The sequence below is a fragment of the Camellia sinensis genome, chromosome 1, assembly GCF_055761805.1.
Source record: "Camellia sinensis isolate YWXY chromosome 1, ASM5576180v1, whole genome shotgun sequence".
NCBI classification, from domain to species: domain Eukaryota; kingdom Viridiplantae; phylum Streptophyta; class Magnoliopsida; order Ericales; family Theaceae; genus Camellia; species Camellia sinensis.
Window position 1 is genome coordinate 207245182 of NC_138961.1, and position 72089 is coordinate 207317270.

Sequence of the window (72089 nt, forward strand, 5' to 3'; positions counted from 1 at the left end):
TTATGTTTGCCTCAACCTTTGTTTCAGGGCTCTCCCGAGCGTGTCTCGTTGTGTTTAGGTCGTGTACCTCTTTGTTTGAGTCCTCCCCGCTGTGTTCAGTTGTAGGCTCGATACCCCGGTTTGAAAAACCCTTATCTAATTACAAAAATCGTTTATGCTCAGAATGTTGTGCCATTCTCTATATTCGATTGTGTTTCAACCCTAGCCGGTTTCACCCTTGAAGGCCGTCTTGTCAGATTGGGCTATTTTGTTTGAAGTTTGCCGTGTGCAGAATGAAACGAATGCTGTGTTACGGGCTGTATGCAGATTAATCCCCCAACAGAGTAAGGGCTATGTGTCCAAAATCAGGCGGTGGGTTGCTTGGGTTATTTTGCTGCTGGCTGTTTAAGTTATCTGATTATTACAGTGCGAGTGTTCAATTTTCAGACAACCAATCAATTTCATTTATATTGAGGTGTAACATGATGAGATGCGATGCAATGCATGAGATGTGTAAATGTAAACACTTTTTTAGATAAAAAGTCCGTTTCATTTCATTATCTTTTCAAATGTACAAGTTTTGGAAACAAAAAACTGCCTGCGGCAGTACAAAGTAATCTAACTACCAACAAAAGGAAAAGTACAAAGAAAAAAAGATAGCAAAAATCCGCATATGTGTCGAGCACTCCAAGGGCCGTCAGTCTGTCCTGGTCCTCTTCCTGGACGAGGGTCTAGGAGCATCATCAGCATCATCGTCAGAGCCCGAGCTAGAACCGCCTCCGATCTCCTCCTCCAATGACTCAGACTCTGCCTCTGCCTCCGCCTCTGACTCTTCGTCATCATCATCGTCCGGGACTGGAGCTCGCGAGCTGCTCCCGACATGAGCGCGCCCCGCCTTGGAGCGGGGGAATACTCGGCCCTCCTCATCTCTCCCCCGGGCAGGGACGGAAGGTCCAGCTGGAGCACCTCCTGCCATAGGAATCTGGAAAGGAGGCTGAAAAAGTACATAAAAAGGGAAATGCATCAGTATACTGTAGACAGTTTATCAGTGCAGAATGCAGTGTATGAGTACAGTGAGAATGCCGTGAGCAGTTTAACAGTGCAGAATGCAGTGTATGAGTACAGTATGAGAATGCCGTGAGCAGTTTATCATCGCAGAGTACGGTGCAGAATGCAGTGTATGCAGTGTATCAGATGCTGTGAGATCAGTGTATCAGATGTTGTGCCGTGCATCAGATTATGTAAAGCAGTGTATGAACGGTTTGAGGCCAGTGTTAGAAGGACATACCGGTATGCTGTAGAGGGCTAGGAGGTCAAATGTCCGCTGAAGCATCCCCATCATCGAGGCATTCATCGCCAACGACTGACAGGTGTACTCAGAAGAAGCCTGCAAAAGTATCAGATGCATCAATATTCTGTGGAATATCAAATAGACTGAAAATGAAATGACTATACAAAAATGCAGTAATACATACCGGAGGTAAATCGGGGACGTCGATGAACTCATGATCAGCTGGTGGAGGGGCGAAGGGGATCTGATAGGTCGCCCCACCCTGCCCCTGAAAAGTCAGTACAGCGGGCAGGGCAGGCCAGCCAGTCCCCCGTCCTCCCTGAGCTCTGCCCCTGCCACGGACTCGGGCCCTCCTCGCAGCCCCTACTCCAACTCCCGCTCCGGCCCCAGCCGCCGATGCCACAGGCCTGGCCCCCTCTGCTCGACGGTCGCTCAGAGGTCGCATCAGGTACGTCTGCACGTACTCCCAATAGTCTCCGGTGCCTCTGAAGCCGGCCTCCTCCCAGCCAATGGTGTAGTCATCCATCTGCTCACTGGTGAGCCTCTCGGTCTCCCTCATATCCGCAGGAGAGTGAACCGGGACTATCTGCTCAGGTAACCCCAGGGTCTGGCGTAGGAAACGCTCCCCCAGGTACCAAGCCCGACAGACCGGGCCCTCCAGCAAGACCCGGAAACGAGAGGTCTCATCGGCACCGGCAAACCGATCTCGAGTCACAGCTGGCAACAGAGCCCACGGCCGCCAAGTGATCTGAAAGTGACAGAAAGATTGTTATCTACTGTTATTGAAATATGCAGTGGGAAAGCGAAGCTTAAATGAACTGCAAGTAAAACATACCTCGGCCGGGGTAATAGTGTCGAAGTACCGGCGGAAAAACCCGAAAGTCTCTCGCGGCCGCCGAGTGCATCTCTCGTCAAAGCGCTATGAGAAGGGGACGACCAGGGGAGTCTCTGTGACTGGTACGGGGGCAAGCCTAGGAAAGTAGGCGTAAATCCACAACTGCAAGGTAAATACCGGTGCATTTATCAGAAAAAAGCAGAATATACAGAATAAAGCAGAAATGGTAGAGCCGTGTGTTGCGCAGTGTTTTGTGTGCAGTGTACCGTGTGAGCAGTGTACAGTCAGTGTGAAGCAGAATGTATGTGTGTGCCGTGTGTACAGTATACAGCAAGTATAAAGCAGACTACAGTGTATGCAGTGTACAGAGTACAGAAAATATCGGGCAGAAATGAAAAGCGGAGAAGAAATGTACCTTCCAAGCCCGCCAATAGCCTCCGAGTAGCTGGCCGCTACCGCGGGAAGTCGAGCTCATGTATCCATAAAGGGTGGCCAGAGCAGCGCCACCCCAATCATAGTGCAGGATGTCCCGGACGTCCACCAGTGCTCTGAGAAGACAGAGAGGCACGGTGTTCGCCCGGTCGGCGAAGATGGTCGTCCCGAACAGGAACATGAGGAAGCCACGAGCATATCTCTCCACGTCCTCCTGGGTCATCTGCGCCTCCTCCTCCAACACGGGCTGGACTCGAAACTGGACCTCGAACCAGGAGTATCGGACGAAACCTGGGCGAGCTAGGGGTGGCGCCTCCCCCAGTAGATGGACCTGAGCGGCGGTCCACTCATCCATGTCAATGTCGAAAGGGATCGGATCACCCCCCACCCCGATGCCAGTGAGCATCGAGAAATCATAAGGGGTCATTGTCATGTCCCCTGCAGTGGAAAAGTGAAAAGAATCCGTGGTGTCCCACCACATCTCCGCCAGAGCAGCGAGGAGAGGTCTGCATGTGGAGAGCCTGGAGAGTCCTCGGCAGAAAGTGCCGAAACCCGCTCGATCCACGATGCGCCGGACTGCATCAGGGAGCTCACCGTACCACTCCCGAGCGCCAGTATTCCCATACCCGCGGATGGTATGGGAACCCTCCTGTAAACCGAAAATAACAATGGCAAGACAACATTCAAAATGCAGTTTTGGAAAAGCAGATAAAGAATGTGTGCAAGTTTGACAGATTCAGGCAAATACCGGGTGCCGGTGTGCTTACAGTGAAATACGTGTGATGTGTCAGCGTGTTTGGGTGTTTCAGAACAGATATAGCATGTGTGCAAATTTAACAGATTCAGACAAATACTGGGTGCCAGTGTGTATGCAGTGAAATACAGTGAGTGCAGTGTAATTTGAGTGATTCAGGGCTAGTGCAGTGTGTGCGCATGTGTCAGTCTCAAGCAGATATCAGTTGTATGTATGTTTACAGTCAACTACAGTCTACAGCATATCAGTTTTCAGCAGTTAAAGAACACAACTAGCTATGACAGTTTTTGTATCCTACATTGCGAAAAGTAAAGCAGAAGACAAAGAATTACCTCGGAAGTGCCAAATGAAAGGTGGGAGGTAGGCTCACGCAGTAGTAGCTCAGGCGCCACGTGCCTCTCGAAGCTCCGGAACTAACGCAGGCCGTCGGGGGGCAGAACATGGATCGCCGGTCGGTAGGTCGCCGGGTCGAACGGGCGCTCGCTCAGTGGTAGGAGCTCGACACCGGGATCCATCTCGTGGTCCGGGGGAGTCCCGCCACGTGGAATATCGTCCGCCATATCAAAAATGATGAGAAAATGGCCGGAGGAAGGAAAACCGGGCCGGAATGCGAAGAGTCAACCGAAAAGTCAACTCCCGAGAGGGTCGGAAATGGCCGGAAAGGCCGGAATGTGAAAAGGCACGAAAATGAAGAGGAAAACAAGGGGAACAAACCCCGAAAAGGCGGGAACACCAAACGAGGCACCGAAACAAAAATGTGATCGGTTGAAAATGTCCGAAACGCGAAGAAAATCGCGAATCCGACGACGAAATGGGCGTAGAACGCGAAGAAACGGAGAAACGGGGAGACAAAAACGCTCTAGAGAGAGAGGGCAAGGGTTTTCGGCGGAAGAGGAATGAGAAAATAGGGTTTTGAAACCCTATTTTAAAACACCCGTGGTGAATTGTCGAAACTGCCCCGACTCAGCAACTTTTTGCCGGTCGGCAGTATTTTGTGCCGGCCGGCAGTATTTTGTGCCGATGGAGTTATTTTGTAGCCGGTGGACAACCGGTGGCCTCCCCTTCCGGCCGGTGATGTTCCCACAGCCTTGTTTAGGCCATATGAGGAGTTTTGGGTCTTCATAGCTCAAGAAAGTGCAAGAAAGTGCATCTCCGACGCTCAACCGGCCTCCGTTTTGACCTCGGACTGCGGTTTCCGTGCGTGGCACTCCAATTCATACAAGGTGTATCCTTTTCGTATCCTTTTGACTTTTACAAGGTCCAAAAGTTGCCCCTTGTGTATCGCATATCAATCGCACTGTTTTGTGCATTTCAAACCGGCGCACTGTTTTGTGCATTTCAAACCGTCGCACTGTTTTGTGCAATTCGAATTGTCGCACTGTTTTGTGCATTGTATTTCAATCACGCTGTTTTGCGCATCGCACTGTTTTGTGCATTGTATTTCACTTGCGCTGTTTAGCGTATCGCACTGTCTTGTGCATTTCAAATCATTCGCGCTGTCCTGCGCATTGCACTATTTTGTGCATTATATTTCTATCGCGCTATCTTGCGCACCTCGCTTGTACTTATTAGTACATTGCATTGTTTTGAACACAAACCGGCTTTGCGTAGCGTATAAGTCCAATTGTCAAAATCTTTTTTTTCATATCATTTTCGCATCTTATGAGGCATGCGTGTCTCATTTGTATCACCTTACATTCCGTATGGCACGCGTGTCGCACTTGCATCATGTGCATCTCAAAAAAAAACAAAAAAAAACAATCATAAGTGCATTGTCATGCATTTCCATTGTAGCTTGCATGCATCCATTGCATTTTTCCCAGTAGTCGCATCGCACTGCATTGTCATGCATTTTTGTAAACATCCATATCCATTGCATATTTGTAGATATTGCATTGTAGATTGCATGCATTCATTGCATCGTCTTCCGCCTATGGCTTGCGCCTTTCCAGGTTGAGCTTGGTTCGGTATGTGCCCTTACTTTTCATGTTAAAACACAGTTCTGCATGTGTATCGCGCCGATTCCACGTTGATATGTTGGTTGAGGGTTGCGGCACCTTTTCTGTGTTACACATGGCTCGTATGTGTACATGCCTTTCCTAGGCAAGATTTGGTTTGGCTTGCGTGCCATATCCATTGTATCCATATCCATTCCATTGCATATTTGTAGATATTGCATTGTAGATTGCATGCATTCATTGCATCGCCTTCCGCCTATGGCTTGCGCCTTTCCAGGTTGAGCTTGGTCCGATATGTGCCCTTACTTTTCGTGTTAAAACACAGTTCTGCATGTGTATCGCGCCGATTCCACGCTGATATGTTGGTTGAGGGTTGCGGCACCTTTTCTGTGTTACACATGGCCTGTATGCGTACATACCTTTCCTAGGCAAGATTTGGTTTGGCCTGCGTGCCATATCCATTGCCATCTTCCTAGCATATCCATATATATTACATTGTAGTGTAATTTTTGCATCCGGCATTAGGATCGCAGTCCTTTCTCCAGCGGGTCGTTTCCCCACTTATGTCAATTCCACCCAATACTTGTTCTTGCGTCTGTCTACAATGCTCATAGTTCAGTTGACCGTTCTATGGTAGACAGACTTGTTATCTCCATCAATCTATTTGACATAGGTATGGTTTCGAACCGCTCGTGATTGGGTCGTGATTCAATTGCTTTGCATGTAGCTTGCATTGTTTCAATTACATTGCATCTTCATTTGCATTGTTTATACATTGTTTTGTATATATTGCATATCGTTTTGCATCCGTTTTGCATCCATTTTGCATTGTCATGCATGTTGCTAACAATATTATACCTGTTAAGTTTGTTTTCTTTTCAGGCACAATATTGTATGTACGGTTCATTTGAGGTTGGTGCAACCAGACGAGCTGCACAGCTATTGTATCTCCCGAGTGAGACGTATTGAGAATTGCATAATTCTCTTACATCCTTTCTGCATTGTAGTGTAGTTCGGTGTATGCTAGCTTAAAACTGTCGCATGTATGCTTCGTTACAGCTTTCTTTGCATGATCATAAGTTATGCTCAGCTTCGTGCATTGTCTTGCATTTTGCCCCTGCCTTCGGGCGCATATCTTGATTGTCTTACATGTTTGTCTAAGTCTTCGGCCTTGTCAAAAATGGGTCGTCTCTGGGCTTTGACATTCACTCCCGTCATTGTTATGACTTTCGAGTTCTGTCAAAAAGAGGCAACTGTAGACACCCCATTTTTGACCGTCCTCAAGACTTGGACGTCACTGTTTGAACACTCGGTGATCATCCATGTTTGTGTTTGTTTGGAGTTCCCGGAAGTCCCGGCTCACGCGTCCTGCCTCAGGATCTCCGAACTCGACCGTTTAGTGTCTGATTTCATACCGAACACTTGTGCTTTGCCTTGGAAGGGTAGGGAATGCCTTGTGAGGCATCCCCACACACCACCGGCAGTGGCCAGAGGCCACCGGCTGGTCTTTTTCTGCCACCGGCACTATTTGTTGCCGGTCGGCACATTTTATTGCCAGTCGGCATAGTTTGTTGCCGGTCGGCACTCTTTTTCGTCGAAATAACTTTTTTGGGCAGCCGACCACTGTTCATCCACTTTATGGAGCGATCTCCCTCTAAGCAAGCTTGTTGTATAAGCTTTGCAAGAGGGAGTCTTATAAGAGGAAGGGCCTTCCTCTTTGATCGAGGTTAGAAATTTAGAAGCAAAAACCAGAGCTTAGAGATATAGATATATCCTATCTCTATATCTCCCTCTCTCTCCTCCTTTGTGTGTGATTTTTGGCCCAAAAGTGTGTTTTTACCTTACTTTTGCACCATTACACACACTATTACACCTTGCTCCGAGATTGAGGGACTTGGAGGGTTGATTCTTGAGTTTTTGGGCTGGTTTTGATCAAAAGAAGAGGGCTAGACCATTTGTTCTTCAAGGGTTCTTCAAGGGTGAGCATCTTGCTTTATATTCCCCAAACTTGCAATAGTTTTTTACCTATCTTGCTTGTTGTTTTAGCTTTTGTGTATAACATAAAAAGGGCTTGTATTTTCATGCTTTAGAACTTTCATTAAGGTCGTTTTGTGGTTTGAGTGCAAACTCACCCTTCTAGGCCTTGTTTGGTCCATTTTGGTGCCTCTTTGGTAAGGCTTTGTTCACTTCAGTGTTTTGGTCCTTTCGCCACTAAAAACCAGTTGATTTTCAGTGTTAAAAAAAGGTGGTTTGAAGTCTTGCATAGGGGAGGGACACCCCTCTCCCTTCATTGTTTTGTTTCCTTGCTTTTTGGCTTAAAAGGGTAGCATGTGTGCTTGATCATTCTTGGCCTCATTTCAGAAGTTTTTTAGGTGTTTTAGGTCATATGTAACCTCTATTTTTGGCCGGATTTGTGCCTCCTTGTATGCTTGTAGTACTTGCTTTGTATTGCTCCATTTTACTTAGAAGTGCATCTCATGATTAGGCCATGATTCTTGCGTGTGTTGGCTTAGTTCCATGAAGCTTTTAGTATTGTTTTTCCATGCTTAAAGTCTGTTGGTTATCCATTTGGTCATGCTTGACATGTTTGTTATGGGTGCTATGTATTTTGGCTTGAAAGCTTTGAGCATGTTGACCTCTAGCATGCATGGTTGTGATCACCCTCATGATTTAGCATCATTTAGGACCACATTTTAGTCCAAGAATCATGTTTGTATGTGTGCATGCATGACCTCTTTTATGCCTAGAGGGTGTACCCTCTTATGCCTAGGAATGAGCCTTGGTGCATATTCCTCTGGGGAGTCACCTTAGCTGCCATATTAGGAGGGTTTGGAGTCCTATCTTAGTCTGTAAAATTCTGTTTTTACTTGTTTTAATCATGCCATGAGAGGTCATGTTGGTGAGGGTAAAATGTCTCCTTTTTGTGCCTTAACCTTGGGACCATTAGTTTGCTTGTTAGCATGAGTATTGGTCCACCTTTTAGACATCTTTTGGCCACTGTTTTGGGGCAGATCAAGGTCTGTCCCTTTATGGCTTAAGGCCCCATTGCATGCTTGTTCCATGTTTGTTGAATGGTTGCTTCATTAAGCCTCGTAGCATGTTAATCCCATTCCCAAATTGGTCCATGTTTGCATCACATTTGCACCTTGTATGCTTGGCATTGCACATTTGTCATGTTGGTTGCATAGTACTTGTTGTGCCTTGCATCTTGGTATCATGTTGCATTGTGAGCCATGTTTGCATAACATGCATTGTATTTACTTGGTTTGGGGTGTCAAACCAAGTGTGGGAATCAAGGAACATTCATACTTCAAGTGATGTAATGTGCCTCGATTCCCGGTCACCGGGGCCTTTGACTCCAACTTGATAAGGCTTCGGTTCTCATTTTGTTTGTTGCATGCATCTTTATATCAAATGGCAAATTTGATTCTTTGAGCCACCATGCACCATTGATGGTTCGGGGATCGAGGGACATGCTTCCTTGAGTTCAAGGCATGATAGGAAATATGACCATGCTTACATGTGTCTGAAAACCCCATGCCATGCACTGTCTATTCTCTGTTTGCTGTCAAAACTGTCTCTGCAGGAAGTTTCTGCCGACCGGCAGAATTCAGCGCCGGCCGGCAATATTTTAAGTGCCGATTATCAATTCAACAGCCGATGGAAATTCTGGAGTGCCGGTGGGAATTCTGTCTGGCCGGTGGTGCTCTGCAATGTGTGAGGAACCTGCTCCAGGACTTTGGCAATTTTCAGAGAGACAGGGCAGTGTAAACAGAGGCAGCAATGCTATGGCAGCGAGTTTCCAGGCAAGGCGGACCGAGCATGCATTATCTGTGCATCCCGAGGCAGAGGCTGTGGCCACCCTCTTCTTTCTTTTGCATCCTTTCTTTTAATTAATTAGAAATTCTGTAATAATTTTATTTATTTATTATTTGGGACTGTAATATTTATTTGGGCCCTCCGAATGAGGGCAAATCTGTAATAAGTGTAAGTGAGTGTGTGTATGTCTTCCAACCTCACGTCTTTCTTCCCTTTTATTTACCTGCTTATGATGGTAGATTAGGGCACGATTAATTTAGCATACCTTATGCTATGCATGCGTGCATTCATGCATTTGTACTGCATGCATTAGGCTCGGTACATCACGCTAACTGCATTTGTACTTTAATTCAAAAATTGAATATGTGATAGTTGATCGCATTTCATATGCCATGTTTAGGTTAGCCGAGCCTATCTAATTGCATCCTGTATGTGTTGCATTAGGCAATTTAACATGAACTAGGACACGCATGTTTGCTAACTAGTTTACTGTTTTGGCACGGAGTACAATGTAAGTATTTATGCTTTAGCATCTCGCATGTGCGTGAATGTTAACATGACAGTATGCTTGCCATGCGGCTAAATGCTTATGTGTTAAACTGTTTGAATGCCTGTGGGTGAAGGTTGGATTGTTTGAGTTGGAAAAACTCATTGAAATCCGTGTTTTAGCCTACTTGCGAGTAGCAAATTTCAAAGCATTTTCAAAACAAACGGATATGCAATGTTTCTTTCCAAATTAGGCAATCTAGTCTATACTTGTTTGTTGCGCGCATAACATAGTAATTCTAGGCTAATAAATGGAATAAGAACACATAACGTTTTCAAAATCGGATATCATGGTTAGTAGAGGCCGGTCTTCGGACCGGGCGAAAGGGGGTGCTCATAGCTGACCTTCCCCGATCGTACCCAAGCTCCCGAGCCGAGACAACTCCGGTGATGACGGACATGTGGCCTTCGACACCGAGTCAGGGTTTCCTAAATTTCCCCATTTTAAAAATATTTAGGTGGCGACTCTGTATCTGGCAAAGCAGTCCATGTTTGGTACTACTTTTTCAAAAATCTGTTTCTCAAAACGATTTGCCAGATTTGGACTCTTTGGTTCAGATTAAGAACCGCGACAACAAAAATCGCGAGTCCGAACTGTAGTAGCGAGGTCCCCTTCCGCGGGCGCGTCTACACTAAGGTAAGAATTTCTATCTTCTAGTTTGTAATTTAGTTGGTTGCCACATGAAATCAAGTGTGATAAGTGAATTAACATGAGAATTATGCTTAAATAGATGAATTCCATACATGCATGCATATATCATAACATTTTGAGTTTGATTTCAACGAATTTTTACATGCAAGGACCTATTTTGTTTAATTATGGAAGCTCATCGTAGTTTTGTACCTTAACACTTCATTTGTGCATGTTTTGAAAGCTTTGAAGTTGAGAACTTACATGCATGTTATGTTTTCAAAGATTTGAGTTTTACTTTGCACAATTGACATGCTTTTGGGCCTTGATGTTTGCGAAATGATCTTCAATTCATGATATTCTACAAGTTTCTAATTGTTTTCTTGAGTTTTGGCCCAAGAGGATGAGTTTTGATGTGTTAAATTCGAATTTTGAGCTTGGGAGTGCAATCTAGAAATTCCAAAATTTTGCCTCTCCGCTCGAGCAACAGATCTTGTGCTCAAGCGACCACTCTGTGTTCTGAACCTCCACTCGAGCAACAGAAAGTTAGCTCGAGCGTATATTGCATGCTCCCAAAAGTTGTCACATTTTTCAAGCCGCTCGAGCGACAAGAGTTGAGCTCGAGCGAAGACCTCAGTCTCACGCTTGAGCGACCATCGAGCATGCGTCGAGTGGAAAAATCAAGCAACCAGTATTTTTTTAGAGTTTACAGACTGCTCGAGCTAGGGAAGTTGCACTCAATCGGCCACTTACATCTTTGACCATCCGCTCGAGCAAAGAAAGCCACGCTCGAGCGAGGACCCTGTTTTCAGCATGTTTAGCTAAGTATTGAACAGCATGTTTTGGTATCCTTATTGCATCCTAGGCATTCCTAGGCCAAGATTAGGACATAATAATGAGGATAAGACTTACAAACACATTAAAAACGAAATGTAATGAGTTAGGTTATATCTGGATGTGTGTTTCAAGGATATATCTGTTATGTTTGTGTAGGTCACACGCCGTGAGCTCTTTGAATTATCTGCTCTATCTGTCTGCTTCTGGAGCCATATGTGAGTAATATCTTTGTAAAGTTATGTTTGATTATAAGTATTTTTTAACTGAAATGATATGATCTATTTTCTGAAATGCTATTTTATGAATCACGAATGAATGTCCATTTTTTTGAAATGTATTATGGCATTCTTAGTTCACGTGGCCCTCACTCGGGGGTAACAATACCGCGGCCAATATGCACGCGGCCCTCGCCCAGGGGTAGCAATATTGTGGCTTATATTCATGTGGCCCTTGCTCAGGGGTAACAATACTGAGGCCTATACTTACGTGGCCATCGCATGGAGGTAATAATACCATGGCTACTTGTGCACAAGATGTGGACATATGTGGTCATTGGTACCGATTATACAAATTCGATATGATATGACAGTTAAATGGATGTACCACATATAACTGTTATGATTTCTAGTCAAGTAAGCAAATCTGAATTTGTTTTTGATTTTGAAATCTACTATAGGACATCATTCATTAAATCCTTTACTCTGTTATTATTCACTAGGCTTCGCTCACTCTATTTATATTATGTATGTAGGTGACTAGGCACGTAACCAGGCTTAGAGTTGATTACCTGGAGTTCTAGTCTGTCAGCCACCCTTTGTACCTCCCGAGGAGGTTTCGGATTAAGTTAAACCTTGTGGCCATGTTTTGTGAGTGTTTAAGACTTTGTTTTCTTTGAAACGTGAACCAACATTTGTTTATTTGTATAACTGGCTATGTCCCCTTTTGGCTAAATCTGTAATGAATGAAATTTAACACCTTTGTATATATATGTAAATATATTTAAGTTTTAAATTTATGTCCATGTATGTCAACACAACTCAATGGACCATGTATATTTTATATATTTTCTTCTGCAGCCCCTCATTATATGTCATTTTGTTCAGAGGCCTTTGGTAATCCAAGGATTAATGGCTGGTTACGGCACTAAATCTATAGGGGCGGGTTTGGGTCGTGACAGTTACAGAACAGATACGTACTAAATTACACACCCGAAATCAATAACTTAGTTCTTTCTTATCTTAGTGTGTTTCTATTTCTTATCCTCATTATTATGTCTTAACCATGGCCTAGGAATGCCAAGGATGCAATGTGGATGCCAAAATGCACTTTGAAACACTTAACAAAATTTGCTGAAAATAGGGCCTTCACTAGAGCGCAACTTCCTTCACTTGAGCGAATGCTGAAAAATGTGAGTGGTCGCTAGAGCGCAACTTCAGTCGCTCGAGCAGTCTGTAAACTCTACAAAAGAATTGGTTGCTTGATTTTTCCGCTCGATGCACGCTCGACGGTTGCTCGAACGTGAGACTGAGATCCTCTCTTGAGCGCAACTCTTGTCGCTCAAGTGGTCTGCAAAACTTGTAAACTTCTAGGAGCATGAATTTTACGCTCGAGCTATGTCATGACCCAAAACCGCCCCTATAGATTTAGTATTGTAACCAGCCAGTAATCCGTGATTACCGAAGGCCTAACTGAACAAAACAAATGAATAGGGCTAGCAGAAGCTAATATATACGAAAGTAAAACGTCCAACGAGCTGTGAACTTATTCGAGACGAAAATGTAGCTATGTATTTATCTATATACGCACATGTACATACAGGCATTATAAGTTTCATAAAAACACACCATAACCAAAAGAGATAAGTCATTCCCATCAACAAAACTATTTCATCAATAACAATCAATCACAACACGTGTGGGAGTGCCAAAAGAGGTAATCATTGCATCAACCACTGTTCCGACAGATGGGAACCTCGACGAGAGACGCAAAAGGTGGTTTGACCAAAACGAAAATAAAATCGTCAGCTACGTCCCCTCCTGAACTAGATTACCTACACACACAAATATACAAAACATGAGCTAAATCCCAGTGAATAACGACCGAGTAAAGGGATTCTGAATGGTAATCATAATGTAAAATAAAGTATATACTGAGCAGGCTTGTATTACTTGTGAGAGGCATAATATGACACGTAGTATATCCAAAAACAATAAATATAGACGGTCTAAAAGACCGAACAGGCGGTCATGTAGACCGGACAGACGGTCATGGAGACCGGAGAGGTGGTTATGTAGACCGAAGATCAGATATGATAGCCAACACCATGTTAAACAAGAGTTCCACAAAATGGAACTAACAGATCTGTAACCATATGAACAGGTACCAGGGTTGCCACAGTAAACAATGCAAACAGAGATAGAATCATCATTCATTAGTATAAGAAACATATCAGAGCAATGCATAATTTCGAAATAGAAAAAGATACTTTAAATTAAACATATCTTTACAACAGTGTTACTCACAGTCAGTTCCGTGTTGCAGATGACTGAAACGGGCGTTTGACCTATACAAACAGATATAAGCATTGTTCACTTAATTCACCAAACATCCAAGTAGTTAGTTCCATAACTTAGGATTTGATTGGTTTAAATGTGGTTTATTCTTGTTAAATGCTCATGCAATGCAAATGGGCATTAATTACAGGTGTGAAACACTCTAACAGAGGCTCGGGAGTGGAGTAAATGACATAGAAAAATAAATCTGAGGCAGCCAAACAGCCGCACGTGCGGAGCTCCTTGGCCGCACATGTGGGACCCTCGCCGCACGTGCACCCCCAAGTGCCTTTTATGTAGAAAGCTTCTACCTCCTCCCATGTTATCCACACGTGTGAGCCTACCCGCTGCACATGCGCCAGTGCTTCCCGCACGTGCGGACTTCCTTGCCGCACGTGCTGTTCTGAGTGTTCCAGAACTGAGTTTTTGCCTTGGTTTTAGAACTTCAAACCACTAAAAATCAAACCCAAATTCACTCAAATTAAGGGCCAAAAATCAGCAAACATAATGTATAAACAATTCCCAAGTTCAAACTAAGGATAGAGTTCGATTTCAAACTTAAATTTCACAATCCCACAAACAACTTCCAGGTTAAACAGAAACAAAACTCTATGTATGTGAAAATTCTATATTTCAACGAATCATGGAAATCTAAGTTAACATTATGCAAGAGAATGGGCTTAAGTAATGTCATTTAGGCAAGAATATAGAAGAACTCCTCTTGTTAGGGTTATAACATCACTTATACTACCCAACTCCCTACTCTCTCCCTTGATTCTAGGAATTCAAGATGGGGAAATTATCTTCATGCAAGAAATTAGAAAGGACTCATACCTTAATGAGTTAATTTGATGAAATCACTTCAAATTCTCTTTCTCTCCTATCCCTTTCTCTCTTCTCCTCTTGTTCTCTCGCTCAAAAACTCTAGAACACTCTTTTCATTCTCCAGGCCTTACTTCTCTCTTATTGAGGTCACATATATATATATATATATATATATATATTCAACTTAAATTAATTAAGTGAGGGCCTCTTACTTACATTAATAATTAATTAAATTATGACTTGACTTAATTAAGATGTGTCAATTCTACCCACTTAGTTTACTAGCTAATTTTATAGTCCTACGATTTAACGAATCAGACAGGTCTTTACATAAATGAACATATCTGTCAACAAACATGATGCACATAAATAAATGTATTATGCACACATAAATACATAATTAGGATTAACCATAAAATTAACAGCTAAATAAGAGGCGGGTGTTACAGTCTCTCTCCCTTAGGACGTTTGGTCCTCTAAACTCAAGTACCTTCGTCAGTGAAGAGTGCAGGGTCTAACGGAAACAGCTCCGGGTATTTCGCTTGTAAATCTCCCTCTCTTTCCCAAGTTGCATATAAGCCACTGTGGTTTTGCCAGTCCACCTTTACCAACGAATTTTCTTTGTTTCTCAACTTTTTAATTTGACGACTAACAATCCAGATAGGTCGTTCTGTATATGTATCATCATCACTCATAGGTATCTAAGTAGGTTCAACAACTTGTTGATGGTCTAAGAGAGACTCTCTTTGCATGGAAATATGGAAGATGTTATACACGTGTTCCATTTCCGGAGGTAGAGCTATTCGGTATGCCACTAGACTCAGTTTCTCAATAATCTCATAGGGTCCGATATATCGAGGCGCTAACTTACCCTTGACTCTGAAACGCATGTGTCCCTTCATTGGCGTAACTTTAATAAAAGCATAGTTGCCTACTTCGTATTCTCTTGCTCTTCTACGTACATCAGCATAGCTTTTCTGTCGGCTTTGTGCGGTTTTCAACCGTTGCTAGATCGGCTTTACTTTCTCAGTGGTCTCTTGCACAAGTTCAGGTCCCAATAATGGTCTATCTCCAACTTCTGCCCAACAAAGTGGCAACCGACATTTCCTGGCATAAAGAGCCTCGTATGGTGCCATGCCAAGACTCGAGTGATAACTATTATTATACGCAAATTCTACCAAAGGCAAGTGTGTTTCCCAATTTCCTTGAAAATCCAATACACACATGCATAGCATATTCTCGAGTGTCTGAATCATTCTCTTTGACTGGCCATCTGTTTGTGGATGGTATGCACTGCTCAACCTCAGTTCTATTCCCTTTGCCTTTTGCAAACTTTGCCAAAATCTCGAAGTGAACTTCGGATCTCTGTCAGACACAATCAAAACAAGTACTCCATGAAGCCTCACAATCTCATTCATATACAGGGTAGCTAATTTATCTACATTATATGTCGTTTTAACAGGCAAGAAATGAGCAGATTTGGTCAATCAATCAACAACTACCCAAATAGAATCCATACCTCTACCAGAGCGAGGCAAGCCAACCACGAAAACCATTGTGATATGTTCCCATTTCCACTTAGGTATTGGCAATGGCTGGAGCAATCCTGCGGGTCGTTGATGTACCACCTTAACTTGTTGACATTGCAAACACTTAGATACGAACTCTGCAATTTCTTTTTTCATTCCCGGCCACCAAAAATTTTTCTCTAGGTCTTGATACATTTTCGTGTTTCCTGAATGAATAGAGAATTTGGAATTGTGGGCTTCTTGGAGAGTCCGTTTCTTCACATCACTGTCGTTTGGGACACAAAACCGTCCTTGGAACTTGAGTATGCCATCCTCAAAACTGAATCCCAGTCTAGGTTTGGATTCCCATTCGTCCACTATTTTCTTGAGGAACTCATCTTACAACTATTTCTTTTTTATCTCTTCAACTAGTATCGGCTCATGCACTACTATTTCTTGTCTAATGAGTAAACATGCTAAGTTTCCCATGGATTTTCGACTAAGGGCATCGGCCACGGTTGTGGACGCGCCCCGAACGTCTCGGCGCTCCGCGCGCGAAGAGTGGCGCGGGATTCTGTTCTGTTCATTTGGGCTTACCACTATTTGGACTCAAATGTTACGGTTCTGAATCTAATCTCACAATGTGCGATGTAAGATCGATAAATCACCAAGAGTTCAAATCCGGCAAATCGTTTTGAAAAACTGATTTTTAATGAAAAAGTGCCAAACATGGACTGCTTTGCCAGATACAGAGTCGCCACCTAAATATTTTTTTTTGGGAGAATTTAGGAAACCCTGACTCGTACCCAAGGCCACGTGTCCGTCATCACCAAAGTTGCCTCGGCTCGGGAACTTGGGTACGAGAGGGAAAGGTCATGCAATGAGCACCCCCGCTCGCCCAATCAAAGATCGGCATGTACTAAGCATGATATCTTGTTTTTGAAAACACATGTGTTCTTATTCCGATTAATTAGCTAGTCTTACTATGTGATGCGCACAGCAAACAAGTATAGACTAGATCGCCTAATTTGGAACAAAGCATCACATATCCGTTTGTTTGGAAAATGGTTTAAAGTTTGCTACTCGCAAGTAGGCTAAAATGCAAATTTCAATGAATTGTTCCAATTCAGGTAATCCAACCTTCACCCACAGACATTCAGGCAGTTAATCACATAAACAATTAGCCTCATGGCAAACATGCTAACATGGCAACATTAACACACATGCAGTATGCTAAAGCGTAAACACTCACAGTGTACTCCGAGCCAAAACAAAGAACTAGTTAGAAATCATGCATGATCCTAGTTCATGTTAAAATGGCTAATGTAACACATGCGAAGATGCAGCTAAGATAGGCTCGGCTATTCTAGTCATGTCATGTGAAATGCAACTTGATACATGTATTCAAATAGGTATATTGAAATACAATGCAGTTAGTATGATACGCCGAGCCCGGTGCATGCAATACAGATGAATGATGCAAACATGCGAGCATAAGGTATCACTACAAGAAAAAACACTTTTCGTGACCAACATTTTGGTCGCGAAAAGTACCATATTTGGTCGCTAAAACCTTTTCGCAATCAAAATATGTTGGTCGCGAGTTGGTCGCTAAAGCCTCGTCACAGATAGTTTTCTGCGACCAAAAAACCCTTTGGTCGCTAAAAATGACCATTCGCGACCAACTTTTTTGGTTGCGGAAAGTCCAATTCATATTAGCCAAAAGTAAACTTTTAGCGCCTTAAGATAAGTTGGTCGCCAAAAGTCAGCGCCTTGACCCAAAAAAAATAATTCTTTTGTATTGCCTAGGACTTGAACTCCTGACCAAGGAGTCACCATGCACCCAATCCACTCTACCAATAACATGCTTCTTGTTCATATTTGGCAAAAAAAAATATATAACCCATAAAACTTGGGTTATATATTATTTTATAAAACTTTTAATGCCTAAACAAAAAAATAGCATGTAATTACAATAGTATCCTTTTTTTAAAAATTTATCCCGCCATAACTTTCCGCGACCAACTCTTTTTTTGGTCGCCAAAGGGTAATCTTCCGCAACCAAAAAGCCTTTGGTCGCCAATAATATACTTTCCGGGACCAATTTTTTTTTCTGGTCGCCAAAAGGTGATCTTTCGCGATCAAAAAAGCCTTTGGTCGCCAATAGTATACTTTCCGCGACCAACTTTTTTTTTTGGTCGCCAAAGAGTAATCTTCCCAGACCAAAAAAGCCTTTGGTTGCCAATAGTATACTTTCCGCAACCAACTTTTTTTTTTGGTCACCAAAGGGTATACTTTTCGTGACCAACTTTTTTTTGGTCGCCAAAAGGTGATCTTCCACGACCAAAAAAGCCTTTGGTCACCAATAGGTATACTTTTCGCTACCAACTTTTTTTTTGGTCGCCAAAAGGTGATTTTTCGCGACCAAAAAATTGTGGTCGCCAAAAGTTAAATTTTAGTGGCAAAAAGTGGACTATTTGCGACCAAAAAAAATAGGTGGTCGCCAAAAGTGTTTTTTGTTGTAGTGTATGCTAACGAAATATGTCCTAAAACTAACCATCGTAAGCAGTTAAGTAAAAGGGAAAAAGAAATGGGGGTTGGAAGACAGGCATCACACACACGCACGCTTATTACAACACTTGGCTCTCTCGAGGGAGAGACCAAATAAGAAGCTAACTAGCTAATCTAAGCTAATTAAACTAATTATTACACAACAAATTAATTAACTAATCCTAGTTAACTAATTATTACAAAACGAATTGAATAGCTAACGCATTAACTATTAAGAGTACAAACCAAAGCGTAAACTAGCTATCTAAGCATGGCAGCTAAGGAAAGCAGTAAAACAGGAGGTTCTTAGAGGGAGAAGACTGGATGCATGCTCGGTCACCTCATTCGGAAATCCAATGCGATGCCCCGATTTGCCTCTGTTTTCATTTGTTCTCAGAAACTTGCACCAAGCTCTAGAAAGCTGAAACTTCACATTGGGAGTCTTGTAGGAGGGTGGCCGACCACTTTTGGTCTCTCCGGACACCTGCCGACCACTTTTGGTTGTTGAAAAACCAGAAAAGTGGTCGGCCAGCTAGTTTTTCTGGCTGGCCGGCTAGTTGTTGCTACTGAACTGCAATTTGCTGCAACAGAGAGCAAAAAAGGGCATAACAATGTATTTGCAAGATATGTGTGCACAACCACCCTCCCTATCATGTCATGAGCTCAAGGAAGTGTAGTTCTCGACCCTCGGGCCACCAATCACGCATCTCGATGCATGATGGCCGAGAGGCAAAGTTGCACAATTCAATATAAAATGAATGCACAAGTAAACACATAAAGCCTAAAACTCTATGATGTATGATCAAGAGCGTCAACGACCAAGAATTGAGACACGTTTCATCACTTTAAGTATGAAACGTCCCTCGTTCCTCGTGTTCGGATTAACACTTAATCCAAACAACAATGCAACACATAACATGGCAAACATGCAATGCAACTACATGGCATACACAATGCAAGGGATAAGCATGCAACAATATGCAATGCAACTATATGGCATACACAATGCAAGTCAATCATAAGGTTCTAAACACAATGTAATGCATGCATGCACAATGCAATGCAACAAGGGCAACCTATCAATGCTAGGGACATGCATACTCAATGCAAAGAAACAACTTAGCATGCATGATGCAAAGGACCACATAGCATGCACAATGCGAAGCAAGATAAGCATGCAAGCAACATGCAAATAAACATGCTCAATGAACTTAAACCAAAAGGAACAGACCTTAGTCATGCCCAAATCAGTGGCCAACATGATGAAATTAAGGCACCAAAACACAATGCATGCATGCATGCCAATTGGCTCACCAATTAGACCTAAGAGCACAACTCTCAAGAGTGCTCAAGGAGTGAAAAGCATGGAAGTGTAACAACACTAAGGGTACTAAAATTGGACAAGAAATGATGCCAAATCATTTAATTAACACAAGTATGGCATGCAATGATCCTTAAGCATTAAAGCTAGCAAAGAGGATTACAAAGGAGGCATGCAATACATGGCACATATGCATGAACTAAGCATGGACAGAGGTCAAATAGGTCTAAACAAGGACCTAAACATGCTGAGGTGAGGGCTCAAAGACCTAAGCATGCAAGCATACACACTAGGCCATAAAAGAGGCAACAATGTACAACACTCAAAGGCACTTAAAGCATGATTAAGGTAGGAACATGGCAATGTTATAAGCTCTGAAATGTCATGTTAAGTGATGCCAAATCATGTACACAACACAAATGAAGCATGCAATGGTGCTCAAAGCTTGAGGCAAGCAAGAGCATTTGTACTACAAGTATACAAAACATGAAGCATGTGACTAAGGCAACCTAAAACAGTCCTAGAACATGTCAAAACGAGTATAAAGCATGCATGGGAGGAAGCCAAAACAAGCTAGCATGGAGGGCATAAGGCACGATGCATACAAGGCAAATAAGGTGGATTACACTACACCTATTAAGACCAAGCATGGGATGACTTAACCAATAAAAATCAGAGTTATATCATGGCAAAATAACCCCAAAAACACATTGAAATGATGGCTCGCAAGCTAAGGCATGAAGGCATACGCAATGATTCATGTTAAGGCATAAAGGGGCAAACCCTCCAACGCATTGAATAAGTGACAAATGCAAGTGTATGGCCATGAAACATGAACTGAAATCACATAATAAATGATGTCAAATCATTCAAATAGGCCAAGTAATGCATGCTAGAGGACTCAATACACGAAGCTAACAAGCTAGATTGAACTATGGCTATACAAAGCAAGTCATGCATGGCCAAAACAACCAAAATCAGACCTTAAACATGGTAAAACATGAACAAAATCTTCTTTAAGTCAAGCCAAAAGCATGCTAAAAAGACATGTCAAAGCATGAAGCATGTTAGGCTATTTCATGGAATTGCACTACAAGTGCATGGAGCATGCAAAGGCCAACCAAACCAAACCCTAAAAGAGGTATGACATGGCAAAACATCGTCAAATACATGCTGAAATAGACTCAAAGTAAGCTAGAATGAGATGCTACTTCGTGAAGCATACAAGACTAGTTTAAGAGATTTACACTACAAGTGTATTAGGCATGCAAGAGCCAACCAAACCAAGCAAAAACAGATCTAAGGCATGTTAAAACAACACCAAAAACCTACTGAGATGGCCCCAAAACAAGCTAGAAAGACATGCTCAAACATGAGGCACACAAAGCTAGTTTGTAAGATTTATACTACAAGTGTATAAACCATGCATGGAGTGACCAAACCAGGTAAAAACAGTGGTATGTGTAGACGCGCCCGTGGAGGGGGACCTCGCTACTACAGTTCGGACTCGATTTGTGTCACGGTTCTTAATCTGAACCAAAGAGTCCAAATCTGGCAAATCGTTTTGAGAAACTGATTTTTGAAAAAGTAGTGCCAAACATGGACTGCTTTGCCAGATACAGAGTCGCCACCTAAATATTTTTTATGGGAGAATTTAGGAAACCCTGACTCGGTGCCGAAGGCCACATGTCCGTCATCACTAGAGTTGTCTCGGCTCGGGAGCTTGGGTACGATCGGGGAAGGTCAGCTATGAGCACCCCCTTTCGCCCGGTCCGAAGACCGGCCTCTACTAACCGTGATATTCTGTTTTGAAAACGTTTATGTGTTCTTAAACCAATTGTTAGCCTAGAATTACTATGTTATGCGCGCAGCAAACAAGTATAGACCAAATCGCCCAAATTGGAACAAAACATTTCATGTTTGTTTTGAAAATGGTTTGCTACTCGTAAGTAGGCTAAAATGCAGATTTTGCCACCCTCAAGTGGGCTTTTAGAAAAGATGATTTTGCCACTATCTAGTGGGCTTAAAACTCACAGTTTTAATGCATTATTCCAATTTAGGTAATTCAACCTCCATCCACAGGCATTCAAGCAGTTATATCGCATAAGCAGCTAGCCTCATGGTAATCATACTGTCATGGCAACACTCACACGCATGCGATATGCTAAAGCATAAAAGCTTACCTAGTACTCCGAGCCAAAACAGAAACTAGTCAGTAATCATATGCATGATCCTAGTTCATGTTAAAAATGGCTAATGCAACACATGCAAAGATGCACTCTAAACAGGCTCGGCTATCCTAAAGATGGCATGTGAAATGCTGCAACTAACAAGTACTCAACTTGGAATTGAAATACGAGTGCAGTTAGCATGATGTACCGAGCCTGGTGCATGCAAGGCAAATGTATGAATGCACGCATGCATAGCATAAGGTATGCTAATTTAAATATGCCCTAGTCTACCATCATAAGCAGGTAAATAAAAGGGAAGAAAGACGTGGGGTTGGAAGACATACATCACACGCACGCACACTTATTACAAATATGCCCTCACTCGGAGGGACCAAAATAATAATACAAATTAATTAACTACGCAAGCTAATTAAATATTACAAATTGCTTAATTAATTAACAAATTAACTAAACTAAAGAAAAACGGTAAACCGCCTCGGGGCGAGGGCCAGATGCAACACATGCTCGGGACTGGCTCGGAATTGCACTGCCATGCATAGTTTGCCTCTGTTTTCCCTGCTCTGCTCCTCTGAAAACTGCCAAAGTCTCAGGGATGCCTCTCAGGACACTGGGGGATATCATCGGCTGAGCAGAATTTCCACCGGCAGTAGCATTTAGTCACCGGCACAAAATAGATCCACCGGCCATCGATTGACTGCCGGTCGGCACTAAATACTGCCGGCCGGCAATAAATTTCTGCAGAACCTGCAACTCACAGCAGCAGAGGGCAAAATCTTGCATGGCAATGCAATTCAAGCAATTTATGCACCTATCACATTCCTTATCATGTTAATGACTCAAAGGAGGATGTGCCCCGATTCTCGGACCACCAATCACGCATTTCCATGCATGATGGCCCAAAGAATCAAGTGTGCAACTTCAATTTCAAAATGCATGCAAACCAAATAAACACACAAGGGGGCCTAACCTCTATCATACTCATCTCAAGAGGCAAGGTGATGCATGTAAGATGCAATGCAACTTAGGCATACGAGCTAAGGATGCAACATGCCGATACAAGCAAACATGCAAGGTGAGCATGAAAATAAGCAAAGGATGGTCTTAAACATGAATTAGGCAGCTCTAGTTAGGCCCAAAACAGTGGCCAAAATGCTAAGTGCATGGAGGCAAATGACATGCAAACATGCATAGATACATGGTCCAAGACTTAAGCGTAATGAAGCAACTTTTCGACGCATTTGAAAGGCACAAACATGGACAATTTGCATGCAAATTTCAGAGGCGATAGGTGATGCAAAACAGCCCCGAAACATAACGAAACGACACTCAACGCATGGAATAGATCCCGAAATGCAAGATTAGGCACATGAAATGGCTTACAGCTATACAAAGCATGCACAATATGGACATGGAGCATGAAGACAGAAGCAAGACAGCTCTGAGACAAGAATTTTTACAGTTTATGACATGGCCAAACAGCAAGCAAAGATGGGGCTAAAATGGCATACAAAAACAGCCCTAAACATGAGATTATGAAGCAACTCACAGCTGTTGACCCCAAACATGTTAGGGCCCTTCAACAACATTGAAGAGGGGCCCAAAATAAGCCACTTTTCAGAACTGTAAAAACCCCAAAAACAAACATAGATATGGCTAAGCTCTGATGCAAGAAAACGGGCCAAAAGGTGGCCAAAGAAGCAAGTGGTATATGAAAAGCCCAAACTGAAAAATGCCCTTCTACAACATTGAAGAGGGACCAAAAATATGCACATTTACAGTTCATGGCAGCCCCGAAATCAGTATACAAACATGCTAGAAATGCAATGCAAAATGAGGCTCAAAAGTGGCTATAACATGAGGTATACAAAGCATTCACCAAAAAAGCAAAGACCATTAATAAAACATGTTAAGAAGGTCAAAATAAGGCCACTTTCAGTTTTGATCATGGTCCAAAAATAGAAAAATGATAGGCTAGTGAAGCATGCAAGAATATTGACATACAAGTAGATATTGAAGCAAGTGCAAGATGGAGGGCTCAAACAGTATTGAGCCCTTCAACAAACATGTAGAATAGCTCAAAATAAGGCCACTTTCAGTTTTGGCCGGACCTCAAATATACCAGCAACTATGGCTTAGATATGATGCAAGAATAGGCTAGAAAAGGGAAGAAGAGGACTCACCTTTGTAGACCAATGAACCAGCATCTTTTGGTTGAAGTTTGGGTGCTCCTAGCCTCTGCAAATGACCTCCAATGTGCTGGAATGAAGTGTAGGGGTGTGGTGCTATGGGTTGGTGAAGAAATGGTCCAAGAACAAGGGTATTTGATGATTGAATGAGAGAGATATGGGGAGAGATTGAGGGTTGTATGTATGTATATCAGATATACATGGTATATCTCTGGTTTTTTTGCTTCAAAACCATCCAACCTAGACAAAGGGAGAGGAATGGTGCTTATATAAGGCAAGGGAAGCATTTAACTTACAAGCTAAGTAAAGGGAAAGGGTCAAAGGGGTTCAAGGGAGTGCAAGGCTTCTAGAGGAAGCTAAAACAGCTGGCCAAGCTTCTCCAAGAAGCTTGGCCAAAGGGTTCAAGCTTCTAGAAGGTTAGGGGGGTTCAAAGGCTCACAAGGTGCAAAACAACCACACATGTGCATGGGGGATCGATTCTGTGTACTCCAGCTGGCACAGCTGGAATCCACTCAATCTGCAGAATGCTCCGGAAGGTCGTCGGCCAGAATAAATTGCCGGTCAGCACAATAAAGTGCCGGTCGGCACAATAAATTGCCGGCCGGATAAATAGATTGCCGATAGGTGCTGGCAAGGTCAAAAAATAGCCGGTGGGTGTCCAAATTGAAGCCCCGGAAGTTAGCTTTCCAATGGCGCAAACCTTGCATTAAAATTCCTTCTGTGCAAAAAGTTATGCCCTTTTTCGTGAAGCCGCGCAGATTCGATCCAACCGGGATGATGTCCGACTTCAACTGATCATATCTCCCCCACCCGGACTTGGCTGTAGGAGATTCTTGAGTGCAAAATGAAGCCCCGGAAGTAAGCTTTCCGACGGTGGTGGCCCCATAGCTAAAATCCAAACGTACAGACAGATAAGCCCGATTCAGCGAGGGCTGCTCGACTCGCTTCTACCCGGATTCATGCCGAACTTCTCCCAATTTAGTTTTCTCCTCTCCTTTCCTCTCTTCTTCAACTCCAAACTCCTAAACAAAGTGTTTTGAAGGATTTGCCTCTCTCCTTGCTGAAGAAACTAAACATTTCCCCTGCACACCTGTCTCCACCAAGTAAACCAACAGTAACGCCCAAGTCTTAAGGGCGGTCAAAAATTGGGTGTCTACAGTATGCCACAGAAAAATAACCACAAATACAAGCTAAGATATGGCCAACATAAGCTTAACAAAGATGCTCAAACATGAGGCATGTGAAGCAAGTAAACAAAATACAAGGAGAGGGGATGACCCTCTCCTATTTAGGACACCAAAACCACCTTTCCACCACTGAAAATCCTCTGGATTTCAGTGGTAGAAAGGTCATGCAAAGGCTACAACAAGAGCCTAAAGGAATGGCTCAAAACATGGCCTAATAAGGCCTAAGAAGGGGTAAACCACCCCAAATGAAAAAGTGACCTTAAACAAACTTCTTAAGCATGCAAAAACAGAACTTTTTACAGTTAAGAGTTAAGCTTAAAAACGTATGCAAGAAGGGATAAAAGCTTTAGCAAGAATGGGGGTTTTAAGGGCTAGTGACTCACCCTTGAAGACCTTCTTCAAAGCTGTAACTCTAGCAAGTTTTCCAAGCTTAAACTAACCCAAGAACACTAAGAACAACTCCTAAGCACCTCAGTAGCAAAAGGATGGTGTTTGAGTGTGTGTTTGTGTGAAAAAGTAAGACAAAACTACACTTTTAAGGCACAAAAATGAAGCAAAGGGGAAGATAGATACAACTATGTATGTATAACTCTCAACCCTCAAATTTCTGAACCTAGAGGAGGGAGGAGAAGCCTCCCTCTTATAGAGAGCAAAAGCATAAGCTTCTTGAAGAAGCTAAGGCTCAAGGCCATCCCTCCATACACGTGTATGGAGGATGGTTCTTGTGCTCTCCAGTTGTGCTAGCTGGCCCAAAACATCTTCAAAAAGGTGTTGGAAAGTGGCCGACCAGTTAAGTGGTTGGCCAACTACTTTTTCTGGTTTTTTAGGACAAAAGTGGTCTCCCAGGAAGACAAGTGGTCAGCAAGTAGCTTCCAAGGCCAAAAGTGGTCGGCCAGGTGTCCAAATTGAAGCCCTAGAAGTTAGCTTTCCAATGGCACCAGCCTTGCATCAAAATTACAACTGTGCAAAAAGTTATGCCTGTTTTGGTGAAGCCGCGCAGTTTCGATCCAACCGGATTGATGCCAAACTTCTCCCAAACTAGTTTTCTTCTCTCCTTTCTCATTTTCATCAACTCCAAACCCATAAACAAGGTGTTTTGAAAGATTTTTTAGAGATTTCATCTCTCTTTCATTCATTTCTACTTTGTCCTTGCTCGGTTTACCGAAAAGCGCAACATTTAACGAAATGCGAGCCTCAGAGCGTCGTGGGAACTTTGTTTCAAAAAATGTTTTGAAAGAGAGGGTTTTAAGGTCTAAAACCATTTAAAATAGCTTTGGTCCAAAATGCGGTGTAAGGTTGGGATTTGACTCTTCTTTCGCCGAAGAAACCGAACCTTTGCACTGCACAGCTTTCAACACCAAGTAAACCGTCAGTAACGCCCAAGTCTTAAGGGCAGTCAAAAATGGGGTGTCTACAATGATGTTAGCTTTTCCCGGATGATACATAATTTTCAAATCGTAATCCTTAATTAGCTCTAGCCATCTCCGGAGTCTTATGTTGAGTTCTTTCTGAGTAAAGAAATATATTAATTTTTGGTGATCCGTATACACCTCGCACATAGCGCCATACAAATAGTGGCGCCAAATCTTCAATGCAAAAATCACTACAGCCAATTCCAGATCGTGAGTCGAGCAACCCTTTTCATGCAGTCTCAACTGATGAGACGCATAGGCAATCACTCTTCTGTTTTGCATCAACATGCACCCCAAACCTCTACAGGAAGCATCACTATAAATGGTAAAACCATCCGTGCCAGAAGGTAAAGTGAGAATCGGTGCCGTCACGAGTCTTGTCTTTAATTCTTGAAAAGCTGCCTCCCTTTGATTAGTCCACTCGAATGGTTACCCCTTTTGTGTCAATTGAGTGAGTGGCAAAGCAATTTTGGAAAAGTCCTTCACAAACCTGTGATAGTATCCAGCCAGGCCCAAAAAACTACGAACCTCTGTCACGTTCGTTGGTCTTGGCCAATCTACAACAGCTTCTACCTGTTGTGGATCAACAGAAATACCCTCTTTTGTTTTCACATGCCCCAGAAATGTCACACTATCCAACCAAAATTCACATTTCGACAACTTAGTATACAATTTCTTCTCCCTCAACGTTTGAAGAGTAAGTCTCAAGTGGTGCTCATGCTGCTCCTTGCTTTTAGAGTAGATCAGAATGTCATCAATAAAGACTACAATGAACTCATCAAGAAATGGCTTAAAAACTCTGTTCATTAAATCCATAAAAGCAACTAATGCATTTGTAACCCCAAAAGGCATAACAAGAAATTCATAATGACCGTATCTTGTTCGAAAGGCAGTCTTCTCCACATCTTCAGCTTTCACTTTTAGCTGATGATATCCAGATCGCAAGTCGATTTTTTAAAATGCCTGTGCCCCATGTAGTTGGTCAAACAAATCATCAATACGTAGCAATAGGTACTTATTCTTAATTGTCACCTTATTCAATTCCCGATAGTCAATGCAGAGCCTTAAGGTTCCATCATTCTTCTTAACAAACAACACCGGAGCACCCCATGGGGATGTACTAGGCCTGCTAAATTTCTTAGTTAGCAATTCTTGTAATTGGGTTTTCAACTCTTTCAATTCAGTAGTCGACATCCGGTATGGGGTTTTAGAAATCGGTTGGGTACCCAGTATTATCTCAATAGTAAACTCGATTTCTCTATCAATCAAATTCCCAGGCAAATCATCTGGAAACACATCTGGGAATTCTTTCACCACAGGAATACTACTTGCATCCAGTTTAGCAGTAGTTGACACTGTTAGTATCGAACATAGAAATCCCTTACACCCCTTATTAATCAATTTATTCGCTTTCATAGAGGAAATCAAATATGGGGGAGATATAAAACTATTCCCGTTAAATATAAATTCAGGCCCTTTAGGTAAATGAAACACAACTTGTTTGGTTGAACAATCAATTGGAGCGTGGTATTTTGCTAGCCAATCCATTCCCAAGATAACATCAAAATATGCAATGTCTAAAGGTAACAGATCCACATGCAAATTCATATCTCCAATAAGAATCTGACACGTAGGATATATAGATGCACAAATCATAGTTCCTCCCGCCAGAAAGGTTACAACTAACACATAGTCCATTGGTTCCAAGGGTCTAAGTAGTTTTGAAGCAAAAGCATAGGATACGAAAGAATGTGTAGATCCCGAATCATTAAGACATGTGCATTCTGAGAACAGATAGGAAGAATACCTGACACGACCATCTCTGTAGTCTACACATCACCCGGTACCAACGCAAAAACCCATTCTTGCTTTAGAGTTTCCTTCCCCGTAGCTGCTTTCGAATTTACTTTTGGTGCTGACACTGATGCAGTTGAGTTAGCCCTAGACTGGCTTGTACTTTGAGACACTAAAGGACAATCCTTAATCATATGGCCTGTTTTTCCGCATCGGAAGCATGCACCAGAAATCTTGCGACAAACTCCCTTATGTCTTTTCCCACACTCCGAGCAAATGGGTGTGTCATTCTTCTGGCTTGAGCTAGTAAATGACCCTATATTCTGCCTCTTGTTCGGTGGAGTGTTAAAGTTGCTTCGACCCTTCTTGAAATTAGATCCCAGCCTCTTACCTTTCTATTCAATCACTGGTGCCTTTGATTGTCTTATTGCAGAAACATTCACCTCACTATGATGGATCTATCCAAGACATCGACATATTTTTCTAATTTGAGTACATTAACTCGATCAAGAACATCAACATCCAAACTGCCTTTAAATTTCCTAGCTTTCTTATACTCAGTGTCTACCATATGTGGCGCGTGGCGCGTAGCACGCAAGCTCTGTGAACTTAGCTTCATATTCCGCTACTATCATAGTACCTTGCTTCCACTGCTCAAATTATGTCACCTTGCGGTCTCTCACACACTGTGGAAAATATTTTTCATTAAAAGCTTCCTTGAACTGTGTCCAAGTCATAGCGGTTTGCTGATTTCGGACAAGCATCCACCATTTTCTCGCTTCTTCTTGCAAGGTAAAAGTCGCTAACAGAACCTTCTGCTCTTCAGTACATGGAAAAACTTCAAATAACTTCTCAATCTCTAAAATCCAAGCTTCATCTTTGAGCGGTTCAAGACCTCTCGTGGTTTCAGTTTGTTAAACTTCTGTGTCAAGGTAATGATGTCACCATGGTTAGGTGGCTCCACTAGAATTGGTGGCGGAGGTGGAGGTGGAGGTGGATGTGGAAAGGGCTATCTCTGTTGCTGTCTTAGCGCTTCCGTCAACAACTCTACCAGTTGCTCTAACCGATCCATTCTTGCATCAGAAGGTTCAGATGTCTCTATAAGTCTTGTTTCTTCCATAGAGCTATATGTAAATAAAGTAATAATAAACATAGGACACATAAGGTTTATGCATGCATTATTACTACATAGGCACATCAGATAAACCACACACACTTACATATGCAGCTAATATGCCCTAATTTCTCTTTTAGGACATCCTATAGCTTATTTGGACGCGTGTGTGTGCGGTACAACTCATGCTTTGATACCACTCTGTCACGACCCAAACTTGTCCCTATAGGTTTAGTGTCATAACCGGCTAGTAATCCGTGATTACCGAAGGCCTAACTGAACAAAACAAATGAATGGGGCTAGCAAAAGCTAATATATACGAAAGTAAAACGTCCAACGAGCTGTAAACTTACTCAAGATGAAAACGTAGCTATGTATTTATCTATATACGCACATGTACATATAGGCATTACGAGTTTCATAAAATTACACCATAACCAAAAGAGATAAGTCATTTCCATCAACAAAAACTATTTCATCAATAACAATCAGTCACAACACGTATAGGAGTGCCAAAAGAGGTAATCACTGGATCAGTCAATGTTCTGACAGATGGGAACCTCAACGAGAGGCGCAAAATGTGGTTTGACCAAAACGGAGATAAAATCGTCAACTACGTCCCCTCCTAAACTGGATTACCTACACACACAGATATACAAACCATGAGCTAAAGCCCAGTGAATAATAACCGAGTAAAGTATATACTGAGCAGATTTGTATTACTTGTGACAGGCATAATATGACACGTAGTATATCCAGCAATAAATACAGGGGGACTAAAAGACCGAACAGACGGTCATGGAGACCGGATAGGCGGTCATGTAGACCGGAGATCAGATATGATAGCCAACACCATGTTAAACAAGAGTTCCACGATATGGAACTAGCAGATTTGTAACCATATGAACAGGTGCCAGGGTTTCCACAGTAAACAATGTAAACAGAGATAGAATCATCACACATTAGTATAAGAAACATATCAGAGCAATGCATAATTTCAAAGCAAAGAAAGGTACTTTAAATTAAACATATCTTTACAACAGTGTTACTCACAGTCAGTTCCGTGTTACAGATGACTGGAACAAGGCGTTTGACCTACACAGACAGATATAAGCGTTGTTCACTTAATTCACCAAACATCCAAGTAGTTAGTTCCATAACTTAGGATTTGATTGGTTTAAATGTGGTTTATTCTTGTTAAATGCTCATGCAATGCACATGGGCATTAATTACGGGTGTGAAACACGCTAACGGAGGCCCAGGAGTGGAGTAAATGACACAGAAAAGTGAATCTGAGGCAACCAAACAGCCGCACGTGCGGAGCTCCTTGGCCGCACGTGCGGGACCCTCGCCGCACGTGCGTCCCCAAGTGCCTTTTATGCAGAAAGCTTCTACCTCCTCCCCTGTTATCCGCATATGTGGGCTTCCTTGCCGCACGTGCGGTTCTGGGTGTTCCAGAACTGAGTTTTTGCCCTGTTTTTAGAACTTTAAACCACCAAAAATCAAACCCAAATTCACTCAAATTAAGGGCCAAAAATCAGCAAACATAATGTATAAATAATTCCCAAGTTCAAACTAAGGATAGAGTTCGATTTCAAACTTAAATTTCACAATCCCACAAACAACTTCCAGGTTAAACAGAAACAAAACTCTATGTATGTGAAAATTCTATATTTCAACGAATCATGGAAATCTAAGTTAACATTATGCAAGAGAATGGGCTTAAGTAATGTCCTTTAGGCAAGAATATAGAAGAACTCCTCTTGTTAGGGTTATAACATCACTTATACTACCCAACTCCCTACTCTCTCCCTTGATTCTAGGAATTCAAGATGGGGAAATTATCTTCATGCAAGAAATTAGAAAGGACTCTTACCTTAATGAGTTAATTTGATGAAATCACTTCAAATTCTCCTTCTCTCCTATTCCTTTCTCTCTTCTCCTCTTGCTCTCTCGCTCAAAAACTCTAGAACAGTCTTTTCATTCTCCAGGCCTTACCTCTCTCTTATTGAGGTCATATATATATATATATTCAACTTAAATTAATTAAGTGACGGCCTCTTACTTACATTAACTAGTTAATTAATTAAATTATGACTTGACTTAATTAAGATGTGTCAATTCTACCCTCTTAGTTTACTAGCTAATTTTATAGTCCTATAATTTAACGAATCAGACAGGTCTTTACATAAATGAACATATCTGTCAACAAACATGATGCACATAAACAAACGTATTACGCACACATAAATACATAATTAGGATTAACCATAAAATTAACAGCTAAATAAGAAGCGGGTGTTACGAGCCAACTTTTGGTTGTTTGAGCGAAAGTGCGAAAATAGAGAGTGGTCGCTTGAGTGCAGGTTCTATCGCTCGAGTGGAGGAACAGAATTCTGGAATTTCTACATTTACTTCCATGCTTCAAAACTCAAATTCAAAACCATTAAAATCAACCTTTGGGCCCCAAAACTTAAGAAAACAAGTCTGAACTTTGAAATCATTAAGAATTCAAGATCATTTATGAAATCAAGGCCCAAAAGCATGTCATTTGCTCAAAATCAAACTTGAATTGTATGTATGTAGAACATGCATGAGTTGTTATGAATTCAACCTTCCAAAACATGATCAAGCAAGAGAAAATAGCATGAAACTTGATGAATTCTCAAAACAAATGTAAGATGGATACATGCATGAAAGACTTCTTGAAATTAAACTCAAATTGTGATGAAATTTGGACAAGCATGCATGGTATGATTTATACTCCTTTCACTTTCAACTTAATTCTCTTGTATTCATGAACTCACCAACTCAAAAGTAAGACCAAAGGCTTGAATTCTTACCTTATACCTTGGATTCATAAGTGTAGAGGCTTAAACTTCTAAACTCTCTTCAGTTCTTCAACAATTCCTAGCAATTCTCCTCTTCTCCCTTGATGAACTCACTTTCACTCTTGGTCTCTCTCTCTCTCTCTCTCTCTCTCTCATGCGTTTGTAGCTCAAGAAGGATGAAATGAGAGTGTAAAATGTATGCAAGGGTCCACTAGTGCCTTATATAGGCTTGGATTAAGGAATTCATTAATTAGGTTTAATTGAGCATTAATTATTCTAATTATTTCGTTCCGAATCAAATTTTAATTAAACCTACCATAATGTTCTAAAAATTCCAACTAACACATAATTCAAGTCAATTTAATGATCAAATGCCGATGAGACCTTCAATTCACAAAACAAAACAGAAACATAAACAGATATTCCTACAGCAGACAGATATAAACACAAATAATGCAATGCTCATGTAATTAACTCAGGATTTCATCTTAATTACTTATTAGGCATACTTAATCATGGCTTAATCATGGTTTAACAGTTAATCATGGATCGGGGTTGTTACACTTACTGACTCTGCTGAGTATAACAGATGTAGTAATCAATTAGAGGATATTGACCATATTTTCAGGGGCTGTCCTAAAGCAGTTGTTATTTGGAGAAATCTGAGTTGTTTGACGTGATTGTTCAGGGATCGTCACATTTCCTTGGCAGATTGGTTGGAACAAAAAAAGTTTTTGAAAATATTGAACTTCCTTGATATCAAAGTATTTTGCTTTTACGTAAATACGCTTCTGATATCAAAAAAAGTGTTTACACCATCTATTTTGCATCCTACTAATTGTGATATGGTTATTAATTAGTGCCCTCCTTGTCTTGGTAAACTGAAGTTGAATACTGATAGTAGGACAAAAGGAGACCCAAAGAAAGATGGCCTTGGTGGTCTCATTTGTGATGAGAAAGGTGTCTGGCTCATTGGCTACTGTAGGAAGCTTAATGTATGTACAGGCTTGGAGGCGAAGCTATGAGCAATCTATCGAGGCTTAACTATAGAATTTGAGAAGAGATACAAAGACCTCAGTATCGAAATTGATTCATCCTCTGCCATTTAGTTGCTAAAAGAAGTTCAGTGGTCTCTTCTTCGTTAAGAAGCTTGATAGAGGATTCTAAGTTTGTCATGCAAAGATGTGGGTACACTATTCAGCATGTTTTGCGCAAAGGCAACAGAAGTGTTGATGGTCTTGCAAAGCTGAGAGCTAACCAAGTTGAACTCTAGTGATTATGGAGGAGGCACCTAAAGAAATTAGAGGTCAAGTAGTAGCCGACATGGTTGGACAAGATTACCTTAGGCACTAAGTTGAGAGCCCCAACTAACCTTGCCACTTCTTTATTTTGTTTTTTCTTTCTTTCTTTCTTTATCTGTTCCTTTTCTGATGTACTAAAATAAACACAAAAAAAAACAAAACAAAACTATGAAAATCACGAAAGTACAGGTAATGTTTGGTAACGTTTACATTTTTTGCTTATATTTATAAAAATTTTATATACTGGTTTTTGTTTATTTTTAAAAAAACATAAATTATAAACGTGTTTGGTTTGAACAAATTATTTGAAAAATTTTAAAAACATAAACTAAAAAATATGTTTGTTCAGGCGTAAAATATTTATATTTATTTTTTATTATTTATAACAATGGGATCATACCCATTATAATTGAAAAAAAAAATTATTTTAAAAAATTATTTGAAAAAAAATTAATTGAAAAAAAATTATCCGAAAAAAATTAATTGAAAAAAAAATTTGTTAGTCAAATTTTTAAATTTATGTTTAAACACCAGCATAAACTCATTTTTTGAGTTTACGTTTTTTTCTTCAAATTTATAAACTGAAACAACTATTTATAAACTAAAAAAGTTATCAAACAAGTTTTTATAACAGTTTTTTAAATTTCTATAAATATAAACTGAAAACAAAATAATGAAAGTGTTCTTAAAAATAGGACATGCAAGTAAGGTGTACCTTTTCCATGAGGCATTTCGTGAATAGTTTAAAAAATAAATAAATAAATTCAAGGCATTTCTTGAAGTGTCAAATGCTATTTAAATTTATTATTTATTTTTTATTTTTTTATTTATAGCTGGAAAATGCAATAACTAAATTTTAAAACTTTGAAACATAACTCAGTAACCTAAAATAAAAAATATGATAAGGATAACCAATATAAACAAATAAAAAATTATAAAATTATTATTTTGTATTACATTACTATTCTTAATTAAAATAAGATTTATGATTGGCCTGAGTGGGCCCCCTTTTTAGGAAAAAAAATAGTCAATAATTTTTCAAGTTGAATATAATTATTTGGATGAAAAATATTTTTTTATATTTTTTAATATTTGGTACAATAGAAAATGAAAATCAACGTAAAATATTTTTTATAGTCAACAGAAAATAAGTTTATATAGACAGAAAATATTTTACAATTTTAAGAGGTAGAAAACGCTTTACGGACTAAAGTCTTACCAATATCACCACATTACCAATACCACTCTCATCTCCACCACCACACCACCACACCACCGTCACCATGACCTCTGCCACCATCAACGTCGCTATAGCTGTCGTCACCCCCACCACCATGCCACCACCTCCACCTCTACTTTCATTTTCGTTTCACCACCACCACAACCAAACATTGAAAAATGTTTATTGAAAAAAAAAAATTATAGAAAATAATTTTTTATTAAAAAATATTTTTCGTCCAAACAACCGAGCGTAAAAATAAAATATTTTATTTCCAAGGTATAAGCGGTACTTTCGGAATATATAAAAGGTTTAAAAAAATGATAAATTACCAATAAATTATAATAATTGAATTTAATTCTTATTGAAAATAAGTCTTAATAAAATCATAATTAAAAATAGATTTTTGCGACAATTTTTTTTCATGTGTTACTAAAAATTGACAATTAGTGTTTTTTTGGTCATGATTTTTATAAATTGTCGCTAAAACTTACAATTAGCAACGTTTTTTTGTGACGAATTTTTTAAACTGTCACTGAAAGTTAAAAATTAGTGACATTTTTGTGACATTTTTTTAAACTGTTGTTAAAACTTATAATTATGGCTGCAAATAAACAGAACTATTGGTGAACAGAACTATTAGTGAACAGGCTTAAGTTTGACCCGATAGGGACTCATTTGGATTTGATTCGTTAAATTTTTATTGCGTTTGAGTTCGAACTCGTTAAAATCTTAATAAATAAGTCCCAACATATTAAAACTCAGCTCGTTAGTTCGGCTTGTTAGTTGGCTAATAAATATATTTTTTATATATTAAATAATATAAAAATACGATAAATATGTTATTTTAAAATAATATAAATGTAAATAATAACTAACTATAGATAATATATTTATATAATATTAGTAGTAGATTTTATTATTATGGTAAGATATTGATTTTTTTAATATGTTCATATATATTGTATATATAATTATATAATCGAAATTTCAATTGTAACTTTAGTTTTATACGTAAGTATGAATTTATAATTTTTTTAGCTCATTAAGGTTTGAGAATAGACTCAAACTCGAGTCAAGCCTAAACCAACTCGACTCGAGCTCAGTTCGTTAAATTTTTATTAAGTTTAGATTCAAACTTGAATTATTAAAATCTTAATAAATAAGTCTAAATATATTAAACCTCGACTGGGCTCCCCTGGTGCTGATCGCTGATGTGGCTGTAAAATTACTTAACGCGTGGCACCAACTAAATAAAAAAATGGGAAACCTCTAGAAAATAGATATACATATACATAAATAAATAAATAATTACTTATAAATCTCATATTGAGAAATAATAATCTATTTAATCCCAAAAACTTTTTTATAGACTAATTAATTCTATTGATTTTGAAAAGGTAAATTTAATATATTAATTCCAAATTGAATTTGCGGTTGTACTCTTATTTTTATTATGTTTTCTTATTCTTCTTTTTTCTTTTGTACTAGAAAGGTAAGATATACAACATATGGGAATCGAATTTTGGATGAATTTTTATATGAGAATCTTTTTTATTTAGAATGACTTGAAATGTGAGATTCTTCAAACATTTCAAAAAGAGTACAAAAGTCCATAGTAAGTTTTGGGCAAATATATAATTTCAAATTATAACATTCCAATGTAACACTCCAAAAAAAAAAACTTATTGATATACTTTTCTAAACGTAACATTCTAATATAACACTCCAAAAAAAAAACTCTTTAATGTAACACTCCAATGTAATACATAAAAAACTCTTTCGTGTATTTTTTTCAAATGCAACACTCCAATGTAACACTAAAAAAAAAGATGTGAAATTCTTCAAACCATTCCAAAAGGAGTATAAAAATTCTTTAGTAAGCTTTGAGTAAATGTATAATTTCAAATTGTGAATGTTACGTTTGGAAAAAGTATATTAAAGAGTTTTTTAAATATTTTTATGTGTGTTACATTGGAGTATTACGTTTGAGATTACATTGATTGGAGTGTTACTTTTGAAAAATGTACATTATGGAGTTTTTTTGTATAATACATTGGAGTGTGTTATATTGGAGTATTACGTTTGGAAAAAATACACTAAAGATTTTTTTGGAGTGTTACGTTGTTAAGTTTGAAAAAAGTACACTAACGAGTTTTTTAATGTGTTACATTGGAGTATTACGTTATTAAAGTATTATATTGGAGTGTTATGTTCTTATTCGTAATGTGAAATTTGTTCGAGAAGAAACGAAAAATCCAAAATCTCTATAGTACGAATTGTTCAAATGTGTAATTTCACATTTAGAAAACCCCACTTTTATTCCTCAAAAATTAAATCCAAACGTGTAAGTAATTATCTTTTTGTGTAATTTTCACTTTAATAGGACCTTTAGTTTTATAAGAAAAAAGAAATAATTAAACAATTCATAAGATCACATTTTAGGTTTTATTGGTGCTTCACCCAAAAAAAAAGAATTTTAAAAAAAAAATAAATGTTAATTAAATTAATAGTTAATTTTAAATTGGGCCGGCCCTAAATTTGGCAACTGTTATATTTGTATACTAATGATTGAAAGGCTTTATAGCCCATTGTTAACCGTTTGGGTTTGCGGCATAGCAACCATACAAATGGATTTTGCAGGGTTCTCCTGATGCTCAATTTCTTATGCTGCGTTTGTTTTGATTATAAAAAATATCCACTATAATTTTTATCTATTTATTATTATTATTATTGTGTGTGTAGAAAACGTTTTCATGTATCTGATTGTGACCATAAAACTAATATGCTAATAATTGTGATAGCAGTGATGTTGGTGTGGCGAAAAAGATAGAAAAGAAAATTAACAAATGCAGAAACTACTTTATTCTCATTTTTTTATTGGGTGTAGAAAATTAGATAAAAAAGAATAAAAAAAATTTTAATATAAATAATTTCTTGTTCAATTGTTTAGTTAGCCATAAAAAATAAAAATAAAAACGTATTTAAAAGTTTTTTTATTTCCCTTTTATTGTTATTTTTCTGTATAAATTCATAATCTCAACATAATCTTTAATGATTTTTATTAACAACAATACTTCTGACCCCCGGTGGCACCCCAGTGACGTGTCAGTCTCTCATTGGATAGGGGGGGAAAAAAAACAGTTTTTTTGAGCCAATCACAACCGACCCCCAGCACCCCCACCGGGGGTCCGAAGCATTTTCCTTTTATTAAACCTAGCATTTCTTTAAATTGTGTAAGTTGGATAAAGATTGGCTACATGCTAATGTAAAAGGTAAACTAATTAAGATGAAGGACTCATGCTCTTGATGGTGCAGTTTGCCTTTTGTGGGTCCACATTGGTCAATTTAAACTATGTATTTTTTAATACGCACATGATAAAATTATTTATATGAGAAATTATTTTAATCAGATATCAGTATCTACTCGATTAGATCTCAAAATCATAATAAAAAAAATTAATAATAAATAAATAAACAATTTATTTTAAAATCATAATTGTCATTTATTTTATTTTTCTCATGAGATTTTGTGATATGATCATATTATATAGCCATCAATATTCAATCGATTTAATTTTTTAATTCTTCTTTTTTTTTCTTTTTTTTCTTTTTTTTTTTTTTTTTTTTTTTTTTTGCAGATAACAGATCTCTTATTGCACCGTAAAGCCCTACAAACTAAGCAATTTGGATTGATGGATCCTTCTATGGCCCTACAAAAGACAAATTGCACCGTCCAGTCCATTAACACGGACCAGGGAGAAGCCTCCTGCACAAATAAGTGCAGCAAAAGGGTGTTTTTACAAATAGATTGACGCAGTGAAATACACGGGGACTAGATATCGTTCTAGTAGACGAAAGGGGCTCTCGAATCCACGAGAAAAATAGAATCTTAAATCCACAAGGAAAAGAAAATATCTTAATATTGAATGAAAAAAATTGTATAAAGTTGTCTTTGCCATGAGGCTTACATAACTATTTATAATAAACTAAACCTAATACTTGTAGGAAAAATAATTCTAAAACTAGAAAACTTAAATCATCACAAATTAGTAAACCTAAGAGAATAAGAAACTAAAATTCTAAACTATTTAAAATCCTAGTCAAAATCTAATTACAAAATAATAAAATTAAGAAACCTAATAATTCTAAATTATTTATACTCAATTACAAGAATCCTAATAAAATAATTTATCAAAAATATTAAAACTAAAAATACAAAATGTCTTAAAATCTTGTCCTACATCATAGATTTTCAAACGAGTTGAGGCAAATTATATTCTAAACCAACAAAGTGTCTTCACATACACGACAAAGCCTATAGATTATTTACATATTTAGAAAATTTATAGATTGTCATACATATTATTACATGATTGACACTGATACATGGGAAAATACTGCAAAAACACCACTTTCTAAGAACTACTTGAGCTCAAGCTAGTGCCATCAATGCCATGTTATGATATGCTCCAAACCTCTGTACAACAAGTAGAGCAATAACAGACACAATGTATGATGATCTCTACAAGCCCCTAGAACCAGGAATTTCTATCCACTGCAGCTGCAGCTCCACCTCACCGCGCTCCACATTTCGCAGTCTGAGAAACATGTTTTGAACAACTTTGCCGTCTGCCCAGATGATGCAGCTCTCTTCTGCTAGGCAGTTTTCGCGGGTAGGTTTTATTATTTTGATTATGGTACCGCTAGGGATGCCCTCCAACTGCAATTTTACGGCTTCTATGAACGGTTTAATGTCAAACTCTGCATCTCCCATTTTATCATCTGGGGTGAATGTATCCTTGTCGTAGACTGACTGCATTCACAAATTCAAATGGCGTAAAAATAAAAAACAAAATCATTAGAATGTTTTGGCAAATATATTTACATGAACAAAAAAATATTTTAGGACGCATGGACACGGACATGGACACCCTTTTTCAGGAATTGAAAATGACTGTTGTGCTTTTTATTTATTTAGGTATTTATTTTTCTGTGGACAGGTGCTTCATGAAGGAAAAACCAATGATACAGAGGATGTGAAAATAATTTTGCCTGAGTAATTGATTCACTTTTTTAACTTTGAAGGCTACACAATGCATGCTAAAATTATCCACAAAAAGTAAGTGCATGAACTTCACTCTCTGTTCTCTCTCTTTTTTTTTTTCTTTTTTTTTTTTTTTTGCTTTAAAAAATATATAAAAATTCAGCTGAGATGCAATTTCACTTCATTTTTAAACTCAGCAAAATCCCCTTTCTGTGGTGTCATCGAGCAAAATATGAGAAGAGTCGAATAGATATAATTTCCCTTGTTTAAATGAATCTAGTACGACATACAAAATAAGTAAACCACTTACAAGTTTGATTGGGAGATTTGGGTCTGCAATAGAAAGTGTTAAATCTTCATTCCACTCAGGATTCACATTCTTCTTCACTACGCGAGTCTTTAATTTCTGCTTCAAACAGAACAAAAACACAAAAACATCACTACAAGCTAAACAATACCAGAGTCTACAATAGTCACCAAAACAAATATATTTATATTTATACTTGGTTTTACAAATTTAATTGTATTCATTGTCATTTTTCATTGCGCTAGTAGTAGTATCTCAACTCACAAACAACTTACAAAGTAACGAAAATATAGAACACAACATGTCAATACAAGATTGGGCATGTGCCCTCTAGATTGGGCTTTGGTTTGTGTTGTGAAGGGCAGTTTGCCTTTTTAGGCTATGTCCTTGGGTTGCCTTTTCGTTTGAGTTTTGTTGGTTTGATTATGTCTGCTTGTTTCCCTCTCTCAGTGAAGTGTTTTGAGATACATTGTAACATATAATTTTTTGGGGTTACTTGCCAAAAAAAGGGCATCTGTAGTTAATATAGATTGCAGATCATTGAGTTTTACCATAGTGGTTGAAGAAGGTTAGCTTATAAGAATTTCTATAAGATGGGGCATACGGTAAAGTTTTTTTTTTTCAGATGATCGAGAACCTGTCTTAGAGCAAAATCAAACATACTCTTCATTTTTATTACTTAAAATATATTTTTAAAAAAAAAGTAATTCTTTATTTTTCCTCATTTCTTTTTGTGTATGAACTCCAAAGCTACTCTTTATTTTATCAATCTATACACATAAATAGTTTAAAGAATCTCCCAAGACTCTTCAAATGTAATTAGTGTCGAAGAATTTTGTTGAAAATATCTATTATAATAGCTAGTTCATTAAAATGATTAAAATATGACAATGCTACCTATATACTAGTTATAGACAAGTAATTTTAAACTCACCAAAGGAACATTAACTCGAGGTTTAGAGGCCATCCTAAGCCTATGAACTAGTCAAACCCGAGGGGATTCAAACTATCATTAATAACATGAGATATATATTGACGCAGCGGAATAAAGCACACGAGGCTAGATATCGTTCTAGCAGACGAAATAGTGACTAAATATCGTTTTAGTATATGAGAATTTTTGAATCGACAAGAACAACCTTGAATCCACAAGGAGGATGGAAGAAAAACTCTTTTAAAAAATTATTGATTGAATAAAAGTTGTCTTTGCCATCGGACTTACATAATTATTTATAATAATATAAACCTTAGAGACCAAGTATTCTTGGACACAAAGAAAACTCAAATTAGAAAACAATAAAATAATCTAATTCTTGGAAAACAAGAAACCTAAGAAATTAAAAAAAAAACAAAATCAAAACAAATTAAGAAACCTAATAATTCTAAAATATTTATACTAAATTACGAGAATTGAAAATAAAAGTTACCAATCCTAAAATGAAAGTTACCAATTAGGATTGAAAATCCTAGATTTTTCTGTTCTTAAATTTTACCACAACTAAATTATATTGGGAAAAATATTAATTTTAGATGAAAATAAAATGTTTAAAAACTATAAATGATGTTTGCATAACTATTGCACCATTAACTGGAATTGAACATTTATTTCGTTCAGTAATTCAAGAAAAAAGATTCTAGCGGGAAGTAAATGGATTAAAAATAATAATAATAATAATAATTAAGTAAAATAAAGAGAAATGCATAAAAAGATATTTCACCCACATAAATAATATTATATGCATCAATTAATATATTAATTAGTGTATTAATGGATGATATAATATAATTTTACAAATTTTGAGTTTTGTAATTTGTATAATAAGTGGGCTCATGGTTTTAAAATAATAATGGCGTAATTATTTTGGTATACTAATTAATATACTAATTGGTGCGTGTAGCACCAGCAATCATATTAGGGGAAAAAAACATATTATTTAGGGTAAATTATGCCAATGGTCTCTGTAAATTTATACAATGTGTCAATTTGGACGATGTCTCAATTTGGTCTCTACTATTTTAATTTGCTCGATTTTGTCATTTAATTTAACAGATTGTATCATATTAGTCCAATAAATAACGGCGGTTAAGTTTGGTGGGCGAAAACTCAAACGATGTGTTAATTTGATCCATGTAGTTTGCACGATGTGTCAATTTGATCACTATCAAAATCGAATAAATTAAAAAAATATGGACCAAATTGACACATCATATAAACTACAAGGACCAGATTAACACATCGTTTGAGCACGTGATGACTTTCCGTTCACCAAACCTAACAGCCATTATTTATTGAATCAATGTAACACAATCCGTTAAATTAAGGGATAAAATCGAATAAATTAAAATAATAATAACCAAATTGACATCGTGTAAACTACCTGTATTATTTGTATAATTTACCCTATTATTTAATGCAATTCATTTATAATCTTTGTTTCCTTCCATGGTAGTCGGATTAATCTATGTTACATGGACTCTTCAAATTAAATCAAATACCCGTGTCGGACACCCGACACTCGGACAAGGGTATGGGATATGTGTCGGATACTTTTCAACGGATACTTCTTATATAATTGTATATAACACTATTATTATATGTATATATTGTTATATAATTGCTATAAATGTCATTTTGACACTATAAGTTAAATATAATACCATTTTATCTCACATATTAGATTAAAAATATAAAAATATGACATTTTTTTGCCAAGTCCGCGTATCCTTAAATTTATGATTTGATGAGTCCGACCTCTAGATACATACCCACACCCGACACCCGTACCCGAGTCCATGTAACATAGGGATTAATTACTCATATTTAATACATTATTAACAAATTAAAAAACAGAAGAGAAAAAAATGGGGTAAAATTGTCGACTATCACGACACACAAAATACTCAAAACTTAATTAATACCAATACTTTAACACATGAACATGGTCTCATAAGAATATTGGTGAAGTTTTTAAGTGTCGAGAGTTCATAACACTGTATTTGATTGAGAGATTTGAGAGGAGATTTAAAATATATATATATATATATATAAATAAAATATACTTACATTTTACATAATTTTACATATCTTTTTTCTTTTCTTTTTTCTAAATCACTTCTCAAATCATTAACCAAACATAGCGCAAGATGTCAAGATTTTGGCAAAACTTCACTACCCCAATAACAAACCACTAAAATCCTGTAAAATCAAATCTATGGTCTCATCGAACTAATCAAATTTATTGAGTTTTCCACTAAAATCCTCCCCAACTCCAAAACAGAGAAAGAAAAGAAAAGTTGAAGAACAAAAACAAGGTAAAGAAATCGATGACTGAGAAAGAGAAAGGGTAGAGTGGATTGAAAACCTGTTTGCCCATTCGGACAATAACGTAAGGATCACTGCTCCTGACGTCTCTGATGGCAAGATTTACACCTCTGTGGATGTGGATTCTGAGCAGACCCAACAGGTTCTCCATTAGAAGAAATATATGTGTTTGTTGATTAGTACACAAATTGAAGGTACAAAAGTGAAACAAACATGTTAAATGAAGGACATTTATGGTTGGGTTGGGGAGTGGTGAGATTCTTAAAGTGGAGAGAGAAAAGGGTGTCAATTCTATGGGTGGATATTACGGCAACGTTATATGTATCAATTAATATATATATTAGTATATCAATTAGTGTTATGTTTTATTATTGATCTTATTTATTATATAAATTATAAATATTTAAAATTTTTAAAATTAGGTTACATTATCTGTTAGTATATTAATTGGTACATATAAGATTATTCATGAGTATTATGATTTGGAAGGTGCGTTTGTTTTTTGGTTTTTTTTTTTAATTTTTTGATTATTTTAATTTGGATTAAAAAAATTATTTGAGATAGATTTTTTGACTTTTTTAATTTTTACTAAAAAATTAAAATAATTATAATTTAAATGAGATATTTTATTTTATTAATTTTTTATTTTATTTTATTATTTTGTGATTATTTTAATTCAACTTATGTCAAACGAAGCCCGTGATACTATCCACCAATGGTGAGTGATGATGATGCATTGATGTGACTTGCCAGTAAATCTCAATCACACAATATAACACTCTAGAAAACTTTAGGAAAATTTCACTCTTGAGGATCCTTGGTGCAGTCAAATGGACGAGGTCCGCAATCACCTTTGCAAACATGTGCAGGCCGTAGTCTGCAATGAAATAGTTATTAATAAAATATAATTTGTGATTAGTTAAAAATTAAAAATTTATCATTAAATGATTATATTCGTTTTATTTAAATTTAAACTAATTATAAGTTGTGTATAAATAAAATATAAATTTTGATCAAATAAAAAAAAAGAAAATACAAGGTTTGATTGATTTGGTGGGACTGGATTCCAATAGGCCAATTAATCAATTAATTGTTGCAGTAACCATCAATACTTGTTTCAACTTTAGAAAGACTTGTTTTTTGATGTGACTTACCAGTAAATCTCAATCACACAATGTAGCACTCTAGGAAATTTTAGAAAAAATCACTCTAGAGGATCCTTGCTCATTTGACTGAGCTTCTTTAGATGAGGTAGTAGTTCATCGAGTTGTCTGGAAAAATAAGTTAAAAATTAATTTTTTTATTTTTTAAAAAAAAATATGTAAAAGAAAATAAAAAAGTGATATAACCTAAAATAGGTTAAAGTTAAAAAGTGACTTTTAACCTGTTATTCAAAAGAGGATTTTTTATTTTCTTTTTCTTCTTTTTAAAAAGATTTTTAGCCTATTCAAAACTAGAAAAATTTACCTATAAATTCTATCTTGAGAAATAATAATCCGATTAGTCCAAACAATTTTCTCATAAACCAATTAGTCTTGTTGATTTTGGAAAGGTAAATTTAATATATTATTTAAAAATAGAATATACAGCTATACCATTATTTCTTTTCTTTTTTTTTTTGTGTTAGAAAGATAAGATACATAACTTATGATAATCAAATTTGGAATGAATTTTATATGAGAATCTTTTTTTATTTGGAATGACTTGAGATATAAAATTTTTCAAATATTTCAAAAGGATGTGAGATTGTTCAAATATTTCAAAATGAGTACAAAACCTCCTTAATAAGGTTTGAACGAATATATAATTTCAATCTGTAACACTCCAATACAACACTAAAATGTAACACGCCCAAAAAATACCCCTTATTATACTTTGGATAAATTACACTTTGCCCCCCTAAAGTTTCACCCATTTCTCACTTTAGCCCTTTAAATTTGATTTTTCCCACGTTGGTCATTTATGTTTACAATATTTCTCACTTTAGTCTTTCATGTTTGCAATCATTCTCACTTTAACCCTTTAAGTTTGATTTTTCTCACTTTGACACTTCATATTTGTAATTCTTCCCACTTTGCCCTTCATGTTTGGAAAAAAAAAAAAAAAGTAACACATCAGCTCCATATGTGATGTAAAAATTTCACTAAAGATGTAAAAAAATAAAAAAATAAAAAACAAAAAAATGGAAATCTTTTTTAGTCTTTAGTGAACTTTTTTTTTCAAAGTTATTCATAAACATTATTACATTATAGATGCATCTAGATTAGATGTCGCTAAAAAAATAAAAATAAATTTAACTAAAAAAAGAGAAAAATTCACTAAAAACGAAAAAAACGATAGTAAGGTAGCGTTTGGTAGAATTTTCTAAATATGATTTGAGAATAAAGTTGTATTTTGAGTTTGTGAGTTTTGGAATTATGATTTGAGTGTGAAAAATTTGTTAGATGAATAAGTTTTGAAAATAGTTTTGAATTGAGTGAAAACTTTTTTGATGTGACATATAATATTTGATACAAAAATTTACAACTCATAACCAAACAATACACAATTCAAAATTCTATTCAAAGCTCATAAAAAAATTTAAAAAATTTAGAAATTTTTTTATTTAAAATATAAAAAATAACATGTGCCAATTGAAAATAAATAAAAATAAAAAATAAAATGTTCTGGTCAACTGGCCGAATGTCCAGGGGGACGACTGGCCGAACGTCCGGGACGACGACTAGTTAGCTCAAATTTTCCCGCTTTGAAAAGAATCTTCAAAGGTGGGTGTGGAATTATTTTTGAAAACTGTAAATAAACAAGACACTTAAGAGTAGAGGTAGAAATATGTTTGGAGAGCTCTACCAAACACAGCCTAAATTTTTCATTTCAAAATTGACAATACAAGTGCTTGAGTCAGTATATTTTCATTTTTTTCGTCTTTAGTAAACTTTTTTTCTTTTTTTAGTTAAATTTGTTTTTATTTTTTTAGATGCATCTATAATGTAAAAATGTTTATGAATAAATTTGAAAAAAAAAAGTTCATTAAAAACTATAAAAAAAAAATTTCTAATATTTTTGTTTTCTATTTTTTATTTTTTTGCATATTTATTGAATTTTTTACATCACACATAGAGCTTATGTGTTTGTGATGTGGTAGATTCTATTAGTTTTTTGGATGGAAGTTAGCCTATAAAAAAAGTAGGAAGGATTGCAAATATAAAAGGCCAAAGTGGGATGGATTACAAACATAAATAGCCAAAGTGAGAAAAATTAAACTTAAAGTGGGATGGATTGCAAACATAAATGACCAAAGTGGGAAAAATTAAACTTAAAGGGCCAAAGTGGGAAAAATTATAAACATAAATGGCCAAAGTAAGAAAAATTAAACTTAAATTTCATTTGGTTTTAGATTTTTGGCTAAAAAAACACAAAAAGACAAAATTGGCTACATAAGCCAATAAGACAAAATGTTATATCCAAATCATAATTATTATACTTTTTTACTCACAAAAGTCAAAAAAACCAAAAAAGCCAAACCAAACGAGGCTAAAAAAGCCTCAACACAAAAAAGCCAGCTAAAAAAGTCAATACCAAACGAAGACTTAAAGGGCCAAAGTGGGAAATGGTTGAAACTTAAGGGGGCAAAATGTAATTTACCCTTATACTTTTTCCAAAGATAACACTTTAATACAACACTCCAAAAAAAAACTTCATACTGTAGCACTCTAATGTAACACAAAAAAATTTCTTAATATATTTTTTTTAAATGTAATATTCTGATGTAACACTCAAAAATGGGATATCGGATTCTTCAAATCATTCTAAAAGGGTGTGAGATTCTTCAAACCATTTTAAAAGGAGTACAAAAATTCCTTCGTAAGTTTTGAGTAAATGTATAATTTTAAACTGTGAATGTTACATTTGGAAAAAGTAAACCAAATAGTTTTTTAATATTTTTATGTTTGTTACATTGGAGTGTAATGTTTGATTACATTGATTAGAGTATTACGTTTGGGAAAAGTTCGGGGTGTTACATTGTTACGTTTGGAAAAAATACATTAAAGAATTTTTTAATATGCTACATTGAAGTGTTACGTTATTAAAATGTTACATTTGAACGTTACGTTCTTATTTGTAATGTGAAATTTGTTCCAAAATAAAGAAAAATCAAAAACTTCTATAAAGCGGATTACCCAAATGTGTAATTTCACATTTGGAGAAACCCACTTTCATCCCTCAAAAATTAAACCCAAACATGTAACTGATTATCCTTTTGTGTAATTTCTACTTTAATAAGACCTTTGGTTCATAAGAAAAAAAGAAAAGACTAAATAATTTATAATATCACATTTTGAAATTTATTTATATTTCACCCTTAAAACTATTTCATATAAAATACTAATAGAATTGGTAACAATTATTAGTTAAAATTTTCATACCATCACACACTAAAAATCAATAAATATATATATATATATATATTATTTGATCTTCAGACATTTTAAACCATGTATATTTTGTTTTGTTTTGTTACTATTTGTTTTCCTGTTTTTGTTTTTAAACTTGTTATGTTGAAAAATACATTTAATTCTATAAGTCATGGTTTGTCGAGAGTCCCATTAAAGGGTCCGTATAATTGTCCCAATAATGAAATGGGTTATTAAATGGGTTTAGTTATGAAAATGAAACAATTCAATTAACTAAACAATCAACAATGAAAAATGTTAGTGTGTGGGTAAAAATCTGACCACACTGCCCGTTTAGTGATCAGCAGCTAAGCACCGGCAGAATAGATGGCTCCAGCAACCTGTAACAGAAAAGAAAAGCTCCGGCGGTGGTTCTTCCACCCGGGGGCACTCCGACGATCAAGTCAGTATGATTCTCAAGGATAATCAAGTATTAAACTGAATACTCAAAGTATGAATTACATACCTTAGACCCACGGGGGTGCCTTTCTTTTATAATGTACTCAATCCAAGTCCAACTAGAAGTATGACTTCTATGAACTCCAATCTTAGTGCTTACTCTGGACTCTTTAAGAGATAGAGATAAACTCCCTAAGAGCTTTATCCTTATCTTAACTAAGTCCCCTCTTTGCCTTAGGACTCTTGTCCCTTATCTTCGGACTCCGACATCTTCGGAGATGACCTCGGTCTTCTCCGAGATTACCTCGGCTTCTCCGAGATTACCTCGGCTTAACTACCAGGGCACGTGGCACCTCGGCTGACACGTCGGCGTCACCATGCCACGTGTTGGTATTCAAAAAATATGTCCCCACAACTGCCCCCTAGGTTCTATTACCTCGGCATTCTGAGGTGATGGAACCTATTCCGAATTTTTTGTCACTTCCTTTCTGAATAATGGCTCAAGAAGACTGCTTTTGCCAAGATTATCTTCTTTCAGCCGACGTGTTCTCTTCGGAGAACGTGGCTTCGGTCGTACTCCCCTATGCACATGAGCTGTCATTCATGTCTAACTGTTCCTTCCACGTGTTTCGTCTTTGTTTGAGCGTGTTAGTGACGCGCCTGGAAGCTGTCTGTTCGTTCGTCTGCGCCGTCTGACGCGTGCGTTACCCTAGGCGCAATAATTGCCCTATTTTTGCCGCCGTTTCAAATTTTTGACAAAACTTCTTTTGCTTCTATCTTTTCTTCACTTTTTCTTTTCATCTTCTTTACTCTTTCTCTTCCGAAAGCTCGTTCTTCCTCTTCAAATCTGCCATTGCTTCAATTTCTTCTCTGGAACTGTTCTTAGTCCCGTATTTTTTGCAAAGCCTTTTTTGCTGTCGCAACTGGTTTCTGGATTCGACGAGTATTGCCTTGGCTTCACTTCTCCTGGTAAGTCCCCTTCCTTTAATTTCTTTCATTCTCTTTATGCGCTATTGCCAGTCTGTTGCCATTGCTGATCTTACTCGAGGTCTGGGATCTATTTGTATCTTGAATTTTGTGGCTATATTTTGAACCTCTACGCTTTTCCATCATTCTTTTCGCCGCTGTTCTTGATTTTTTCCTGTACCTCTATTGTTTCTGAAAATTATACCTCTGTTCTTGAATCTGAAACTTCGTTTTTGTTTTCTCTTTTTTGTATCTGCCCCAGATCTGTGCCCTCGATCTTTATCTTAATAGTTCGTAGGTTTGGGATTTGTCTGTAAAACCCTTAATCTTTAGGGAAACCTGAAAAACGCCCGTCTTCTGAAACATATTCCTCTTAATTTAGGCCGACACAATGGGTATGTGGAGGCACAGGGTAAATACCCCAACAAGTCTTGAATACTTTAGGCAAGAATTCTCTATCCCAGCCGACGTTCATCTTAAGCTGGCTGGGGATAATGACACTATCGTGCCTACAGACCATACAATGCCTTTTCCAGTAGTTGCTTTTATCGAATGTGGACTTCGGCTTCCACTCGATCCCCTTTTTCGTCAAGTTCTCTATTTCTATAAGCTAAACCCCATGCAACTTACTATCAATTCCTATAGGATAATTAATGGTATTATAGCCTTAGCTAGGCAAGAAAACCTCAGAATCACCCTCGCCGACCTTCAATATTGTTATACCATGTGCCCTCTTGATCTGAAGGATAGGGGTTTTGTATATTACCTTAAGCCGAGATCCACTCAGTACAAGATTATAGCCGACCTTCCAGACTCCAACAAGGGGGCTGGAGATGACTATCTTATTGCCTCTGGAAATTGGGAATTTGGCCCAGATGAAGATGTCCACCTTTACCCTCTTCCTCGAACACTTACAGAGGGCAAGAGTAAGAGCCCTGAGTCAACACTTAATTGTTTTCATTTAACACTTAAATACTTTTGTTGTTTCTGACGTCTGATTCTTTGCAGATCTTCATCAACCACCGAAAAATTTTCGTCAATCCTTCTTCCCAGGACCAGATCTGAGAACACTTCTTGGTCTTCCAATCCTTAAACGAAAAGCCCCAGTATTATTAAACTTTGTCCCCACACACAGATCCATTTTACCCGACGTCCCTCGAAAAAGGAAGAAGAGTCTCTCTCCACCAACAGCCACAACCTTAACTGCTTCTACATCTCGGACAGATCAAGAGTCCACATCTGACCCAGCCGATCTTCCATCAACTTCGGCCCCCTTCTTAATACCAATTCCTGAACGTAAACGCCGACGAAGGCTAGTAAAGACTGCCGAGATGGTTCGTCCGAGGCCTGTCGTCCAAGATCTTCTTGCCGACATTCCAGCTGACGCCGAAGCCGCAGCAACACAATCAGTGCTTCCACTCAAACCGAAGAGGGTAAAAAAGGCTCAGCCTAAGGCCAAGGTTACAGATGCCGATGCTGAGGATGCTTTGCCGATTTTGAAGCTAGCTGAAAGCAAAAAATCGACCTCTACTTCAACCAAAAGGTCTGCTGAGGGCCAACCCTCAGGATCTACACAAACAAAGAGGCCAAGGTCATCGTCTGCGACGACCTCGGCTTCAAAGAAGCCCGACGTCCCATGGGCCCCTGATCTATCTCTAGAGGACAGGCCTATCATGGCTAGTGAAAGTACTGATGATATCAACGTTGCTGTCGCCCTTAGTACCGCTCTTCTTCTACCGAATGATTTGGAGCGAAATGCCAAGTTCAGTGAGTATGAAAATTACGCTCTGATGCTCCAACACTCTGCCCAAGTAAGTATTTCTATTTGTTTTTGTGTTTTTTCCTTCTGTTTCTTTCTGGGAACACTTTCTGATACTCTTGTTTTCATTCAGGCTATCCAACATGCCCATTCATTTTCAATGCAATCCTTTGAGAATCGTCAAAGATTGGTTGATATGAAGAGGGAAGCAACTTCAATGAAGAGAGAATTAAGGGCCCTTGAAGTAAAAATGAAAAAACTAGAAGATCAAGCCGAGGCTGCAACGAAGAGCGAAACCTTAGCTCTTGAAAAGGCCGAAGCTGCTGAGGCCGTTAAAAAAGTAGCTGAAGCCGAGAAAAGGGAGGCCGAGGCTCAGAAGGTCCAAGCGCAAAAAGAACTTCAACAAGCTCTGGTCACCAAGGAGGCCGAAGTCAAGGAGGCCGATGAAAAGGCCTATGCTCAAGGCATGGCCGACGTTGCAGAAGAATACAAACTTCAAGTCAGGCAGGCATGCAACAGGGGATTTTCCCTTGGTTGGATGTCTCTGATAAAGAAGCTTGATCTCCCTGCTGACTCGCCATTGCGCCAAGTTGATGCTAATCTTCTACCATTTCTTCCTCCAAGTCAAGCTGAGGATGAATCAGAGACCGAGGTAGAAGCTGAGGGTGAAGACGAAGAGAAAGATGAAGGTGAAGCCTTGGTGAGAAAACCCAGGGGCGCTACTGAGGCCAAGTCCTTTCCGGCTGAGCAAATTTTAGACTTAACTCAAGATGAAGTGGGTGATGAGGCTGAGGAAGTGCCCAGGGAACCTGTTCAGGGGTGTCCGTCATCTGACCTTCTTCTGACTGACAGAAGTCTTGACACGACTTTAGCAGAGATAGATGCCGAAATACGAGCGGAGAAGGTGGCCGAGGATATTCCAGCTGAATCATCCGAGGTTCCAGTTTCTGCTGCTGCTGATGTTCAAGAGTCTTGATTTTCCCTTCTTTCTTTTCTGGATTTTGGACTTTGTTTTTTCTTTTAATTCCTGAACAATGTACCTTCCTTCTTATGGCCAATGTGCCTTTTTCAGTATGTAATTGCAACTGTTCTTGCAATGGATATTTTTGATCTTGTGATGTTCTGTTGCTTGCTTCTGCATAGTTCTATACTTAGAAATTTTTGCATGCTTTCTTTGTGCAATCTTCTCGGGGCTACATACCCTGGGTATAACTGCAAGGCTTTTACTTCGGCAAGATACTGACCTTTGCATCGACCCGTTAATTTTCTGTATACCTCAGCGGGTGATCATACGTCGGCTTAACATAACCTTGTAAATGGCTACAACTTTCAACAAGTGTTAAGCATCTTCTCTAGGGTTCAAACAACCCACATATTGCTATGAAAACTTACGCAATAACCTCGGCCTATCTTCGACTTGTAAATTGCTACAAATTTCAACAAGTGAAGGTAGGGAATCAGCTTGATTCCAACTTGTAAATTGCTACAAATTTCAACAAGTGGATCAGCTTAACTTCAACTTGTAAATTGCTACAAATTTCAACAAGTGAAGATAAGGAATCAGCTTGATTCCAACTTGTAAATTGCTACAAATTTCAACAAGTGGATCAAGGAATTATATCGGCTTAACTTCAACTTGTAAATTGCTACAAATTTCAACAAGTGAAGATAAGGAATCAGCTTGATTCCAACTTGTAAATTGCTACAAATTTCAACAAGTGGATCAAGGAATAATATCGGCTTAACTTCAACTTGTAAATTGCTACAAATTTCAACAAGTGAAGATAAGGAATCAGCTTGATTCCAACTTGTAAATTGCTACAAATTTCAACAAGTGGATCAAGGAATTATATCGGCTTAACTTCAACTTGTAAATTGCTACAAATTTCAACAAGTGAAGATAAGGAATCAGCTTGATTCCAACTTGTAAATTGCTACAAATTTCAACAAGTGGATCAAGGAATAATATCGGCTTAACTTCAACTTGTAAATTGCTACAAATTTCAACAAGTGAAGATAAGGAATCAGCTTGATTCCAACTTGTAAATTGCTACAAATTTCAACAAGTGGATCAAGGAATAATATCGGCTTAGTTTGCCTGAGTTTGATATGTCTTCAATAACCATTAATCATACGTGTTGAGAGAATTCTGAAAAGACTTTATTGATAATATCGGCCAAACAATGATGTTTATCTAATGATAGAAGAATTTCAAGTTACAAGTATTCCAAGGTCTGGGTAGTGCTTTGCCCTCATTGTCTTCAAGCCGATATGCTCCATTGCCCAATACTGAAGTAACTCTGTAGGGTCCTTCCCAGTTCGGGCCAAGCTTGCCTTCCCTGGGATCCTTCTTGTTTCCGACGACTTTTCTTAGGACTAAGTCGCCAACTTGAAAATCCCTTGGATTAACCTTCTTGTTGTAAGCTCTGGCAAGCTGTTGCTGGTATACTGCAAGCTGAATTGCAGCCTTCTCTCTTCGTTCTTCCAGTAGATCCAGGTCTCGGGCTAAGAGTATGTCATTGGTGCCATTCTCTACTCCCTGGGTTCTGATCCCTGGGATGCCGATCTCCAATGGGATGACTGCTTCTGTGCCATAGGCCATGGCAAAAGGGGATTCTCCCGTTGATCTTCTCGGCGTGGTCCGATATGCCCAAAGTACGTTGGGCAGCTCGTCCACCCACTTTCCCTTTGCTGCTTGGAGCCTCTTCTTTATCCCATCCAGGATTACTTTGTTGGACGCCTCTGCTTGCCCATTACTTTGAGGAAAACTTGGAGTTGAGAAATAGTTTTTGATCTTGAATTTCGCACAGAAGTTTTTGATAAGTTTGCTGTCGAACTGTGTTCCGTTGTCGGCAACTATTGCTCTTGGAATCCCAAATCTGGTGATTATGTTTCGCCAAATAAAATTCTTGACATCCACATCTCGGATTTTGGCAAGAGGTTCTGCCTCTATCCATTTTGTGAAGTAGTCCGTTGCTACCAGTAAATATTTTCTTTGCCCAGTTGCCTGGGGAAGTTGTCCCACCAGATCCATGCCCCATTGGGCAAACGGCCAGGGGCTGGATACTGGGTTTAGGTCGGCAGCTGGCTGATGTATCAAAGGTGCAAACCTTTGACATTGCTCACATCTCTTTACATAGGCTTCGGCATCCTTTTGCATATAGGGCCACCAATACCCCTGGGTAATGGCCCTATGGGCTAACGATCTGCCCCCGGCATGGCTTCCACAAATTCCTTCATGGATCTCATAAAGAAAATCTTCAACCTGCAAAGGGTGTACGCACCTTAAAAGTGGTCCAGTGAAGGACCTCCTGTAAAGGTGGCCTTCCGCTGTTAGGCTGAATCTGGCGGACTTCAGCCTAATTTTATGTGCTTCTTTGTGGTCTTCTGGCAGCTTCCCTTCTTTTAGGAACGCAATGATTGCATCCATCCAGCTTGGTCCAAGGCCCACGCACATTGTTTCTTGTTCGGTGCTCTGTTTATCTATACTCGGGGCCGACATGTAGTCGATCATAATTGTCCTTGTTTTTCCAGTTTGAATTGAACTGGCCAGGTTGGCTAATGCGTCGGCATGGGTGTTGTCATCTCGGCTGACTTGGAGTAATCTGCAGTTCTGAAATAGGGCCGCCAGTCGGATGACTTCCTTTGCATATGCCGACATTCTTTCGTCTCTGGCTGCAAATTCTCCTGTTGACTGGTTAACAATTAATTGCGAGTCACAAAAAACAATTACCTCGTCTGCCTCTGCTGCTGCTGCTAGCTTTAGTCCTGCAATTAATGCCTCGTATTCTGCTTCGTTATTGGAGGCTTTGAACCCCAGTCGGATGGATTGTTCTACAATCTCTCCATCTGGAGATATCAGCAGTACTCCTGCTCCTGCTCCCTGGCGGTTTGAACTTCCATCGACATATAGTCTGAACGAATCGCCGATGTAGATGCTGCATGGTCTGAGCCTTTCTTTCTCTTGCTGTTTTGTCTTTGACTGGGTTTCTTTTTGTTTGTCGGGGTGATGCTTATCTCGGCTCGACGGAGCCTGAGGTGCGATGGCTTCAGGTGTGAGTTCTGCGACGAAGTCGGCCAAAACTTGGCCCTTTATTGCTGTTCTTGGCCTGAATTCTAGGTCAAACTGTCCCAATGTTACTGCCCATTTTGCTATCCTTCCTGTTAAGTCTCCTTGATGTAATAAGGACTTCAATGGGTGCTCTGTTAGAACCACAATCTTGTGTGCCTGGAAGTAATGGCTTAGTTTCTTTGAGGCCATTACCAAGGCTAGCATTAATTTTTCCAGTGGTAGGTACCTTGTTTCTGCGTTAGCCAAAGTCTTGCTTACATAATAGACAGCTTTCTGCTCCCCTTTTTCCTCGCGGATTAGCACTGCACTGACTGCGTGTTCAGAGACTGCTAAGTACAAAAATAATTCTTCTCCTGGAACAGGGTTAGAAAGGACCGGGGTTGTGGTCAGGTACTTTTTCAGATCGGCTAAGGCTGCTTCACATTCTTCGGTCCACAGGAAGTCTGTGGCTTTTTTTACCAGGTTAAAGAAGGGTCTGCACTTGTCCGAGCTTCTGCTGATGAATCGGTTCAGGGCTGCGGCCCTTCCAGTGAGCATTTGGACTTGCTTTGCCGATGTTGGGCTCTGTAGCTCCAGGATGGCTTTGATTTGGTCTGGGCTGGCCTCTATGCCCTTTCTTGTTACCAGATAGCCTAGAAATTTACCTGACCCAACTCCGAAGGCACACTTTGCGGCGTTGAGTCGGAGCCGATATCGTTTGAGTATGTCAAAGACCTTTTTTAGGTCGGCAAGATGACCTTTTGACTCCTTGGTCTTTACGACCATGTCATCAATGTAAACTTCTACTGTTTTGCCGATCAGATGTTTAAACATCTTTGTTACTAACCTCTGATAGGTTGCTCCTGCGTTTTTCAGCCCAAAAGGCATTACCTTATAACAGTACAGGCCTTTCGGGGTGATGAACGCGGTCTTCTCCTCATCTGGAGGGTACATAGCAATCTGGTGGTACCCTCTGTATGCGTCTAAAAAACTCATCCTTTCGTGTCCCGAAGTGGCGTCAACCAGTTGGTCGATTTTGGGCAGAGGGAAACTGTCCTTGGGGCAAGCTTTGTTGAGGCTGGTAAAATCCACACAAACCCTCCACTTGCCATTTTTCTTTTTTACTACTACTGTGTTGGACAGCCACGTTGGGTACTGGACTTCTCGGATTGCCCTGGCTTCAAGGAGTTTGTCTACCTCTTCCTCCACTGCTTCGACGTGTAATAACGTCGGCCTTCTGGCTCGTTGAATCACTGGTTTTGCCGATCTGTCGACATTCAAACTGTGGCAAGTGACCTCGGGGTCAATGCCAGGCATTTCATAGGGTGTCCAGGCAAATGCCTCTATGTTTGCCCTTAAAAAATCTTATAGTTCTTTTTCTTCTTCTTTGGCTAGGCCGGAGCCGAGAAGAAAAAATCGTTCTTCGTCGCCCTCCTGGACGAAGATTTTCTTTAGTGCTTCTTCGCTTTTCTCGGTCGGTTCTTTCCCGACGTCTTCCAGGACTTCCATGTCTCCATCTTCAACTTCTGCTTTCTTTGGCTCCTGTATACTACAGGTGGACTTTATTGCTGCCATGGAGCAATTTTTGGCTTGTAGTTGATCCCCTCTGACTTCTTCAATCCCATGCTCCGTTGGGAACCGGAGTAGTTGATGCAACGTCGAGGGAACTGCCCCCATTGTATGCAACCACGGTCTTCCAAGGATGATGTTGTATGGTGAGGGTGTGTCAATGACCAGGAATTCTGTCCTGATCTTCTTAGTGCCGGCTTGTACCTCTAAGCTTGTTGCACCCAGTGGCCATGTTGGCGTTCCATTAAAGCCGACCATCGGGCCGCTGGATTGCTCTAGGTCATCGGGGTGAAGGCCTAGCTCTCTGTAACATCTGACGTACATGATGTCACAGGAGCTGCCTTGGTCTATTAGGATGCGTTTTACTTGGCATTCCCCAACCTGGAGGGATACTACCAAGGCATCATTATGCGGATGTTGGACCAGTTCTAGGTCGGCTTCGGTAAAGGCTATCATTGGCCCTTGGCATTCTTCTGGCCGATGTCTCTTGTCCCCAATTTGGTGGATATGCTGTAAATGTCTTACCCTCTGGGTTTCTCCTCTGACCTCGTTTTCGTTGACCCTTGAATGGATCACATTGACCACCCTTGGTTCTCCTGCCTGTGGTCGCTGTGCTGGGGGAGGGGGTGCTGCTGGTGCTTGAGGCAACCTTGCCTGTTCTTCCCTTGTTCTGGCCTCATCGACCAGGTCCCTCAGAAGGCCTTGCCTTACTAGGTCCTCCAAGTGTGCTTTTAAGGCCCTGCAACCTTGAGTTGGATGCCCTCCTTCATTGTGGTAGGCACAACGTCTGCCGACGTTTTTTCCCATGAATTCCCCTGGTGCTCTTTCTGGAGCCCTGAAATATGGTTGATTCCGAATCCGATCCAAGATTTTATGGATGGGGATCCGGAATACCGTGGTTACCGCTTGTTTATTTCTTAATTCTATTTCTTGCCTGGTGAGTCCGTTGTTGACTCGGCCTCGCTTTGGCGAGCCGTTTCCCTTTTCTTGCTTCACTTCTTTGTTTCCCGACGTATCTTCCTCGGCCCTGGCGTATTTCTCAATTCGTGCCATGAGTTCTTCCATGCTCTTTGGTAGTGTTTTTGCCAAAGACTTCCGTAGTGGGCAGTCATCTCTCAGGCCGTTCTTGAAAGACACGACTGCTACTTCCTGGTTGCATTCAGGTATTCGGTTGAACACCTCGTAGTATCTCTTCGCATAGGCCCTAAGGCCTTCTTCCTTGGTTATTCTTAGAGCCATCAAAGCATCAACCCTCAGGGGTTGCAGCTTGTTGGTCACGAACCTGGCCACAAACATCTCGGCCAGGCCTTCCCATGTCTTTATACTTCCTTTCGGTAACTTGTGGAACCAATCAGATGCAATTTCCCCAAAGGATGAGGGGAATACCTTGCAGAGCAATGGTTCGTTCCCGCTATATAGTGCCATTGAATTTAGGTATAGCCCAACATGAAAGTTTGGATCTGATTTACCGTCATAGATTTGGAACCTCGGCATACTGAACCTCTTGGGTGGTTCGAATTTGTCCAGTTCTCCCGAGAAGGCTGTCTTCGGTTTTACTGGGGAGTTTACCTCGGCCTCTGCATTTTGCTGCCTCCTCTTGAGGTAGTCCCTTAAGTCTTCTTTGCTCCTCCCTGGAGCTCGGCTGTCTTTTGATTTTAGTCTTTTTGGTATACTGCTCTCGGCCTCGAGGTGGGTCCGTTTGGGTCTCTCTTCATGGGTTGTGTCAAAGTGGAGTACTTGCCCCTGAACATGTCGATGTTCTTTGGGGTCTGGATTCTTCATGTGTTGCGTCCTTCGGGACTCTTCTTGCCTCGGCCTTTCTCGTCCGACTTCCCTGGAAGGCCGGTGAGAATGCCTTCCGCTCCTGGTATGTTGAGGGGCCTCGGGGATTGTTTTTCCTCCACCCTTCTGGGTGTTGGTTGCTGGCATTGGCGTATCTTGCAGCGGGTATGGTGGTTGCATAACATTGTTCTGCATCATGAAGTTGACGACCGACTGGAGGTCCGCCAACTTGTTTGCTAATTCCTTTACTTCCTCGTCTCTGCGTAGGCACCTGTCCCTCCATACCTGGAGGTTGTCTTCATTGTAATATTTTCCTTGGTTTGATCTTTTTGTTGTGTCACCTTCCTGGATATCGTTGTTCTCCCTGTGACCCTGGTCACGGGCTTCTGTATTGTGATTGTCTCCTTCGGCGTCAAGGTTAATCGGTCTGCTGCTTCCAGAAGGAGCATCGTCCCCAGCGTTTCCTTGCTGTCCGTTACTGGCCATCTATTCTTCCTTCGTTCCCACAGACGGCGCCAAATTGTGTGGGTAAAAATCTGACCACACTGCCCGTTTAGTGATCAGCAGCTAAGCACCGGCAGAATAGATGGCTCCAGCAACCTGTAACAGAAAAGAAAAGCTCCGGCGGTGGTTCTTCCACCCGGGGGCACTCCGACGATCAAGTCAGTATGATTCTCAAGGATAATCAAGTATTAAACTGAATACTCAAAGTATGAATTACATACCTTAGACCCACGGGGGTGCCTTTCTTTTATAATGTACTCAATCCAAGTCCAACTAGAAGTATGACTTCTATGAACTCCAATCTTAGTGCTTACTCTGGACTCTTTAAGAGATAGAGATAAACTCCCTAAGAGCTTTATCCTTATCTTAACTAAGTCCCCTCTTTGCCTTAGGACTCTTGTCCCTTATCTTCGGACTCCGACATCTTCGGAGATGACCTCGGTCTTCTCCGAGATTACCTCGGCTTAACTACCAGGGCACGTGGCACCTCGGCTGACACGTCGGCGTCACCATGCCACGTGTTGGTATTCAAAAAATATGTCCCCACAGTTAGGAATTTAAAAAGTTTTACTTAGGTGTCTCATATGAGTGTGAGACACACACCACGTAAGTCTCACACTCATATGAGATATTTGTTAAAGGTTTTATAAAACTTTTAAAATCTCTAACATTATTCATAAACAGGCATCAAAATGACCTAGACTATTCCAATTACAAGACAACCAAAATCCTACCCTGCAATCTGAAACAATTAATCAATAATAATTTCCATTATTTAAAAATTTTATTGTCAACTTGGCTAAGAAGCTATTAAGTTATTAAAAACATCTTTTGACCATTGTTAATTTACAATTGCTGCACCAAGTGCCTATCCATCCATATATATATTATATAAGGAAAAATGAGTTTCTATCTCACAAATTTTATGAGAGTTCCAATATCCCAGTCATTTTAATTTTTCAATTTTAAAAAAAAAAATCTCAGCATTTATTAACTTCTCCCAACCCACAAACCTTTTTGACTTCTTCCATACCTACTACCACACCATTTTCAACTTCTCCCATACACTATGGTTAGTAATGAGATTGTTAAATTATTTTTATAAAAAATCTAAAAAAAATAATTTTTATATTAAAAAATATCTAAAATAAATATAAATTCTTATTAAAAAATAACAAGTTGTAATTGCGAAAATAAGAGAAAAAAATTACATTGCAGAAAATAATTTGTATATTAAAATAATATCTAAAACAAATATAAATTTGTATTAAAAAATAACAGGTTGCAATTGCGAAAAAAAAAGAGAAAAAAAAATTACACTATGCATTTCATTAAAATCTTTTAAAAAATAATTTGTATATTAAAAAATATTTAAAACAAATATAAATTCTTATTTTTAAAAAAATAACATATTACAATTGCAGGGGAAAAAAAAGAGAGAGAAAAACAAATTACACTATGCATTTCATTAAAATCTAAAAAAAATAATTTCTATATTAAAAAAATATCTAAAACAAATATAAAATTCTTATTAAAAAAGCACTTCATTAAAATCTAAAAAAAATAATTTCTATATTAAAAAAAATAAGGGCATTTACACACAAATCCTAATTTATGAACTTATATTTCATTAAATCCTAACTAGGATTTTTTAGATTTTCAAGTCTCATTAAATTTTTAATATTCAAACAATAATTGTTCATAATTTATGACTATCTATAAAGGAACATAATGATTTGACATTTATTTTGATTTTCAAAATTTTAAAATATCAACATTCAAATTGAAAAAACTACAAAAAAAAATTATGTGACATTTTTTTTTTTTTTTTGAAAAAATGAATTATTTTTTTCTGCAAAACTAAAAATTTTGTGTCAATAAAGGAGCATGATGATGAAACATTGATTTGCAAAACTGGAAAAAAAAATAAAAATAAAAACTTTAAAAATGAAAAAACTGATAATGTTCTCAGTTTTAAAACTAGAAAAAAACTATTAATATTATCAATTTTATTGGATAGTTGAATCAAACCAAGAAATAGAATAGCAAAAATGTTTTATCTCATGCTCTGTTTTTTTAATCAGTTAGGGAAACAACTATCTGGAACATTACTATACAAAATTGATAATGTTCTTAATTTTAAATTTTGAAAAAAACTGATAATATTCTCAGCTTTACTAAATAGGACTTATTGGTTCAAAAAATCTTAAACTGGACCTGAGTTACCATAACATTTATAAATAGAACTTTCAAGTAATTAACTCAAAAAAATATCTAAAACAAATATAAATTCTTATTAAAAAAATAATAGGTTGCAATTGCGGGAAAAAAATAGAGAAAAAAATTACACTCTAAAAAATAATTTGTATATTAAAAAAATATCTAAATTCTTATCAAAAAATAATAGGTTGCAATTGCCGGGAAAAAAAAAAGAATAAAAAAAAGAGAAAAAAAAAATTACATTATGCATTTCATTAATAATACTCAAAAAATGTTCCAAGTATTTGTGTAAAGGCTTGACACGTGTTCACTCCCAAATTATCAAGTGAATATAAATGAAACCAAAGAACTCAATTTTAATAGTTAACAAATATTAGAAGTCTGACCATTGAAGCTTACTAACTATTAATTAATAGAATTTAGTAGTTGAAATGTCTCAAATCATATCTCTTTGACTTCTCAAATGTTCCCCCTCCCCCCCTTTTTTTTTTTGGTTCATATTTCCATTCTAATATTGGTAGAGAATTTGACGTGTAAAAGAGTGAGATTCTTACTGTGAGTTTCTCTTATACTCGTCTTCATTTTTATGCCTAAATCAAGATATAAGTAATCATTAAAAGTAAAGCTTACCTTTAAACCCCTGCATACAACACATGTTGCAGATATCACTCTTACCATAGGAATAGTTAGGGAATTTTAATCTCTTGGTGATTTCTGACGAGGCACACATAACTTAGTTGTCTCTTTGAACTTAGTTCTTGGGATCTCCAGTCATTTAAGTAGGGTTACCATTATGATGACTCTTATGTAATAGGCTTTAATCGGATCCCCCTTCAATAAACTATACACTCACTCTTTTGTCAAACCTTTTCTTAACGAATTCGCAATATTCTTTTTAGATTTTATATAATCTATTGAGATTATTCCATTTGAGAGCAATTGCCTTATGGTATTATGTCGACGACGAATGTGTCGCAACTTCCCATTATACATATGACTCTGTGCCTTGCCTATTGCAGATTAACTATCATAATGAATGCAAATAGCTGGCACAGGTTTTGGCCACATTGGAATGTCTTCTAAGAAGTGGCGAAGTCATTCTGCTTTTTCTCTTGCTTTGTCTAAAGTAATGAACTCAGATTCCATTGTGGATCGTGCGATGCGTGTTTATTTTGTAGATTTCCAAGAAACAGCATCGTCTTCCACAGTAAAGACATATCCACTAGTGGATTTTGAATCTTTAGTATCAGATATCCAATTAGCATCACAATAACCTTCCCGTACTACTGGACATCGAGTAAATTTCAAACCATAATCACGGGTAAACCTTAGATATCTAAGATCCCGAATGATCGCTTTCCGATGGTCTTCTCCAGGGTTACTAGTGTACCTGCTCAATTTACTGACAGCATAAGCTATATCAGGACGAATGCAATTCATTAGGAACATTAAGCTTCCAATGATTTGGGAGTATTTTAGCTGAGACACCGCATCACCTTTATTTTTCGATAAATAAAAACTGATGTCTACAAATGTTCTTGCTACATTCATATCATCATTGATATATTTACCAAGAATTTTCTCAATATAATGAGATTGAAATAATTCATATCCATCAGATATTTTAGTAATTTTCATTCTTACTATAACATCTGTGACTCTCATATCTTTCATATCAAATCTTTTATTCAGCATTTGCTTGGTTGATTTGATCATGTTTTAACTGCTTCCAATGATAAGCATGTCATCCACATAAAGACAAACGATGACAGAACCTTTGTCAGTGTTTTTAACATAGACGCACTTGTCACATTCGTTTATCTTAAACCCATTAGTAAACATAGCATGATCAAATTTCTTATACCATTGCTTAGGAGCTTGTTTTAATCCATAAAGAGATTTTACAAGTCGACAAACTTTCTTTTCTTGTCTTGACACTACAACCCCTTTGGGTTGCTCCATATAGATCTCTTCATTTAGATCACCATTTAAGAAAATTGTCTTAACATCCATTTGATATATTTCTAAATTATACAACGCTGCTATAGCAATAAGCATACGGATGGATGTTATTCTTGTCATAGGGAAATATGTGTCAAAATAGTCTAGACATTCATTTTGTCTGTAACCTTTTACTACAAGTCTTGCTTTATACTTGTCTATTGAACCATCTGCTTTTATTTTTCTCTTGAATATCCATTTATATCCAAGAGGTTTAGAACCAGGTGGAAGATCCACAAATTCTAAAGTACGATTTTGCATAATGGATTTAATTTCATTATTAATAGCTTCTTTCCACAAAGGTGATTCAGGACCTGTCATTGCTTCCTTAAAGTTTTGAGGTTCATTTTCTAACAAGTATGTTAGAAAATCTGGACTAAAGGATTTTGATATTCTTGCTCTTTTACTTCATATTGGCTCATCATCAATTAAATCCTGTTGGTCGAGAACATTACTAGTCTCTTGCGTTTGATTGTCATTAGTCTCTTGACTTTGTGTACAATCATAAGTTCCTTTTTGTGAACTTAATTCATATCCTTTTTTGTAAGGAAAAACATGTTAAAAAAACAGAGCATTCCTTGACTCTATAATAGTGTTCACATGTATATCAGGTATTTCTGATTTATAAGTCAGAAACCGATATGCACTACTGTTCTGAGCATAACCAATGAACGTACACAATTCACTGTTTTTGGTCCTATCTTAGTTTTTTTCGGAACAGGAACTTCTACATTTTCCAAACACCCCCACACTTTTAAGTACTTGTAGAAAGGTAGTTGACTTTTCCACAATTCATAAGGAGTGCTGTTAGTGTGACGCCCCAATTTTTTTTTTTTTGAAACGTCATAAGATTTAAATAACAATAACTTGCTAGATAAAATTTTAACTACTAATTAGGAACTTTTAAATTCTTACATAGCCAAAGTCCAACAACAAAATAAAACTACAAGTTCACACACAACGTCACAACATAGTTAAATATTAATACAAGAAATAATAGGATTTTATTTTGATAAAATCTTGACTCTAAGTTAGCCAAGGTTCGATATTAGCAGCAGCTCCAATTTCAGCCTTAGTCCCTTCCTCGACATAATCTGGCATGAAACGCCAAGGCAACAAAATATATGCCATGAGTTTTACAACACAGTAAGAAAACATAACCAACCTACCATTCTTTTTGAGAGAAAATAATGAGATTATAAACACGAGATAATAATATAATTGTAAACATAAATTACAACCAATAAATTAATTCAAATAATTTTAATAACTTGGGTGACCTTTGAAATCTCGCCAAAGAAGTTTAACTTACCAACCACTAAGTCATGACCACGGTTAATTTGGAAACCCCCCCTTGGTCAAATATTCAAGAACTACCAAAGATGCCCACGCCCGAAGTTATATACCCAAGCCGTGACATCCGTGGTCTGCCCCAAGGGAACGGTCTGTCAGGGGTACGTAACTTCCCTACGTGCCACCCGCACATCCACCCTTATTCCAAAACCAAATACCGATAAGGGTTCAAATAATCCCCGTGCCAACTTAGGGTTTCGCGACACAATTTACTTAAAAGTTATTAAAAACTAGGGCTCACCCTGAATACCCGGTATTAACCCGCTATCAGTAACTTTATATATATACCATTAATCAATTCGGTTAGTTTATATATTAAATACAAATTATTCAATTCTCAATCACCAATAATGTTATACCAACTAAAACAAAACTCCCAACATTATACATGTCACACCAAAAATGATTCAACGTATAAAAGTTAATAGACAATTAATTTAAACCATGGTATGAACATAATAACTTAGATACAAGAAATAAACCATAATTACACCCATGCAAAAAATTTTGATTTACCAAATTAGACTTAACACAATATTAAATAATGATCTTATCCTGTCCAGAAAATTTCAGGTTGTAACTTAGGTATTAAAAATTATAAATAAATTATTTACACAATCCTAAAATTCATACAATTGAACAGAATATTCAATAGGGATGTTTAGGTCACTTTTCAGAAAGAATTTCAGAAAAATAAGATGTAAATAATCCTGTAAAATTTTCAGCAATTTTTATGACACAGATTTGTCATATATCCTTACATTAATCCCATGATTAAATTTATAGATCAAATCCATAATCTAAAAATTTATCATGAAACTAGACTTCTCCAATTTCATCTTTTAGTTAAAAATTACCAGATTTGGATTAGTATATAATTTTAAATAAATTTTCAAATACGTAGTAAAATCTGTCTCACAATTCCAGATTTAGTTAAAACTTTGTATAAATTCGTAGAAAGCTCAAAAATTGTTGCCAAAATTCTTGGATTAACTAGACATTATTATCAACAACTTTGTAGAAGAAATCATCTCAAAATTTTGAGTATAAAATTGCCTAAAAATTCGGGCAAATATTCTGGCAGATTCAAAATAGATTATTTTAACACAGTTTCAGATTTAGTTAAAAATTCGCATAAATTCGTAGAAAGGTCAGAAATTGTTGCCAAAATTCATGGATGAACTAGATATCATTCTCAACAACTTTTTAGAAGAAACCATCTCGAAATTTTGAGTACAAAATTATCTAAAAATTCGTACAACTTTCTGGCAAATTTAAAAGGGTCAAATAACATCTTCAATAATCTTTTAATTGCATAAACTATACATGCAAGTCCAAATTCCACAATATTATCATGATTTTCAGATTACCAATATTTAATATACTATCATAAAATTTTTATACAAGTATAAATAAAATCCTATCTACAAGTTTAGACAATTTATCATATGTATATAATATGAAAATTTCAAATATATAAAAAAAAAAAAATGAGAGGATTGAGAGGGTTTTCTTACTTAATAGTAGGATTCGAATAGGTGATGAAATGGTAGAAAAATTTTGCTTCCTTAACCTTCCTCTCTTTTTCTCTTTCTACTGTTAGCTGAGATTTTTTTTTTTTTTTTCCCTCACTTGTACGAAAGAGCAGACTAAGCCTCTCTTTGCATGGGATTTTGCTCAGCCATTCTTGGTGTATATATATGCTGAGCTCCCCCAATCTCTCTCTTTCTCTCTTTCTCTTTCTCATTATACTCTCCACTACCATTCTCCTTAACCCAAGAATGATGATGGGACGAAATTTTCCATGCTTACATGCAAGTTAGCATGTGGCATATCCTTGTTACTGAATCTGATTCTCTTTCTCTTTTTTTTTTTTTTTTAAATAATTATTGAACATCCACAATATTTTTATTCTTAATAAGGTCTTTGTTAGTGATTGAATTGGGTTAATTTAAAACTAATTTTTACACTATTATATATTTTAGGTAGATTCTGAATAACATTAATTAATTTATTTTCTTTTAAGAATAATTTAAATATGGGTTTTCATAGTTAGTTATCTTGTGGAGTATTCTGTTAAGAACATAATTAGCAGACAATATTATTTCCGTCCATAAGTTCTGCGGTAAGCCTTTAATAACATGGCATTCATCATTTCATTAAGGATTCTATTCTTCATTTCAGCAATTCCATTTTGCTGTGGAGAATAGGGTGTTGTAGTTTGGTGAATAATGCCATGTTGTGGACAAAATTTATTTAAACGTGCATCATATTCACCATCCTTATCACTTTTAACCATTTTAATGGTTTTACCAAGTTGATTTTCAACTTTAGTTTTATAGAGTTTAAACATTTCCAAGGTTTCATCTTTACTACTAAGTAAATATACATAACAATATCTTATGCAATCATAGATAAATGTTATGAAATACTTTTTGCCTCCTCTAGTTTGAACAAATTTAAGATCACATACATCAGTATGAATTAATTCTAGAGGTTTGGTTTTTCTTTCAATCGATTTAAATGGAGCCTTAGTTAGTTTCCCTTTTACACAAATCTCACATTTGTGATTAGGATTAATTTCAAACTTCGGTATATAATCCAAACCAATTAATCTACGCAAAGCATCAAAATTTACGTATCCTAATCTACCATGCCATAAATTTAACTCAAGAATATAAGCAAAAGATATGTTATTCTTATTAATAGAAAGTTTTGGTACAACAGTCATTACATTCAACTTGAAGAGACCATCACTCATGTATCCCTTACCAACATACATACCACTCTTTATTAATACAAATTTATCAGACTCAAATACAAGGCTAAAACTATTTTTACTTAACAAAGAACCAAAAACTAAATTCTTTCGGATGTCTGGTACATGCAACACGTTATTGAGGGTCAGTTCCTTCCCTGATGCCATCTTCAAGATTACTTTCCCTTGTCCAGCCACAATAGAAGTAGATGAATTTCCCATGAATAGTTGTTCACCATTTGCAGGCTCATTATATGTAGTGAACATCTTCTTGACCATGCAAATGTAATGAGTTGCTCTTGTGTCAACCCACCATTCCTTGGGATTTCCAACCAGATTAACCTCAGATACCACAGTAAAGAGATTGATGCCATTTATCCCGTCAAAGATGTAGTCTAATTCTGTCACATTGGCTTGATTGGTAGTCTTCTTGCTTGTACTTTCGCAATCCTTCTTAGGGCGGCGGCAATCATAGGCTCGATGTCTGGTCTTGCCACAGTTATAGCATTTTTCTTTGTACTTCTTATTGTCATTGTTGTCGTCTTGTTTAGGACCATCTCCAGCAAATTTTCTCTTTTTGTTATGTGGTTTGGGGCATATGTTCAACCACATTAGCCTTGGACTCAACAGGATTTTTACCATTCCTCTTTTCAGCCTTATGGTTATCTTCCTTAATTCTCAGTCTTACAATAAGTTCATCAATGGTCATCTCTTTGCGTTTATGTTTTAAATAATTTTTGAAATCTTTCTAAACTGGTGGTAATTTTTTCACTAAAGCAGCAATTTCGAAAGACTCGCTAAGAGACATACCCTCAGCATGAATATCATGCAAAATTAATTAAAAACTTTGAACTTAAGAAATTACCGTTTGGGAGTCTACCATAATAAAATCCAGAAATTTACCAACAACAAATTTATTTGTACTGGCATCCTCTATCCTATATTTTTTTCTCCAAAGAATCCCATAATTCTTTTGCTGTTTTCAAAGGATTGTAAACATTATATAGCATGTTGTCAAGGCCATTGGGGATGTAGTTTCTGGACAGAAAATCAGAATGTTTCCAAGCGTCTACAGTGGCAACAACTTGCTGATCACTTTCATCTTTTTTAAGCACTAGAGCCTCTTCACGAAGAAACCGAGCAAAATTCAGAGTTGTAAGATTGAATAGCATTTTTTGCTGCCATCTCTTAAACTCGGTGCCATTAAATTTTTTCAGTTTTTTTTCATAATTTATTGGAACTTGAACATGGTTCTGGATAGGGACCGAAGTCGTTGTAACAATTGAAGTACCACTTTCTGTTGCAGTAGCCATAATATCTTATTACAAAAATTAGAAAAACCAAAACACAAATTAATTTTCTAGTTACTAATACTAGAAAATAAATTATAACACAAAATAAATTTACTTTTCTAGTTATTAAAACCAGAAAAATAAAATACTACACAATAATTTTCTATAATACTACTACACAAATTAATATTCTGAAATTGTTAATGACAAATAGTATATTACTACTATTTATCAAACAGTATATGACTACTATTTGTATTTTCTAACCAGAATATCACTTTGTCAAAAGCACAGAAAATAAATGCAATGAAGACACCAAAAAATAATCTGTCTTAAGATTGTTTGACAATCTTCACTATATTCAAAGAATTAAAGAAATGAGAGAAATTGTTTGATTACAAAAATTAAAAATGTGTATAAAATAAAATAAAACAATAGATTCTTATTTTGTTACAAAAACAAAATCTGAATCGAATAAAAATAAATAAAACAGAGAATAAATTAATTTCGTACCTTATTTATTTGTCGAACAAATTTTTGATCAAGTCTAGTGTTTAACATTGTGTCCTTAAGACAGATTCATCCTCTCCATAGTGCTTTTAGATTGTAGACGTCTATCTCTCAGGATAAAATTATCAACAACAAATAGTAGCAGCACTACAAGTTATTCGCACAACGAACACACTTTCTGTTTACACTCTTTCTCACAGGAAAATAATGCAGCAAAATGCAGAGAGAGCAATGACAGAATTGAGCACGAAAATCAAGTGAAAAAACCAAATGAGAGACTGCCTATTTATAGATGGAATAGTGGTTTTTCAATCTAAATCCAACAGGTAGCAGACTTGTTTGCATAGGTACAACACCTGTTCGGTTTTAAATGAACAGATACAAACCTGTTCGGATTGAATTGTGAACAGATACTGAATCTGTTTGGTTTAAATTCAAACAGATAAAAAACTTGTTCGGTGAAGGAAAAACTGGACAGATTTTAGAATTAATTTCGAATTTTAAATTTCGAAAAAGGTAAGAATTTTAATTTTAGAAAAAATAAAACTTAAAATGTTTTTGGCCCAAAAAAGATAAGCATTGAAGCCAAACAAACCTGACCTAACCTCACACTATGTATTCGCGCCCAAGCCCAGCCCGTCCGGACAGCAGCGACGACGACACGCGCGCGCATGTTTGTTTTGGGTGCAATGAGTCTATCCCACTTTACCCATAACCTCCCCCCTCTACAAAACTTGAGTGTCCCTTGGGGCCTACCACAAGTTCCAAACCCAAGCCTTATAAACCCACTCAAAGTTTGCCCACCAAACCAATGTGGGACAAGCTTTAACTCAAACCTTAATGGAAATTCCACCAAAACACCATTTTCATGGAGCTCATTTTGTCTTCAATTTCTCATTCACTCGATAATGGTTTTGAACAACCAAATATACTATATGAATCACAACGCGGTATAGAACGCATTACCATTTAGACCTGCCAACTTTGGCACATGGGTCCCATCTAAAAATTAGACCAAAGTTTAGGAAAAATCTATTTTTCCAAAACCATTTCTAGCAGTTATACCTTCAATTAAAACGTCAGGTGTGCTTCTACATCATCATTGAATGTTGCTTGCATTTTTTTTAGATACTTTGTCTCACAATTGTTTGTGTTTTGTGTTATGAAATTTATTACATCTGTGTTTGCTAAAGCTATTAGATGGACCTAATGCAAAAAGTGCAAACTATTTCAACGTCATTCTCGGAATTAGAAGTATAAAAAATATACACAAAAAGTATATGAATGGACAAGATTTTTCAAAATTTGTTTGTGAATCTCACTTCTTAAAAATCTTATAATTCATTTATTTTTTGTATTATATTTTATATTTGGTTTTTGTACCTTTTTTTTATATAATTTTCTTTGCTTTCTTTAAAAGTTTATTTTTAAAAATTAATAAATAAATAAATAAATCATTTTCAATTTCAAACAATTTCATTTTTTTTTCTTCTTAAAGTAGTTTTAGTCTTAGGCAATTACTTACTTTTTTTTCTATATATTGTAATTTTGTGTATTTTAAGTGTATGATGTTTTCACTAATACACTTAGAAATGCACTATGAAAGAAGTATCATACAAAAATCAAGTAAGAAAAAAGATTAAAAAAAAAAACAATACGATGAATATGGAGCAAAGATCAAAAATCAAAACAAGCAAGTAAACAAACAAGCACGTAGAATAGAATGTTTAACAATAGACATTTGAAAATTTGGAATAAAATTTTATAACTTTCCTTTTTGGTAAGAAAATTCTATTTGGTACTAGCTAAATAAAATGTTTTTAAAATAGTGTTTTTTTTTTTTTGAATTTGAATTTGAATTTGAAATTAAAACTATAGTAAATTTATGTAAGCATAATTGCTAACCACATTTTTTTTACTTAATGTATAATATTTATATTGACTACCTTTTTCAAGTTTATTTTTTTAAGTATTTATATAGAGGTAAAAAATGTCATTAGGAATACATTTTTCCTTTATTTAGTTATAAATTTTGCCCGTACATTATTTTTAAATTTTAAATAAAAGCAAACATAAAATAATTGATTGAAGATATGCTGCATTTGTTATATTCTTTTTTCCATGTGCAAAAAAAAAAAAAGGAAAAAAAAAAGACATTTAAAAATCACAATTCACATATATACAAATAATTGTAAAGACAACATGTGCATAGCACGGGTGGAACACTAGTTTGTTGTAGTTTTCAAAGGTGCTTATAATTTTTCAACTTTGCAATGTTGTAATTTGCATCAAATTTTGTTTTGCTCCTTCTATATAAAATTATGACAGTCAACTCCTTACGTTTTTAGCCGAATCTCATTTTGATTCCTATAGATAAAATCGTGACAACCAACCCCATATACTTTTGGTCAAATCCCACTTTGATCCCTACAGAAGTGTCAATATTCCCTTCTATTACTCTATTGTTTAAATATTGGGAAAATTACACCTCTAATCCTTATACTTTAACCCTTTCGTCATTTTGGTCACTATAATTTCAATTTGCTCGATTTTGATCCTAATTTTTTTTACTTTATCCCAAATTAGTACAATTAATTTCAATTGTTAGTATTTTTTATGACAAATATGCACATAAAAAACATATATCATGCTTTTAATGACAAAATTGTAAACTTAATCAATTCAATGACTTAACCTCAACCAAGTCAGTGATAATTTTTCATA

The 72089-nt window shown here is 37.5% G+C and overlaps 2 protein-coding genes across 2 annotated transcripts; one reads left to right on the top strand and one right to left on the bottom strand.

Annotated features, from left to right (window-relative positions):
- Nucleotides 1–39326: 39326 nt before the first annotated feature.
- On the bottom strand, nucleotides 39327–44063 carry LOC114277164 (protein C2-DOMAIN ABA-RELATED 4). The gene is made up of 3 exons (XM_028219019.2): nucleotides 43791–44063; nucleotides 40432–40527; nucleotides 39327–39890 (listed from the first exon to the last, which is right to left on the bottom strand). Exons 1-3 carry the CDS (start codon nucleotides 43899–43901, stop codon nucleotides 39600–39602), a joined length of 498 nt encoding a protein of 165 aa, XP_028074820.2. The 5' UTR covers nucleotides 43902–44063; the 3' UTR covers nucleotides 39327–39599.
- Nucleotides 44064–49218: 5155 nt separating this feature from the next.
- LOC145822354 (uncharacterized) lies at nucleotides 49219–52404 on the top strand. Its single transcript, XM_082919173.1, has 4 exons — nucleotides 49219–50492; nucleotides 50575–51377; nucleotides 51459–52294; nucleotides 52398–52404. The coding sequence occupies exons 1-4, from the start codon at nucleotides 49958–49960 to the stop codon at nucleotides 52402–52404; spliced, it is 2181 nt and encodes a 726-aa protein (XP_082775299.1). The 5' UTR covers nucleotides 49219–49957.
- The last annotated feature ends 19685 nt before the right edge of the window (nucleotides 52405–72089 follow it).

Excerpts from the sequence above, each read along its gene's own strand:
- LOC114277164 (XM_028219019.2), bottom strand. The coding sequence starts at position 43,901 with ATGGAGAACCTGTTGGGTCTGCTCAGAATCCACATCCACAGAGGTGTA. Across the intron at positions 40,528-43,790 it reads TTGTCCGAATGGGCAAACAG|AAATTAAAGACTCGCGTAGT; the intron begins GTTTTCAATCCA and ends TGTTTGAAGCAG. Across the intron at positions 39,891-40,431 it reads CAAATCTCCCAATCAAACTT|TCAGTCTACGACAAGGATAC; the intron begins GTAAGTGGTTTA and ends TTGTGAATGCAG.
- LOC145822354 (XM_082919173.1), top strand. The coding sequence starts at position 49,958 with ATGGGTATGTGGAGGCACAGGGTAAATACCCCAACAAGTCTTGAATAC. Across the intron at positions 50,493-50,574 it reads AACACTTACAGAGGGCAAGA|ATCTTCATCAACCACCGAAA; the intron begins GTAAGAGCCCTG and ends GATTCTTTGCAG. Across the intron at positions 51,378-51,458 it reads TGCTCCAACACTCTGCCCAA|GCTATCCAACATGCCCATTC; the intron begins GTAAGTATTTCT and ends GTTTTCATTCAG.